This window comes from Myxocyprinus asiaticus, chromosome 31 (genome assembly GCF_019703515.2).
Source record: "Myxocyprinus asiaticus isolate MX2 ecotype Aquarium Trade chromosome 31, UBuf_Myxa_2, whole genome shotgun sequence".
NCBI lineage: Eukaryota > Metazoa > Chordata > Actinopteri > Cypriniformes > Catostomidae > Myxocyprinus > Myxocyprinus asiaticus.
The window spans coordinates 11,953,711-12,025,799 of NC_059374.1; the positions used below are offsets into that span (position 1 = coordinate 11,953,711).

Below are 72,089 nucleotides of genomic sequence, written 5' to 3' on the forward strand. Positions count from 1 at the left end.
CTGTGATAGGTGGCTCCCGACTGATGACCCCATAACTAGATGACTGAAGGCATTGCTTAAACCTTGAATGAGTTCTGTAATGGAGTTCAAGGATGGATGAAAGGAGGAAACGGGAAAACGTGGGCTTCAACTCAAAAGGTAGGGTTTTAATAACAAATAACTCAAACAGTTTCTCTGCTTCCACACATAAACACATTGACTGGCTGTTGAAGCGCGACTATCTCTCAGTCTCTGGTGTGGTTCCTCCTTATATCACTCTCCCCATTGCTAACTGCAATCAGAAACAAATGTTAGACATATAGCGCTCAGGTGTGTGCACCCTTACCGCTTTCTCTCTCTCCATACAAATACTCCACCATGCCCCCTCCTCCACAAGTACTCAATATTCTGCAATTACCTGCACATTGATTCTATGGAATTATTTCCAATTTGTATAGTCTCCTTCATTGAATGAAGAAATTTAAATAGGAATGTGCGTTCCATTAATGCATCTGATGACATTTAGAAACCCTGAAATTAAAATTGAGATGATTATATATTTATTATTAAAGTTAAAATTGTGTGTGTGTGTGTATATATATATATATATATATATAATTAATTAATTTATTTATTTATTTTTACTGTATATGTAGTGATATATGCAAATGAAAAGGTCATCATTGTAATGATGTTGGCTGCTGACAATGATGGCAAAGACGATGACGATGGAGTGAAGAACCCAAGTGCAGTTTATTTACAGAAGTGAATGCCCTAACTATACACGTGAACTAAACATAAACATGAACTTGACATAAACCTGACTTGATATAAACGTGGCCTGACATAAACATCTATATTCACATCCAATACTTGACCCCCACACAATGGAAAACATGAGGCTTAAATACATGGACATGGGGGAACATAAACCAATGAACAAACAGAACTCATAACAAACTAATTAAACAATAACCCAATGAAAACATGACACATGAACATGGAGGGAAAACAGAAATCTCATGACAAGGAAACAGGAACACATGACATGAAACAGGAACTAGAATTTCAAAATAAAAGACATGAATCAACACAATACACATGACAATCATATAATATAGAATGGATGAACCCGTAACTCTGTGGAATTCCTCTTTAATGAGTCTTACAGGTTTATGGCCAGGGACCTGCACGAAAGTTATTAAGAACCGTTTAAGTCTAAGGCATACTGTATGAACGGCCCTACACACAAGCCTAGTTTCCATCCACTTTTCATGCTATTTTGTTATCGACAGCGTGAAAATGCATAAAAAATGCATAAAAAATTTGCCGTCTTCTGCCTGTTTCCAATTAAATGAAATGTATCGATAAAAATGGTGTGCATGATGACGTCATGCCTAAAAAAACACTTTGTTACATAAGTTTTGGGTTATTGCAAAATAAATTTTTCCATACAGAAATGTGTGTATATCGCTAATTGTGTTCCTTTCGCCTCCCAGATGTCCCGAATTTTTTTTTTTTTCCGAAGTTTTGGTAAAATGGGGAGAGTATTGAGACAATTCATTGAAATGAGCCAGCTTACTGTCATTTTAATATCACAAATAAATGCAATCAGAAGAGGAGGAATTGCAATAAAAAGGGAACAGTTGCCCTTCTGATAGGACTGTAATATTGGTCCTGATGTTGCGCTTATCACAGGTTGCCTGCACTGAGTAGTGGGGGAAACTTTCAGTCTTAGTGTAAGGACCATCCATGTGTATGTATGCTGGGTGAACAGCTATTAAAGAAAAACTGATGCGGTGTAATATCAGGGTTTACATATGATACATTCCTGATATTCAATAGGCTATTTTGAAGAATCATCTAATCTAAAGCATCGCCATCACAACTGCATTATGTCCCGCATATTTGTCCAGCAACTTTTAATGACCAACTGAACTTGATTGTCATCTAAAATTAATTTTAGCATCATAATGCAATTTACATTTTCTGAAGAAGCTCAGCAAATGCGATCTGAGGTAAAGAGGGTTAAATTTAAAATATTTAAAAGTTTTAAAATGTTCAAGCTCATTTTCTGAAAGTGAACAGCATTAGAGAAATAGTTCTGATAGTTTATAGTCTTGAAAAAAGTGCAGAACATTATGAGAATGTCATTCAGCCTACTTTTTTCATCTACAGAACAGGGTAAGGCTAATTTAAGTTTGTGAAAAAAAAGGCATATATAGGTCTAAAAATATTATAAATATATAAAAATATATTTTATTTAATGCTTTATTCATTATTATTATTATTATTATTTTATTTATTTTTATTTTTTGTGATTAACATTTTTTATTGATTCATACAGTAAATAAAGAATACCAAAAAATATATACATAGAATCAACATTTAACCCCCACTATTACCCCTCCCCTTCCCAATCCCCAACCCCACCCTGACCCTCAACAAACATTCTTGTGGTCACACATGAGTATATACACACACACACAAAATAAGAACTATACATATAATAATCACACACATTTATACCTATACCTCTCTCTCCACTGCCCCTCCCCAAGATCCCTCCAAAAACTCCAAATAGTTGCCCCATTTCCCAACAAACAAATCCAAGTTACCCAGTCTTCTGGATGACACTTCCTCAAAAGCCACCACCCTCCCCATCTCCGTACACCACTCCTGAAATGGGGGCGCTTCAGCTGACCTCCATCCCCTTTAAGCAATTTGTCTGGCGATCATTACACTGGTCAGGACCCAATTTTTTATGTGTTTATTCCCCACATCGATGACCGCCCCATCACCCAAAACACAGTCTGGGGCAAAACGAAATCCGAGTGCCCAATACGTCACACATAAAACTCTGAACCTCCAACCAAAATTCTTGGATCTTAACACACCACCAAAAAAATTGGTTGTGTCTCCATCTTCTGATTGGCATCGCCAGCAGGTGGGTGTGTCTTTAACCCTCTGGGGTCGACGGACACGGCGGTGCGTCCTGCTGGAATTTTTTCACATAACAGGAAACAACTTAAAATACTCCGTCATTTTTGGGCATACAGATAAGAGTAAGACATCATTAGAAACTATAAAGGGTCTACTTTTATTTTGTGTAACTCACAATAACAACAAAACCTTGTGCTTTTGTAAAATAAAGAAAATAAACAGGGTGCACTTTCAGCCGTCTCGGTCTCCACGAGCATCTTTCTGAAACACGTCACAAAAAATGAAGTGAAACTCCGCGAATACTTATCACACAAACATGAAACATATGTCTAAAGAAAGCTTAAAATGTCTACTTTTAAATAAAACAATTCATATTTAAAACAAATAGTCTCCTGCAATGTAATCTGTATGAAACAAAGCGATGTACAGTTTCTCCTGGCTCAGCTCATTATCCCTAATGAGATCACACCCACCAGCAGAGCGCAATATTCATACAGTAATGTGCTGAGGCGATCAATGCAAATGGTAAACGCCCCCAACAATGCCTCAAAAAACATCAAGTTCATCATCAGATTCATTCACTTTCCTGTGCGTTTGGAAGATGGCACGCTACACAGGTGAGGAAGCTCCTGGATAGTGAGGAAGAGTTCACATTTTCCTCAGAAGAAGAGCGGGACTCTGACAATGAATGTTTACATTTTGAAGAGCGATTTGATCCAGCTGAGGATACACTTCCGGATGAGTAAGTCATTTAGTTTTACTTACATTAGTTGACATGCTATTTTATATAAACATGTACATATTTTACTAGCTGGACTATTTCAAGACTTGTCAGCCAGGATTCAGAGTGTTGACATTTGAAATATGTCCTACTAGGCAAGTTTTAGTTACATTTAAATGTTGTTTCGGCTAAAGCAGGTATTTAAATTGTATGCTGTATGATATACATATGATATGTAATATGATATAAAAATAATATGAATGTTTAGATTATATTTTAACTAGTGTTTATGCTGCCTCATTATTATCAATGAAGCTTGTGTTTGCAAATATCTGTTTGGTGTAAATGTGTAAAATGTGCTGTAAATATGCTCATATTAGAACATCAGCATATTAGAATGATTTCTGAAGGATCATGTGACACTGAAGACTGCAGTAATGATTCTGAAAATTCAGCTTTGATCTCAGGAATAAATTGCATTTGACTATATATTAAAATAGAAAACAGTTATTTTAAATTGTAAAAATTTTGAGATTTCACGTCATTCACTCTGTGGGCTCTCTCGTTCAAGTGCAGTGGTGGTGCAGTAATCTTAGGAGCCTTTAGCATTTCCCGTTAGCCTTCACATTGGCATTTAATTTGCTCACGGTTAAAATGAGCCCAACACATAATAAATAGAGCCTGATATAACCTCCAAAATAACCTTGTGTTTTCTTTACAGGTGAGTGTAAATGTAATAAAGCCACGTGTGCCTCACTTGATTCTGCCAGAGCAGTGCCCCACTTGGTACCACCACAGTAGTGCCCCATTTGGTACTGTGCCGCAGTGCCCGACCACGCTTGATACTGCCGCAGCAGCTCCTGCCTATGCTCAATACCGCCACAGCAGTACTCCTTTCGCTTTTGATACTGCCGCAGTAGTGCCCCGACATGACAAATGTAATAGTTATGTTTATTAATATAAAAAGTTAAAAGTTAAAAATAATAGTTAAAAGTTATGTTTTCCTATCTAACATTTGCTTCCTTTACAGGTATGTACACAGAGTTATTTCTATTCTCTCCACAGACACTTTCAAAGTCTAAGTTCCATACTTTTATAGCAGTGCATCTACAGCAATGGAATCACATCAGCGCTCCCACAGGAGCTCCTTCACTATGCCCCCAGACACTCAATTTACTGCCGCAGCAGTAGTTTAAACTCCGCTCCCGCAGGAGCTTCCCCCCCCCTTTATTTTTTTACTATTCCATCTCCTCTACTCCACTGCCACAGCACTGCCTTAACTCTGCTCCTGCAGGAGGCTCACTTTACTCTACTGCCGCAGCAGTGTTTTATCATGCTTCCACTAAAGCCCTTTGTCTTTGCTTCACATTACGAGCATTACAGCAGTGGTCACTATCTCCTCCAGTTCATTTCAAGCACCATATTTCCCTGTCTCTGGGTAGACCATCGAATGAGGCTACTGCCGCGAGTCGATCTGACAGTATACCTATGGTACAACTCCCTATTGTCATACACATGTCCTTTAATCTAAACCTTCCACACAGATCGGGCCCTTACGTGAGGCTGCCTCCATAAGTTGGCTGATTAGATGCAATATATCAACGGTATAGCCCCTATAGCTGCATAAATGTCCTTCGTCTAAACCTTCCACCCAGAGCAGGCCCTTCCGTGAGGCTGCCTCCGCAAGCCAGCTGCTTCATTGCAGTTTACCAAAATCTAGCTCCTGTAGACCACCCTCTTAGACAAATCCACACCCTATCTATGGGTTCAATACTAAAAGCTATCTCTCCCAGAACACTCCAAACTTACTGGACAGCTTGGTGTTCCTTCAAAAAACTTCCACAGAGCATACAACTTAGTTTTTCCAGATTTTACCCTCCTCTCCATATCCTCTGTCATATCCCACCTCCATAATACCAAACCAATTCAGCCAAGAACAATCAAAGTCTACCTCAGCGGCATACATTTCTTCTTTAAACTCATCCAAGGCCAACAATGCCCTTCCATTACAAAAACCCCATATAGCTCTTCTTATCAAGGATTTACACAAAATGAATCCCACCCATCCGGACTCTAGACAACCACTAACCATTAACATCCTATCAAAATACCTTGTTACTCTTTGCTCCAGTCTATTTTCCCCCAACAAAACAAGAACCCTAGATGCCATGTTCAATTTGGCTTTCTTCGGCTTCCTCAGAGTCTCAGAACTCACCATCAACTCCACCTTCAACCCAGCCATCCACCCCACCTTCTCCGACCTTCAATTCTTAAACCATGACATAATCCATTTCAACATCAAATAGAGTAAAACCAATCAATTGAAATGTGGACATTCAGTTTTCATTTTCAGTCTGCCAACCCCCATTCAGCCATACCAGTCCCTGGCCTTTTTTCTATTCCAGAGAAACTCTCAAATCACCTCTCTACTCGACCCTCTATTTGTTGATGAAAAAACCTCCCCGCGTCAAGACATTAGTTTCAAAAGAATCTAAAATTTATCCTCAACAGATCCGGCATTCCTACAAAAGATTTCTCTTCCCATTCCTTCCACATAGGGGCCGCTAATTCAGCTGCCCAGAAAGGTCTATCTGAACACCAAATTAAAATTCTCAGTCGGAGGTCATCCTACACCTAAGAAACATACATTCGAACCAAGCTCCATCACATCAGTCAAGCACACCAAACACTCACATCTTTTTAGGCTCGGACCATACCTCCCTACAATTATGCACCTCGCTGCTAACCCAGCCCCGCTGGGCTCATATCCATCTGGACGCAGCGTGGGCCCTCCTGTTCAAGTGTGTGTGAGCTACCATGCCTGGCATGGACTCTCCCATTCGAATCGCCGTGTGGGCTCTCCCGTTCGAACTGCAGTGTGGGCTCCCCCCATTCGATCACAAAGTGAGCTTTCCCGTTTATATATCAGGGGCTCTCCCTTTTGAAGCACAGTGGGATCTCTCCTGTTTGAATCGCAGTGTGAGCCCTTCGTTCAGGCACCGTAGGGCTCTCCCCTTCCGAATCGCAGAGTGATCCTTCATGTTCTCAACCATGGGGGATCTCCCATTTGGATCGCAGTGTGGGACCTCCTATCTGAACAGCGGGCTGGAGGTATCAGGATTTGTTTGTCCCCAAAGCGCAGCAGGCCTCCGTTCTCCTTATGTGATCCAGGCCCTTGCATCAGAAGGATTGTAGCTCTGCGTCTTATCTATATATCATAGGCTTCCTCCTTCTGATACTGGGAGGTTTTGCTTCAGATATCATTCGGCCCGCTCCACTGGGGATGAGGACCTCCTTCCCCGTCTGTGACATTTGAGAGCCCATGCACTTTTGACTCATGGGCTCCATATCATGGATGCTGCGGCAGGGTTCATTCTCCAGCTACTTTAAACCCTCCAGTCCAAACACTGCTCCTGCAGGAGCATTTTCAGAGCGTCACTGCCGCAGCAGTGCTTGCTCACGACTCTTGGTCGATAAACACAGCAGCGAGATGCGTCCCAGCGCTAAGCTTACGAAATCCTAATGCAGCCCCTTGAGCTTCCTGCCTTTCACAGCTTTTGCTGCAAATGCATCGCTGGGACATGCTTTCCAAATGTAGCTTCCGCCGGAGCCCCTTTCAAAATTATACTGCCGCATCATTACCCAACTCATAGCTCCACATGGTGGACATAGTAGGGAGAGGTCCAGCCTAAGCAGCAGCAATGCCTGCTCACAACTCCAGGTCAATAAACACAGCGGCGAGATGCGTTAGCCTTTCAAACTGATGCATCTCCAGTTGACACTGCCACTGCAGTACTCCCTCCTGTAAACAAATAGAAATAAATGCAGCAGCGCAATGCATCCCAGTATTAAAAAAACTCCATACAGCTGCCCCGCAAATGGAAACTCCCGCAATACCTACCGCCAATGCGCAACAGTTGCCCCACTCACAGCTCCCACAGAAACTAGGCAATCACCATCCATCATCATATATCTTCATTCCTTTCAATTCACTTTTTTTGGGGGGGGTTCTTCCGTATTACCATTCCTAATGATCATCTACATCAATTCAACCTCTAAGCATTCAACTTGCTATCCTAAACTCCTCCTGCATCTTTTTGAGGGGATACTTCAGAGCTCGAGTTGAAGCTGCTTCATCAAGCCCCTCCTCTGTGGACAGCAAGCCAATAGGTTTGACCTTAATAGCTTAAAGATTATATGGGCAAACAAACTCATGAAATTAAGTTCCTAAACGTAAATTCGGGAGGAGCGAGTCCATCTAATCTTTCAATTAACAGCCAGAGTATATAAGCAGCTGTTTACCTCTCTTCGGTCTCAGCTGTTTCCAGCATCCCTCCACCTCCCCAACTCCACCTTTACCCTAGGCATTTTGCCCCACTTAATCATCTCCTATTAATAGTCCCGAGGGGGATACTTCATAGCTCAAGTTGAAGCAGCTTCATTGAGCCCCTCCTCCGTGGACAGCAAGCCAAATAAGTTTAACCTTAATAGCTTAAAGATTATATGGGCAAATTAACTCGTGAAATGTCCATTTGATGGTGTGTGAACAGCACATGTGATACCTTTACCAGTAAAGGCAACCCAATGATTTTCCTGCAATTTACCTGGTTGTATGTGTGAAAGGGTCTAATGTCTTGGCATCTTTGTATGTGCTGCATCCTATGTTCCAATCCTGTTTGTACAGCCAGGGATTTCTTTCCTTCCAGCCACACCATTGCTTTCTAGACCAGCACTCAGAACATCTGAGTCATATGATGTTTTAAGTGGACCTTCACCAGCCTTTAAAAAGATGTTGATATACATATAGCTCAAGACACACATGACAAAAAGAAAGCTCTTTCTTATCAATGTACGCCCATTTCTTGCTCCCCTACAAATGAACTGTCCTGTCTGATGTTCTGGACTGTGCCGTGTCTCCCTTTTTGTCCCCTAAATACACCAGTGCAAAAAAATACAGCATTACTGTTACATTACGTCTGACCGAAGCATACTTTGTGCTTAACCCAGAATAAAACATGCGTGTAACACAATTTGTTATGGCGATAAACACAGGTAAAAACTTACCCACCTTTTTGAGACCGAAAAGCCAGAGTTTTCTCAAACTAAACTCAAACTTACCTTGGTAGCCACTGAAACCAACTTCATGAGACCTTACAAACTTGTTTAAGTTTTTTCTTGATTTTACCCTCTCTGCAGCATGCCCTCTACGATCATATAATCTAAGATCTTATTCCCCACATTACTCATATTCACGTGTCCCAATAATTAATAATGAAGCATTCAACCCTATATGACCCAACTAGTTAACCTGGTTGGGAGTGTAATAGATTCTAAATTGACATGCTGATTTCGAGACATATATTGCCATTGTCCCAAAATAGCATTTCTTATTGTGGATTACAATTCACCCTCAATGAAATACAAATATCTAGCACTCTTCTTAAAGCATTATATTGCTATTTCATTAATAATTTCAACCTGATCCAACACTTTTAGCTTCCCTACCAACACCAGCACAGCTGCTCACAAGTAATTAGGTGTTCTCAATGGTGTTGTGGCAGTCGGAATCCGGTAGCCTTTTGTTTATTTCGTTACGCTGTTGACCAATTAGAAGAGACAGATAATTTGTGATGAACTATTTAAGGAGGGATGTTGTCACAATGAGAAGGACGGAAGTGAACTGGTGATGTGAGAGAAGTCATTGCTACTGAGATGTGTGCTGTCTGTTAGAGGAAGGTGGGAGAAGTTGCGTGCTACGGTGCGAAAAATGAGTCTGCTTGGAAGAGGAGAGTGAAGTGAAGGAAGCGAGCAGTGACCAGATTGTGTGGTTTATGCTTTCCTGGGTTTGGATGCCATGTCGGTGTGATCAAGAGTGCAGCTGTGAAGCGAAGACGCAAACTCTCTATTTCGGCTGCCGGCAGAGGTTCGTGCCTTGGATTATGCCTCATTGACTGTTCCCCTGATCCGTGCTGTGAACGAAGCTCCTGTTACTTACCTGAGACTCCAACTGAAGACCAGCGGCACTGGGTACAAGCTCGACGCACCCACATTACATGCACATGCCATGCATGTCATTCAAACAGACATGCCACCCATACATATACACACAATCTTAATCTTGTTTTGCTTTAGCATGTAAAAATATATGAAAGTGAAAATGAGTTGTAAATTCCATAAATTGATGGGTTTGCTCTGACCAAGTTATTCTCTTTTCTCTTTTTTTTTTTTTTTTTTTGGGGTGTTTGTGATCAATTGGGACTGAGACCAAGTATAAGAATGTAAGCGAAATTGCCAGTGAGGAAAATCTTTCGTTGTGTATTTGTGTTTTTTTTTTTCTTTGTCTTGTTCCCATGGAGGTGTGTTTAAGTGAAATGTAAGACTGTCTTGACCCGTGATGATTGAAGCCGAGTGTTATGTTTTGCTGTGTTGGTTAGGTGATTTTGATGACTTTCTAAAATAAATTTGCAATTGAATTGGAGTTTTCCTACAAATTGAATTTGATTCTCCCTCCCTTCAAGTCCTTCACATGTAACTGGTGGTGCTGTTGTAACAGAAATGCCGTTACAGAAATGGCACCCGAACAGGGACAGAAATGTTTAGACATGGTGGCCTGAAAATTAACTGAACAAACAGATTTTTTTTTTTTTTTAATAACACATTTTTATTGATTCATGCAGCAAATCACACAGACATAATAGAAAATACAACCTCAAACCACATGCAATCAACATTTTTTTTTTTTTCCTCCCTGAGCAATAATCCCTCCACCTGACACAAACAAGCACTCTAGTGATCGGAAGTCAACTGACAAGGACACACAAATAGGCAATAAAACAGGAAATATTTAGACATAAAAAACTCTAATCCCTCTTCACTTCCCCTCCCCGAGAACCCTCCAAAAACGCCAGATAACCGCCCCACTTCCTAATGAAAATATCCATGTTATCCAGCCTTCAGTACACCATCTCCTCAAATGCCGTCACCCTACCCAGCTCAACGCACCACTCACGAAACGAGGGCGCATCAGACGACTTCCATCCCTTGAGAATTAAATGCCTGCCAATCATCATGCCTGTCAGGACTCAACACTCCATGTATTTATCACCCACATGCAGGACCGCTTCATCCCCAAAACTCACAGTCTGGGGCAAAACGAAAACCGTGTGTTGACCACTTCACATACGAACCTCTATACATTCAACCAAAACTCTTCTATCCTAACACATCCCCAAAAAACATGGGATGTGTCCCCGTCTTCCGATTGGCATCTCAAGCAGGTGGGTGTGTCTTTAAGACCAAGCCTATACATTCTAGAGGGGGTCCAATAAAATTGATGCAAAATCTTAAAATTGCATAAGGTGCACCCTTGCATCTCTAGATGCAGACTTGATGTTTTTTTAAATCCCAGCCCACACCCCATCCTCCAACACCAAATTAAAATCTTTCTCCCATAATCTCTTAATAGAAGTTAAAGCTCCATCCCCCAAACTCTGAATTAGCAATGTGTAATACACTGATTCCTCATGTCCTTTACCAAAAGCAGCAAGCACGTCTCCCAAAGTATCTGCCGCTCTAGGAGGGTGTACGCTACTCCCAAAAATAGTACAGATCAGGTGGCGCAACTGTAAATACCTAAGAAAAATGAGATCTGGGAATCCCAATGTGTTGAGTCAAATTATCAAAGGATCTCAACACTCCGTTCTCATATAGATCACTGAGTGCAGCAACCCCTCTGACAATCCACTCTGACCAGCAGAAGGGGGACTTATCAATACATAATTTTGGGTTCAACCATATGCTCGAAGCAGCATTCAAATAAATGTCTGAATTAAACACTCTGGACACTTTTGTGCATACCGAGTTCAAATGCGAGATGACTGGGTGTAACTTAATTTCACCGGTTAATTTGATAGACAGGCCCTGCAATGGCGAAATAGGGGCAAGAACTTCTTGTTCAATACAAAACCAAGGAGGAGCCCTTTCAGGTGGAAGCAACCAATGAGCCAAATGTCTGAGACCGAAAGCATAATAAAACAGAATCTTGGGTAGGCCTATTCCACCTTTGTCAATCGGCCTATGTAATTTGTTGAAGTGCAATCTGGGACCCTTACCATTCCAAATGAAGGACTTCGCTATACTTTCAAATTGCTTAAAATAAGAGAGGGGGACATCTATAGGGAGAGACTGTAGCAGGTAGTTGAATTTTGGAATACAATTCATTTTAATTATATTGACCTTCCAATTCATTGATAAATGTAGTGAAGCCCACCTGTCCACATCGCTCGAAAATCTTTTTATTAGAGGGTCAAAAATTAACTCTAAGTCAGACAAATTTGGTGCAAAATAAAATACCTAAATATTTAATGCCCTGTTTGGGCCACTGTAAAGCGCCTGGCTGGAAAGCCACTACTGGACAGTATGCTGTCAGAGCCAAAGCTTCGGATTTGGACAAATTGATTTTGTATCCTGAGAACTTAGAAAAGTAATTAATAATTCTGTGGAGGCAAGGCATAGATCTAGAAGGGTCGGAGACAAATAATAAAATATCATCTGCTTAAAGCAAAAGCTTATGCACCACACCTCCCGCAATCAACCCTGGAAAATCATCCCCTTTTCTTATTGCGGCTGCTAATGGTTCCAGGGCAAGTCAGAACAATAATGGGGAAAGTGGGCAACCCTGCTGGGTGCCCCTATTCAGAGTAAAATAATCTGAAATTAATCTGTTTGTTTGTACTGCTGCTACAGGGTGTCTATAAAGTAACTTAATCCAACCAATAAATGTACTCTCGAACCCGTACATTTCCAAAATCTTAAAAAAGATAATCCCATTCAACCATATGAAATGCTTTTTCAGCGTTGAGTGAGATGACAGCGACCGGAGTCTGATCATTCACCACTGACCACATGATATTGATGAAATGCCTAATATTATCAGAAGAGCTACGGCCCCGAATAAACCCCACCTGATCTATATGTATAAGAGATGTCATAACTTTACTTAATCGGTTAGCCAGAATGTTTGACAAATTTTTTACATCTAACTGGATCAGGGAAATTGTGCAGTAACTTTTACACTCGCTTGGATCTTTGTCCTATTTAAGAATCAGACTGATCCGGGCTTGTGTCATGGTTGGAGGAAGTTTTCCATTCTTTAATGCTTCTGTATAAACTTCTAGCAAAAGTGGAGCTTGTTCTGTTGCACAAGATCTAAAAAATTCAGCGGCAAATCCATCTGGCCCCAGAGCTTTGCCTGTAGGCAGGGACTTAATTACCTCATCAAGTTCCTCCAAGGTTATCTCAGAATCAAGAGAGTTTTTTTGCTCAGTCATCAGTTTAGGGAGTTCTAATGGATCCACACATTTTCCGATATCTTCATCAGTAGATTAAGACGTGGAACTACAGAGATCAAAATAGAACTCCCTAAAAGCATTATTAATATCACTGGTCGAGGTAAATATTTCACTGGCAGAAGATTTTATTGAGGGAATGGTAGAAAAAGACTCTCTCTGTTTTATATATCTAGCTAAAAGCTTCCCTGTTTTGTCCCCCGACTCAAAGTATGACTGTCTTGCCCTGAATAACCAAACTCCACTTTCCGCAACAAAATAGCTTTATATCTATATTTCAATCGGGTCAAATCTCTGATGCCATCAGACAACATACTAAACAAACAGATTTAAATTTAATTGTAAAATTAAAAGGGGTCGTTCAAGAAGTGACTATTGGTCAAATTTGAACTTGAAGGGTATGAATCGAATTGAGCTATGTAACCTGAACTTGAACTTTGGAAAACTGAGTCTCTTCTTTTGCCCTGTGATTTTGAATGCAAAGCCCTGATTTTCAAAACAAATTAAGTTGTGAATGTGCAGGAAACTTGAAATACTGAAAAACTGTCATCTTAAACTTTGCAGCTAAAATTTCTCATCTCTGAAAAAATTTTGCAGTAGGGATTTAATGTGTATATATTGTTGGAATTGTAAACTGAACTGTTAAATTTGAGGGTAATTTACCTCTTGCTTATTTGATCTGGGTTTATTGTCAGTTAAAATTGTTTGGTTTATAATTGAATATTGTAAGTTTGTTATTTTGCCCTGAATCAAATAACATTGTACCTTATTATTTTGCCCAAGTTTGTTATTTTTGCCCTGTTTGTTATTTTGATTCCAAACAAAAGACACAAAGATAATTTACCATTTACTGATTTTTATTTTATATTTCACATACATCATACTGACATGACCACTAGCACACCCTCCACATCAACTTGTATTGAGATGGAAGTACCTGAAGTGGAAACCCCCAACTGGCAGCCAATAATCCCTATAACCTCATGTCCATATACTTCCAATCTCACTCAAATTGATCAGCTTGGAACACAAGTGCAGTTTGTATCTTCCACCCTGACTTGCAGCACTCCAGTGCAAAACCTCACATGGGATTCAAATTTAGATCACATGCAGATTTTCACAACCCCTTCATCATCTGTGGGACAGCAGGAGTTACCATGTGAACTTCAAACACCAGGCAGAGGAATTCAACAACTTACTAAACAAGTACAAGGAGACTTGGATATTTTAAAGAGATTCATTCAGCGACAGGAGAATGCAGTTTCAGAACTTACCCAAGAGGTAAAAGTCAAGTTTTCTCAACAATCAACTCATATTTCAACTACGGTCGCCAAGATGGAGGACAACCAGCAACAATTACTAAAGTGCATCACTGATAATAAACAAAAGGTGGAAATTGAGTTGGATCAATGGTCTAAAGCTACAAAGCATATGATCACAGAAGAAGTAAACAAAGTGGAGACTACTGTTGTGTCTGAAGTGCATTTCTTGTTTCAACAGCTTCAAGCAGAAGTTCAGCAGGACCTCAGAGCCACTTTTCAGAGTCTGAAAAACAGTCAAGAGCAGTTCAACAAAGAATTTCATCAATACAAAAAACAAATGGACGGATTCTGCATTAACACACAAAAATTTCAGTCAGATCTATCTGACCAACTTAAAACACAGATTAAAGAGATTAAAGAGATGACTGCTCACCAACAGAAAGTATCTTCATCAGTACCTTCAACCAATATTCATTCATCACCAAGCTCAGCACCACTTACTACCACCTTTTCACCTGTTCCTATAGCTAAAGGTGATCATCTATGACTTACCTTTCCCACCTTCGGAAAGCCAACTGATGATCCAGATTGTTTGAACTACTTAATTCGATGTCAAGATTTTCTGGCATTGCATCCTTTGCCAGATGTGGATCTATTAGCCGCATTCCATACAGTCCTGTATGGAACTGCCCATGACTGGTGGGAAGTGGCACGTACCTCTGTATTCACCTGGACTGACTTTGAGGCAGCTTTCCTCTCTGCATTTCTTTCTGAAGACTGTGAGGATGAGTTAGCAGAAAGAGTCAGAACAAGAACTCAAGGAAAGACAGAACCCATCAGAGATTTTGCTTTTTCATACAGAGCATTATGCAAGAGATGGAAGACAATGTTAACAGAGAGTGAAATTGTAAAACTGATTTTGAAAAATATGAAACCACACCTTGCCAGCCAGCTCTGCAGTTGAGTATCTACAGTGGAGGAGTTGGTGAAGCTAGGTCATCAACTAGAGAAGGACTATGAGCAGCAACTTCAATATGAGAGCAGCTTACACCATAAACAACAGTCTATGACACCCCGAGCACCTGTAATTCGACAGATGGACAAGACTCAAGTTCAGTGCTGGCGGTGTAAAGGTCACCATTCTCCAGGAAATTGTCCTTGTTACTCTTCATCCACTTCAAATCAATCATTTCATCAGTAACAGCCATCTCAAAGCAAGAGACTACACCAAAGTCCAAAACAAGGTGGTCCACCCTCCAACAATGCCGTTTCAGCCACAATGATAGTACCTAATTCAAAAACGTATCCTGTTTCTGACAACCCACAATGTGCAGTACCACAACAACTAGTTGTTCCTATTAATATTGGGGCCTGGAAAGGTAAAGCCATTCTAGACACTGGAGCCAGCTATACCCTCATACATGAGAGTTTGTGGAAGGAACTTACACCCCAAGAGAGTCTTTATCAATGGACCTCAGGACCTCTCTATCTAGCGAATGGCGAGGCCGAAGTTCCGCTTGGATGGATCAATGTACTGATTACACTTCATAATCAGAGTTTTTCTTTGTGGGCTGTAGTCCTTACCACAATATCTTTGACATATGTAGCAGTTTTAAAGCTGGACATCATCTTCCTAAGTGGTCTTCAACTCAATGTTGCCGAAGGGAAATATTTTTTTAAGTGTGCACCTGAAGTAGAATACTTTTTTCAACCAGGACAAGCCAGCATACCTACAAGGAGAGTTTCATGTCCACAGAAAACCAAGCAGTTTGGAAGTTCTCAACAAAATCTTTCTCTACTAAGCGCTATTCCACCACCTCAACACTTATTGGCATCACGAGAGACTGATTCTACACTTATAGAGGATCAAGTCTTAATTGACAAAGCAATCAAGGAAGCAACCTTGTCTCACAATGAAGAAGTTCACTTACGGCAGATCTTGGAATCACATCCAACAGTGTGTACACGTCGGCCAGGACGAACGAATGTTCTTCAACACTGCCTATACATCCATCAACAGGTACCCATCAAACAATGACCGTATCGGCTCACACCTGTAAAGCAAGTCATGGTTAAAGAGCAGATCCAAGACATGTTGAGTTCTGGCATCATATAACCCTCTCATTCCGCATGGGCTTCACCAGTTGTCTTAGTTCCTAAAAATGGTGGGAGTCTCAGATTCTGTGTGGATTATAGAACGGTCAATGCCCTCACCGAGAGTGATGCTTATCCACTGCCTAACATCACAGAGATTTTAGAGTCACTCTCTGGTGCATCCATTTTCTCAAACTTGGACCTTAACAGTGGTTAATGGCAAGTTCCCATGGAACCAGAGAGTAAGCTGAAGACCGCTTTTGTTACTTCTGGTGGGCTATATCATTTTAATGTTATGCCTTTTGGCTTGAAAAACACACCGGCAACGTTCCAACGACTCATGGAGATAGTCCTGAGAAGGTTGCTCGGAATCATGTGCTTTGGCTGTATTGACAATATCATTGTTTACTCACCATCTATGGATCAACATTTCTCTGATATCCAGATCATCTTGCAGAAGCTGAAAACCGCTGGATTAACACAGAACCTGAAAAAAATGCAAGTTCTGTCTCTGTGAGATCACCTTCCTTGGTCATATAGTTAACAGTCAAGGTATCACTGCCAATCCAAGTAAGGTGGAAGCCATCCATACTTAGCCAGTTCCTTGCAATCTTAAGGAAGTCCAGCGTTTCTTAGGATTAACTGGATGGTATCATCGATTTGTACCAAACTTCTCAAGGATCACTGAACCTCTCAACACCTTGAAAAAGAAAGGTCAATCATTTCAATGGACATCACAATGTCAACAAGCCTTTGATTATTTGAAAGCTTGTCTTACATCACCACTCATTTTGGGACATCCTAAGCTTCAACTACCTTTTACATTGTACACTGATGCAAGCGACACTGGCCTAGGCGCTGTGTTGACCCAGCGGAAGGAGCAAGGCAGTGAGGAAGTGATCGCTTACGCCAGTCGAACCCTAAATAAAGCAGAGGTTAACTACTCCACCACAGAGAAAGAGTGCCTAGCAGTGGTGTGGGCACTTGACAAATGGCAACATTACCTGGAACATCGAATGTTCACAGTGGTTATGGATCATTCTTCCTTGCAGTGGGTAATGAATTCCACTAAGACAACCAGTCGACTCATTCGATGGGCACTTCGACTACAAATATTTGATTTTGTGTTGAACATAGGAAAGGAAAGTTGAATGTAGCTCCTGATGCTCTTTCACGGATGCACCACTTACCTGAGTGTAATGTGCACACAAGTAAGAAGGAAGATCCAGAATTTCCAATCACAAGTAACCATGACGTTCCCTATCTGTCACTCACTCGACATTGTGTCAATGTAGTGACACTAGGGGTCCCTATAAAAAACAAAGCAACTGGCTGAACTGTGTTACATGAACTGGCGGTGTGTGATGGGCAGACCACTGTGTGCCTCCCCCAACATAGTTATGGTGTCGAATGGCCCTTTGGGGACAAGTCGACTACCCAAAAGATAGAGACAGGCTAGCCTAGTCGTGGCCTCTTTTCCCCGTCTTTTTTTCCACTCCCTAAAAAAAGGGGGAATATCTGACTGGGCTGACCAGGTCTAGTTGGGGGGTGTCCCTCCCAAGGGGAGGACGCCATGGAGACCACTCCTCGCCCAGAGAGAAGGGGGATATTTAAGTGGAAAATACGTCACATGGTCTTGCCGAACTATGTCGGAAGTATGTCATGTGGAGAAGTCTCAGGGTAGGTCCTACCCAATGGGGTAGGAGTTACTACAAACATGGAGACTGTGGCAGAGGGTCCTCTGCCCAAGGAAGACACAGTTTGCCAGCAGGGAAACAAATTAGCGGAAGATATACATCGCATAGGTTGCCTACAGGGAACCGCCGCATGCGGAGCACCTACCCCAGAACAGGGCTTTTAGTTAGCACGTGTACTGGGCTGGCAGCGAGTCTCTCCGAAAACTCAACTGCCACAGGGCTCGGAGGAAGTCAACCAGGGAACATAGTTTGTGAACACTACTAGGAGTTAATGGCACACATCTTCAGCTCAGAGGAGGTGAAAGGCACTATATGCAAGCGATACACCCGGCAATCCCGGGCTTATCCGCTTGTATTACGTGCCACTACCCAGGATGAACCTCGCAAGTTGTTGGGTGTTGCCCAGCCTGCTGCTCTGCAAATATCTGTTAGAGAGGCACCCCTGGCCAGGGCCCAGGTGGCCGCTACACCTCTTGTAGAATGGGCTCGTAGCCCTACTGGGGGGGGCACGTCCTGGGTGTGATATGCCATAGCTAAGGCGTCAATGAGCCAGTGGCCGATCCTCTGCTTGGAGACAGCGCTTCCTTTCCGCTGTGCACCAAAGCAGACAAAGAGCTGCTCAGAGATCATAAAGCTTTGCGTGCGATCCAAATAGATGTGTAAAGCACGCACCGGACACCGCAACGACAGGGCTGGGTCTGCCTCCTCCTGGGACAGCACTTGCAGGTTCACCACCTGGTCCCTAAAAGGGGTTGTGGGAACCTTGGGCACATAGCCCGGTCGTGGTCTCAAGATCACGTGAGAGTAGCCTGGACCGAACTCCAGGCACGTTTCACTGACAGAGAACGCTTGCAGGTCTCCTACCCTCTTGATGGAGGTGAGCGCAGTCAGGAGGGCAGTCTTCAAGGAGAGTGCCTTAAGTTCAGCTGACTGCAAAGGCTCAAAAGGGACTCTCTGTAGACCCTGAAGAACTATAGAGAGGTCCCATGAGGGAACAAGGCACGGTCTGGAGGGGTTCAGCCTCCTGGCGCCTCTCAGGAACCTGATGATCAGATTGTGCTTCCCTAAGGACTTACCATCCACTGTGTCGTGGTGTGCTGCTATAGCAGCAACGTACACCTTCAAGGTGGAAGGGGACAGCCGCCCTTCCAACCTCCCTTGCAGGAAGGAAAGCACCGATCCGACTGCGCATCTCTGGGGGTCTTCTTGTCGGGAAGAACACCACTTAGCGAATAGATGCCACTTAAAGGCATACAGGCACCTCGTAGAAGGGGCCCTTGCCTGAGTGATTGTGTCTACCTCCACTGGTTGTAGACCGCTTAGGTCTTCCGTGTCCCGTCCAGGGGCCAGACATGGAGAATCCAGAGGTCTGGTCACGGGTGCCAGATGGTGCCCCGTCCCTGAGAAAGAAGGTCCTTCCTCAGGGAATTCGCCAGGGGGGCTGTCGTGAGTAGCGTGAGGTCCAAGAACCATGTCTGGGTGGGCCAGTAGGGTGCTACCAGGATGACCTGCTCCTCGTCCTCCCTGACCTCGCACAGAGTCTGTGCAAGTAGGCTCACTGGGGGAAATGCACATTTGCGCAGGCCAGGTGGCCAGCTGTGTGCCAGCGCATCTATGCCGAGAGGTACCTCGGTCAGGGCGTACCAGAGCGGGCAGTGGTAGGATTCTTGGGAGGCGAACAGGTCTACCTGTGCCAGTCCGAATCGACTCCAGATCAGCTGGACCACCTGAGGGTGGAGTCTCCACTCTCCCCTGAGGGTAACCTGCCGTGACAGCACGTCCACTGCAGTGTTGAGGTCGCCCGGGATGTGAGTGGCTCACAGTGACTTGAGGTGCTGCTGACTCCAGAGGAGGAGACGGCGGGCGAGTTGTGACATACAACGAGAGCGCAGACTGCCTTGGCGGTTGACATATGCTACCGTTGCCATGTTGTCTGTCCGAACTAACACGTGCTTGCCCTGGATCAACGGCCGGAACCTCCACAGGGAGAGCAGAATTGCCAGCAACTCGAGGCAGTTGATGTGCCAATGCAGCTGCGGGCCCATCCATAAACTGGCGGCTGCGTGCCCTTTGCAAACAGCGCCCCAGCCCATTTTGGAGGCATCTGTCGTGACCACGACATGCCTGGAGACCTGCTCTTGGGGAACGCCTGCCCATAGAAACGTGAGGTCAGTCCAAGGGCTGAAGAGGCGGTGACAGACCGTCATGATGACCATGCGATGTGTCCCGCGGCGCTATGCCCATCTCGGGACTCAAGTCTGAAGCCAGTGCTGAAGCGGTCTCATATGCATCGACCCGAGCGGGGTGGCCACCGCTGAGGATGCCATATGTCCCAGGAGCCTCTGAAAGAGTTTCAGTGGAACTGCTGTTTTCTGTTTGAACGCCTTCAAACAGGCCAGCACCAACTGTGCACGCTCGTTTGTGAGGCACTTTGTCAATGAGACTGAATCCAACTCCAAACCGAGAACATAGATGCTCTGAACCGGGAGGAGCTTGCTCTTTTCCCAGTTGACCCAAAGCCCTAATCGACTGAGGTGTGAGAGCACCAAGTCCCTGTGTGCACACAACTTGTCCCGAGAGTGAGCTAGGGTTAGCCAATCATCGAGATAGTTGAGAATGCGAATGCCCACCTCCATTAATGGGGCAAGAGCTGCCTCTGTGACCTTCGTGAAGATGTGAGGGGACAAGGACAGACCGAAAGGGAGGACCTTGTACTGATACGCCCGACCCTCGAATGTAAACTGCAGGAAGAGTCTGTGTCGAGGTCGAATTAAGACGTGAAAGTACGCGTCCTTCGGGTCTACCGCCGTGAACCAATCTTGATGCTGGACGCTCGCCAGAATGCGTTTTTGCGTCAGCATCTTGAATGGGAGTCTGTGTAAAGCCCAGTTCAGTACTCGCAGGTCCAAGATTGGCCGCAACCCACTGCCTTTTTTCGGTACGATGAAGCAGGGGCTGTAAAACCCCTTCTTCATCTCGGCCAGAGGGACAGGTTCTATCACACCCTTCCGTAGGAGGGTGGCGATCTCCACGCGCAAAGTAGCAGCATTTTCATCCTTCACCAAGGTGTAGTGGATACCGCTGAACCTGGGTGGATGCCTGGCGAACTGAATCGTGTAGCCGAGTCGGACGGTCCGGATCAGCCATCGTGATTGATTGGAAAGCACAAGCCACGCATCCAAGCTCCGCATGAGGGGGACCAAAGGGACAACCTCGTCGGACGTACCGGCAGGTGGGGCCTCGCAGCGGGGCAGAGCTCGAGGTGCCACATGTCATGACCGTGCTGAGTCTAGGGACATCGAAGCACTTACCTGGCTCCTTGTGACCACCCCTGGAACAGCCTGAGATGGGGGAGGAAGAGCCCTGTCCTTGCAACCCATGGAGACTGTCACATTGGGGGCGGATCTGTGCCACAGCTGAGCGTGCAGGTGCAGGGAGACCACCGCTGGAGCGCCAATCCTGCAAGGGTAAAAAGGTGGACAGTGGTCGTGATGACGGCCGTGAACACCGGGAATGTGACCCAGGGAATGAGGAAACCGCTCTTTTGCTGAACTGTTGGGTACTGCAGCCACTTGGGAATGCGGCTAAATCAAATGAAAAGGCAACAAAAGATTCTCCACCCGCCCTCCACCGGGGGATGGAGTGGTCTTCCTACCAGCTCCAAAGCAGTGGGTTTCATCAACCCTGGGTCACCCGTCTCAGGGGCGCTTTGAAACCTTTCGTGGGTTCTTGGTGGCCGGCTGTGAGACAGGTGGCATCTTCTTCCTGCGGTGGGCTCCACTCCGGGGCTGGGCTGAAGGTGCGGGCTGCGGCGGTGCCGGTGCAGTCACCGCAGGGGGAAGCCCCTGGTGATGAGCAGGCAGGGTGTGGGATCTTGAGCCGCGCCGGGGCAGGATATGCTGGATAGCCTCCGTCTGCTGCTTCACCGTCGAGAACTGTTGGGCAAAGTCCTTGATGGTGTCACCAAATAGGCCAGCCTGGGAGATAGGGACAGCAAGGAACCATGTCCACTAATGTGGACATCGCCCACCCGAGAGACCGCGCCGTGACCTTCATCGCCCAGAGACCGAGGTCGGTCGCCGAGCACAGTTCCTGCATCAGATCTGGGACGGAACTACCCTCGTGCAGTTCTTTTAGCATCTTGGCTTCGTGGACCTGCAGGAGAGCCATGGCGTGCAGGGCAGAGGCGGCTTGTCCAGCAGCACTGTAGGCTTTGGCCGTCAGGGACAACGTGAACCTACAGGGCTTGGACAGGAGCTTTGGGCATCCGCGCCAGGTGGCGGCACTCTGCAGGCATAGATGCACCGTGAGCGCCTTATCCACCGGGGGAATCAGCGTATAGCCCCTGGCCGCCCCGCCATCGAGGGTAGTGAGTGCAGGGGAACTGAGAAATCGGGACTGGGCAGTAAAAGGTGCCTCCCATGATTTTGTCAGCTCCTCATGCACTTCCGGGAAGAAAGGCACTGGGGCGGGGCGTGGCTGCTTTGAGCAGCGCCGCGAGCCCAGGAACCAATCATCGAGCTGCGAGGGTTCAGTGGAGAGCAGAGGGTTCCGCTCTAGCCTGACGCTCGCGGCAGTCCAGGAAAGCATGTCCGTCATTTCCACATCAGCCTGTGACTGGGCAATCATTCCCGTAGGGGGGAGCCCAGCTGAGGCTTCTGCATCTGACTGGACAAGCCCGCTCTCCGATGCTGCACTCGAGCAAGAGGTCGAACTCACCGTGAGACGAGCCGGCGGACTCATCCGGAAACCCTCCTAATGGGAGGTCCCCGGGGGGATACCCAGCAGAGGCGGTCCCACTGGGGTCTCCAAATCGCAATGCTTTCTTACGAAAGCAAGCCACGACCACAACATTGCCATGGTCATGTTCTCGTAGTGAGTACATAAACCATCCACGAATGCTGTCTCCACATGGGTCGCACCCAGACACGAAAGACAGCAATCGTGACCGTCTGAAGTTGAGAGATAACGACCACAACCAGGAATAACACACAAACGGAAAGGCATCTTTAAAAAGATGCGTCTTTAAAAAGACGTTTCGTGTGTGCCGCTCTTTTAGAGAAATATACTCTTTTAGGAAAATATACTCTCTTTTTTCTGCTGAAGCACCCAGGGGCGTTCTCTGCAGTGCACCAGTGCAGAGGAGGGAGAAGCCGCTGAAATGCGCCGTCAGATCCAGCAGAGGTGAATGAACAGTCAGCTCAGTAAACATCGACCGTTTGGCTCCGAAGAGAAAATCTGAATGAGTGGTTGCACACCAGCTTGCTTTTATACCCGTATGTCCGGGGGAGTGGCATGCAAATACCACTTGCCAATTATCATTGGCCTTTTATCAAAGACCAGAGGTGTCTCGGGCTCCCAAGAGTGACCCCTAGTGTCACTACATCGACACAACGTCGAGTGTGTGACAGATAGGGAACCTGAAGTGTTTTGAGTGTGGGGATGTTGGACACAAGAGGCTAGTATACCCACATAAGGCTGGGGCAAGTGGGGAGGACACCAGGCCGATTATTGCAGCCATGGTTGTGAATGAGTCAGAGGAAGTGATCCCTCCGTATATGGAGGAGTGTGACGCTCAAAGTATTGAACAGGCTGACAACGTTAGTGATAGTAATGATCGAAATGAGAAAACTGTTGTTGAATTAGAATCAAATGAAAATTGTTTAATAAATGATGATGTGAGTGACCAGGCTTATGGTGAAGCAGCAAGTACTAATGCTGACACATCAAAGGCTGAAGTAAAAGGCGATACAGAGATGAGAGATGATGATACGCTTTCTGAAATCTCAGATATGGGGTCACAGGCAGTGGAAGTGGTGTACACCTTACAAAAGATAAATTATTTCTTAGACATAACTTTTGGTAAAACGTTTGATGTGAGAGACTTTTTTCCAGACGCAGAGAAATTTATAATGTCAGTTTTGTTGCTGCAAAGAACAGTCAGCTTTGAGGCTTTAGATAAGAAGAAGAGATTTCGTCTGAAAAAGATGATTACAAAACTACAAAAGGATAAACTTGTTCCACAAAAAGATCAAAATGACTACATTTCACATGGTGTCTTTCACACTTTGCTGTTTTTTTCTGTCTCTGTCCACTCTATACTTCTATTTTCTCATGGATGTTTAAGGGTGGGTTCTCTAAATATTAATGGGGAAAGGGACAGAGGTAAATTAGTAGTGGTATCAGAATCTCTTAGAATTATTATTATTTTTATTTTTTTTTACAAGAAACACATACTAATAAGGATAATGAAATCGAATGGGGTATGTGATGGGAAGTACTGGAATTGTACAACGGATTTTATAGTTGACAGGAATGGGGAAGAGATTTATACTCAGTCAGGTATCACGTTATTAAAAATTCTGCATGAATTTCAACTAGCAGATGTATGGAGAACAAGAAATATAGGAGTGAAACGGTTTACATTGTTGAAAATGTCTGACAGTAGAGTTTGCGGTGCAAGGCTGGATAGATTTTACATGAAAAAGACATGGAACAATAAAGTAATTGATGCTTGCATTTCTTCTAATGGGTTTTCAGAACACCATATGGTTACTTTGGATTTAAATATAAAGAAGACTTCAAAATCTAATTATTTCTGGCATCTGAATGTTAAATTATTACCAGATCCTTTTTTCTGTGAAAAATTTAAAATGTTTTGGAATATTTGGAAGCTGAAGAAGTCCTCATTTGAGAGTCTTTGTCAATGGTGGGATGTGGGCAAGGTGAATATAAGATTATTTTGTAAAAAATACACTTTTCATACATCAACAATGGTAAAAACAACAGTAGAAACTTTACAAAAGGAAATTGAGAAAACTTGTAAATAATAATGAAGGTGTACACTGTAATGTTTTAAATAAGAAAAAACAAGAACTAAATTTTATTTTACAAAAGCAAGCGATAAGGGCAAGGTTTTGCTCTATCAAGAACATGGATGCTCCCAGTACATTCTTTTTAACCTTGAAAGAAAAAGTGATCATCAAAAGCAAATGTGTCATCTTCGCTGTCAGGATGGATCTGTAACATCAAATCTGGTTGAAATGAGAAAGCTGACAAGAAACTTTTATAAACAATTATACAGCGCTAAGAGCTGTGATACTGGAAGTGCTGATGATTTGCTTAAGGAATTACCTCAGCTTGGGATGAGCAGAAAAAGGCACTGGACAATTTAATTACATTTAAAGAACTCACAGAAGCAATGCGTCAGTTATCCATTGGCCGTCCCCCTGGAATTGATGGATTACCTGTAGATTTTTATCAACAATTCTGGGATATAATAGTACAAGACTTTTATGAAGTTCTATTAGACTGCATCAAAGGCAAATCTCTTCCCATAAGTTGTCATTGAGCAGTCTTGTCTTTGCTTCTGAAGAAAGGGGACTTGAGACCAACATCTTTGTTATGTTCTGATTATAAAATATTTTCCAAAATGTTTGGCAAACAGACTCAAACACTGTTTAGACCTATTGATTCAAAATTATCAAACATATTGTATACCTGAAAGATCTATAATGGACAATATTTTTTATTATGGGATGTAATTGACCTTAATCAGTTTAATAATGTTAATTTTGGAGTGTTGTCACTCTGTCAAGAAAAAGCATTTGATCGAGTTGTTCATGAATATCTTTTTAATGTGTTAAAGTGTTTTGGGTTTGGTGACAACTTTATATCTCATATTAGTTTGCTACACTCTAATGTTTCGGTTATGGTCAACGCAGGTGGTGGATTAGGTGCACCAATACCTGTGTCGAGAGGTATTAGGCAAGGTTGTCTGCTTTCTGGATTTTTCACTTGATTATTGAACATTTGTTGTGTAGGTTAAGGAAGAACCCCAAAGGAAGTATAATTCCTAATTCAAATGACAATTTTAAATTGTTTTTGTCAGCCTATGCAGATGATATTACTGTCTTTATTACAAGTCAAGAGGATATTACAGCCTTAATTCAAACTATTAAAATATATGAAAAAGCCTCTTCTGCTAGAGTTATTTGGGCAAAGAGTGAAGGTTTTATCATTGGCAAGTGGGAAGGTTTTGGGTTTCCGCAACTTCCGGGTGGATTGCAGTGGTGACAGGATGGATTGAAAACTTTATTTTTTTATAGAATAATCAGTTTCAAAAGAAAAATTGGGAGGGTCTGCTGGAAAAGGTGTCTGCCAGATTGTTGAAATGGAAATGGCTATTGCCACAGTTGTCATATAGAGGAAGAGGTCTAGTTGTGAATAATCTGGCTGCATCAATGTTGTGGCATAGGACTACTGTTATGGAACCACCTGTGGAACTTATCTTTAATATACAAAGGCCACTTGTCAATTTCTTCTGGAGCGGACAGCACTGGATTCGTGTGGCTGCACTAAATTTACCAGTCCATGAGGGTGGTCAAGGCTTGGTGGATGTGAGGAGTCATATTCAGGCTTTTAAGAGACAAGCTGTACAGAAACTTCTTTACAATGAAGATGTGGCATGGGCTAAGACTGCAAGTTGAAGCGGATAAGTGGATTTGGACTGGATAGACACTTATTTTTAATGAAATTAGGAGAGATGAGCTTATCATAGCTTACACCTTTTTATGAGAATATGTTATGAACATGGAGAACTGTTTTTAAAGTAGAACGAGATGTGGATGTCCCAGGAAATTGAATTCCAGAAGAACTGCTGTTTTTCAAACCAATGATCCAGACTAGATTATTGTCCTCTGTAAATGTGTGGAGATGCTTATTGAGGAATGGCATTCAAAAACTGGGACATCTTCTGGATGAGAAGGGTTGGAAACCCACTGAGGCATTTCAAGAGATGTCTGGAAATCTTTACCCCTTATATTAAAATTAAAGGAAGACATATGCAATGCTTTACCAAGTGCTTACAGGATTTATATAGGGCAGAGATATACACAGGATATAAGATATTTTCAAGATTTTCCAGAAATAAAGATTTTACCTGTCATAAATGAGGAAAATGAAAGTGATGCTGTGGATTCAATTGTATTTTTCAAGAACCCTCAATTGGATTATTTTAAACACGCATCAAAGAAAGCACTATATTGCACTTTAGTAAAAGTCATACATCAAGATATGTTGAAGAGACAAAAAGCTTCTAGATGGCCAGAATGTTTAAGTCCAGACTTCCTTGTGAGGGACAGATGGCGGACCCTGTTTAAACCCTCTGTGGAGAAGCGTACTGCTGATTTACAGTGGAGGATTATTCACGGGGCCATAGCTACAGATGGACATGTGGCACATCTGAATCCAGCAGTTGGAGGGAAATGTGGATTTTGTGGGAAACAGGATGATCTGGAACATTTGTTTTGAAAGTGTAGTAGATTAAAATATCTTTTTAAATTGCTTAAAACCTGGTTTAGAAGATTTGATGATGAATTTTCTGATAAAGTATTTATTGGGGGAATCAAATATAATTTTTCAATGAGGAGGATAAAGTGTTTACTAAATTATTTGATTGGGACAGCGAAATTGGCAGTATGGATAACCAGGAAGAATAAAGGTTTACAACTTGCAACAGTAGATCCTGAAATAATGTTTAAACATTTGGTAGAAGCAAGACTAAAAATCTAATTTGCTTATTATAAGCTTGCAAATAACATGTTTTGTTTTTGTGATGTATGGTGTGTTAATGGGGTTTTGTGTTTATGATGTTAGGTTTTTTTCTGAATTTTTAAAAGTTATTTATTATGTTTAATTTTTATTCATTTTTTTTAAGAAACATTAATACATTTGCCAGTAATGTAAAGTGATGTAAGTACAACAAAAAATAAAGTATGTGTTAAACCTCTCTCTCTCTCTCTCTCTCTCTGTCTGTCTGAGCGCATGTGCGGAGTGACTGGGAGGAGCGTGTGAGTGTTTGAGCGTGTGGCAGCTTTTCTGAGTGAGTTTTTCCTTTTTCCTATTTCTGTAATAATTTAGTTTAGTTTAGTTTGTAGTTAATTCTAATTAGCTGTTAGGGGTTGTGAAAATGTCGGCAGACTCTGACGGGTTTGCTACTTTAACTGCCCGGAACGGCTGTAAATGTATACCAGATGAATCTATCACTGTTGAAGATTGTTTGACTGCTATTAGCAGTGAAATAGGTGCTCGGAACATAATGTCAGCATCTAGAATGAATAAAGCTGTTGTTGTGTTTTTGAAAGAAGAGTCTATGGTTCATCATTTAGTAGAAGTTGGCTTATCTGTTGGTGATGCTTTTCTGCCTGTTTTACCGCTGTCGAGCCCATCTAAAAAGGTAACTCTTTCCAATGTGCCTCCGTTTATCTCTAATGACTCACTTGAGCGATTACTTGGCCGCTATGGTAAAATAGTGATGCCGATTAAAATGATTCCCCTCGGTGTAAAAAATCCTGACTTGAAACATGTTATGTCCTTCAGGCGTCAAACCTTCATGATTTTGAATGTTGAATTTCAAAACTTGGATGTTTCTGTGAAATTGACTTTGGCAGGTAAAGATTATACAAGTTTTATCAGCACGGACTCAATGAAATGTTTTTCTTGTGGGATTTTTGGTCACACAAAACAAAAATGTCCATCTAATAAGGTGGCTAAACAAAATGAGACTGAACCTAATATATTTCCGGAGCAAGTGGCTTCTGCTTCGGAGGATGTCAGTCAGGATATAGGTGATAAAACTGATCAGCGGGCTGTATCCGATTCTTTGTCTAAAGACGAAGAATATCCGAATGAACACGCAGCAAACAGTCATGCTGAGGGTGCAGAAATGTGTTCAGTGAACACAAGTGAATGTGATAATGTCAGCAGTGGGGCTTGCGGTGGAACAGAGACCGCCGCTGAGGGAACCAGTGACCCAGAGCACCCGGGGGAGCCAGGTGAGCTTGCGGGAGCCGGAGAGTCGTGGGACTCGCAAGCATCTGTTGGCCTGTCACAGAGTGATGTGGACCAGCTCACCGAGAGAGGTGAGACTTAGTCTATAGATGTTGATTCTGATAGTGAGGGATCTGATATTGTAGATTATCTCACTGATGTCAGTTCACAAGGAAGTTCTGCAGAAAAAAAATGCAGCCTTCAAATGAAGCCACCTTATTATACTGTACAGCAAATTAATGATTTTCTTGACAGCACTTTCCATCAGCGAAGACCAAAATTAGAGAAGTATTTCTCTGATATGCAGCTTTTTGTTGACTCTTGTGTTATGGCTATGAGAAAGGCTTCATTGGAGGAGCTCGACCAGCCTAAACGATACAGACTCAAGAAACATGTGAGCGCTGTTAAAAAAAGATTAAAAACTTGTCAAAAGAAATATTAATAGGGCCATGTTCATTAATAGAGTGATTTTTGGAGCTGTTGTTTGCTTTTTCTACTCTTCCCTTATGGCAACCTTAAACATTGGAACATTTAATATGAATGGTTGTCGGGGTATAGAAAAGAGAGCTGCTTTATTTGATTTTTTGCGTTTAAAGAAAGCAGATGTGATTTTATTACAGGAAACACATACAGATCAGCAGAATCAGTCACAGTGGACTGGTGACTGGAAAGGCAATGTTTTGTTAAGTCATGGAACAAACCTCAGTGCAGGTGTTGCCATCCTTTGTTCCCCATGTGTCAGTAGTCAACCAGATATGGTTGAGGTTATGCCTGGTCGAATTCTGAGAGCTGATATTGTCTTAGGTGATACACATTTTTTCTTTTTTTAATGTGTATGCTCCAAATGTTGGTCAAGAACGTATTATGTTTTTCAAAATACTTTCTAATGCTTTATCACAGTGTCCTCAGGGAAATATTATTGTGCTTGGTGGTGATTTCAATTGTACTGTTAATCCAGATCTGGATAGGAATCATGATGAACCTCATCCACCTTCTGCTGAGAGTTTAAAGAAAGTAATAAATGATCATAATTTAGTTGATTTGTGGAGGGAGTCCTTTCCTGGGGTTAGACAGTACACATGGTTAAAAGCTAATTCTAATAATATGTCAGGGGCTAGGCTTGATCATTTCTATGTTGAGAAAGGCAATAGGAGTAGGTTTTTTAATAGCTCGATTTCGCCATCTTTTCTGTCAGATCATCATTATTTATCTATTGTAGTTTCTGTCTCATTACCTAGACTTTTAAAATCTCATTGGCACTTCAGTAACAGATTATTGCAGGACTGCACCTTTATTCACTCTTTTAATCTTTTCTGGAAAACTTGGAGAGAGGAGAGATTTAAATTTCAGTCTTTGAGTCAATGGTGGGACATCGGTAAAGCGCAAATTAAGACTTTTTGCCAACAGTACACTGCACATAGTACTAGAGTCCTCAAAGAAAAAATTAAGGCTCTTGAACAAGACATCCTTGGTCAAAGCAGTGACAGTATCCACAATAATTCAACTTTTATTGACTCTGTTGCAAGAGATAAGCTCCTTTTAAAGAATTTATTGGAGGAACGAGGAAAAATAGCCCTTCTAAGGACCAGGTTTGCCCAGCTGAATGACATGGATGCTCCTACAGTTTTCTTTTTTGGACTTGAAAAAAGGTCAAGGGAACAGAAGATTTTTCATCAATTGAAGATTCCATGTGGTGGAGTTACAACTGACCAACGGGAAATTCAACGTTATGCTCTTTCCTTTTATGAGGATTTATACTGTTCTGAGATATGCGATGGAGCAGCTGCTGACGAATTTTTATGTGACCTATCTAAGCTATCTGAAGAGGAACGTGATGACTTAGACAGTCCTTTATCATTTGGAGAACTTTCACAAGCTGTTCAGGAGATGTGTTCTGGGAAATCACCTGGGCTGGATGGTCTTTCAGCAGAATTTTACAAGTCTTTCTGGAATTTAATTGGACAAGACCTATATGATGTTTTTCTTGAATGCATTGATCAAAGAACTCTTCCTTTGAGTTGTCGAAGGGCAATTCTAACACTTATTCCAAAAAAGGGTGATCTTGGGTGTCTAAAGAACTGGCGTCCGGTATCATTGATTTGTGCTGATTTTAAGATTTTATCAAAAGCATTGACTAATAGACTTAAAAAACATATGGCATCAGTCATTCATAAAGATCAAACATTTTGTGTCCCCAAAAGGTAAATTTTTGATAATCTCTTTTTGTTGAGAGATATTATTACAGTTGCAAAAATGTACAATTTGGACATTGGTTTTCTTTCACTGGATCAAGAAAAGGCATTTGACAGGGTGGATCATCGGTATTTATTTATGACCCTGGAAGCTTTTGGTTTTGGTCCTTATTTTGTTTCTCTCATTAAATTGTTATATAATGAAATTTACAGCATGTTAAGTCTTAATGGTTCCTTAACTAGGCCTTTCTCTGTAACCAGGGGAATAAGGCAAGGGTGCCCTCTTTCAGGTCTTTTGTATGCAATTTCTATTGAGCCTCCCCTGGTTTCACTTAGGAGGCAGTTACGTGGTTTTAATGTTCCCAGTTTCCCCAGTGCCGATCCAGTTAAACTTACAGCTTATGCAGATGATATAACGGTTGTTATAAAAGACTCTGTAGATGTTACAAGATTGATCTTTACCTTAGATCGATTTCGACAAGCTTCATCTGCATGTATTAACTGGGGGAAATGTGCATCCTTGCTGTTGGGAGACTGGCAGGGCGCAGGACCTCCCCAGCTACCACAGCAATGTAGATGGGCCCGAGATGGCTTTAGAGTTCTTGGTCTTTATTTTGGGACTAATAGTTACACAGAAAAGAACTGGGAAGGACTATTTGATCGGGTGATTTGCAGAATTCAGAAGTGGCGATGGATTCTTCCACAACTCTCTTATAGAGGGAGATGTTTGGTTATTAACAACTTGGCAGCTTCAATGCTATGGCATAAATGTACTGTGTTAGATCCTCCTAAAGAATTACTTGTTGGTGTTCAAAAAGCATTTGTCAATTTTTTTTTTGGGATGGTTGCCATTGGCTTCCTCCAGGTGTCCTATATCTTCCTGTGGCAGAGGGAGGGCAGGGGTTAATACATTTAGAATCTAAAATTTTGGCAATGAGGTTGCATACACTGCAAAAACTCCTGTATTGTTCAGATCAAGTGCCTTGGGTTGTTTTTGGTCTGTATATACTCAAGAATTTTGGAGGAATTGGTCTTGACAAGCAGTTGTTCCTAATGCAGAAATCCTTTGTGGAGAAGACACATTGTTTGCCTTTCAGTTTCTATGTATCAGTAATCAAATCTTGGGATTGTTTTAAACTGCTAAGACAAGAGGATGAGCATTATGGTATTGCAGAACCACTTTTTTAATCCCCTTTTTGAAATATCATTTAATGAATCACCATCTTTAATTACCAAATTTTTGAATGCTGGCATTACCAAAGTCATGGACTTGATTGATTTAACGAAAGGCCAGTGGAGAACTGTACAAGAACTTGCTGACCAAGTTGGGCTAACTTCGGTTAGAATTATGGAGGGATTAATTAGGAATCTTAAGGCCTCTTTCCCTCCTATGCTGACTTCTTTTATTAATAATGTTCTTCTGAATGGTTTTATTCCTCAGACATTTCCTGAGTTTAAGGTGGTTCTTAAAGATTGGGAATTTGTCGATGATACAAGTCAGACAAACTTGCTGAAAGGTTACAGGGATTTGGTATTTTATTGTATTGAGAAAAAAAATGTTATATCATATTTGTATCAAATCTGTACATCTGGGGCAATTGAAGCAAAGACCAGATACTAAACGGAGGTCTTGGCTATCTATTTCTGATGAGGTATATCCATCCTGGAGATTACTGTACAAACCTCCTATCTCTAAGAGATGTGGGGACCTTCAGTGGAGGTTACTGCATTGCATTGTTGCCTCAAACTCTTTTATTTCAAAGCTTAATGAGACTGTTCTACCAATATGTCCCTTTTGTAATGCACTTGACACTGTTTTTCATATGTTTTGTGAGTGTTTTCGACTCTGCTCATTGTTTGAATTGTTGGGGAAAATTATTGTAAAACTGGGTATTTCGTATACCAATAGTCTATTTATATTGGGTTGCCGATATAAGAGGTCTTGGCAGCAACAGTGTACACTTGCCAATTTTTTAATAGGGCAAGCTAAACTTGCAATTTTTAAGACACATCAGTGTAAAAATGCTGGCGAGGATGTAAATATGGTGACACTATTTAAGTCTTTGGTGAAATAAAGAGTGATCATTGAATATGCTTACTATCGGCATACTAATAATGTTCCTTATTTTGAATGGAGATGGGGTGTTGGAGGGGCATTGGTAATTATAAGTGAATCAGGGAACCTGGTATTTAATTGGTAATAGTATGTAATATTATTATAATTGTTTTTTTCTTTTCTTTTTTTTTCTTTTGATTTCTTAATGTTTGTAAATTAAAGTGTTTTTAAAAGTCAAAAGTCTCTCTCTCTCTCTCTCTCTCTCTCTCTCTCTCTCTCTCTCTCTCTCTCTCTCTCTCTCTCTAACTATCCCCGTTTCTGTCATGATGGGAGAAACAAAGCTTTTTGAAACCCTACATTCGGAATGCCGTATAGTTTAAAAACGCTCGAAACACTGCACGCTGACGACATCTGCTGGTCAAATGCGTATAAATGCAATAGAAAAAAAAAGACTCAAGTCAAAAGCAGACTCGACAACATAACACTTTGGAAATGACTGCCATTTAGTTTCATTTAAAAAAAATAAATAAATAAAAAAAAATTCTACAATGTCCTAAAATAAAACGATCTAAACATTTGCTGAATATGTAGACCTTCTTATGGGAATTTTGTGACAAAAATCAAAATCTAAAATAAATCAAAACTGTGTTATATTTTAGCATCTTCAAAGTAGTCACCCTTTGCCTAGAATTTGCAGACATGTACTCTTGACATTTTCGCAACCAACTTCTTGAGGTATTACCCTGGGATGCTTTTTAAACAATATTGAAGGAGTTCCCATCAATGTCTGGCACTTATTCGCTGCTTTTCTTTATTTTTTGGTCCAAGTCCTCAATTTCAAAAACGTTTTTTTTTTTTTTTATTAATTTTGAGTTTTATAATGAAATAAATTAATATGTTGGCACAATTATATTTTTGCCTACAAAACTAATGTCAAACTTTTAAGCATACGCCTTCAGATCAAAAGATTTTTAAGATCATGAGAAACATTTCAGTCAAGTGTTTCAAAACTTTTGACCAGTAGTGTATGTGTGTGTGTGTATATATATATATATATATATATATATATATATATATATATATATATATATATGTGTGTGTATATGTATGTATATATATATATGTATGTGTGTATGTACGTATATATATATATATATATATATATATATATATATATATATATATATATATATATATATATATATATATAGTCTATTGTATATTCTATATATATACTTTTTTCTTTTCAATATTTATCTATTTGTTATTCAATTTTAATTATTTTATAAAAGTCTTGTTGCTGTTTTTGTATTGTTGTGTACTGGAAGCTCCTGTCACCAAAACAAATTCCTTGTATGTGTAAGCATACTTGGCAATAAAGCTCATTCTGATTCTGATTCTGATTCATGTGTCCTTCTAGTAAGAGATATTTTATGATTGTATTATGGTGTTTTACTTTAATTTATTAAAGTTTGTCTTCTTATCGACAAAATTTGTCGTCTTTGTATACTTATATAAAAAGTTTGTTTATGCATCAATATTTAATATTGTTTATTTAATAATCATAAACATTCGTGAAGGAAACATTGGTAACAATTTACAGTATAGGCTGGCATATACATTTGACACTGGCTGACAGATTCACTTTCAACCCCACAAACCCCCAACCCCAATCCTCCAAAATATAAGTTTTGAAATGTTTTCAAAACAAAAATTATCTCTACATTTTTTACAATCTTTGCAAAGTGTAATTTTAAGCCTGCTCATCACTACCAGCATTTATTTGTATCTAAACCGGGGGTGTCAAACATACGGCCCACCGGTTCCGGACCGCCATGGAGTCATCTCTGACCCGCGGGATGATTTGTGGGAAAAAATAAATAAGTAATGTTTGAAAATATTCACGTTGATTTAGCCTGTAACTTTGGTATTAAGATGTATTCATACAATTATTTTATTAGCAACAGCATTATTAAATTAGTGTAGTTGCAAGTAGCTATGTTATAGTTCGCATGATCAGTGGAATTTATTTTAATTATGCGGGACATTCAGCGCTCGCGACGCGTATCAGCGAACGCCACACATGTCTGAGGGTGACACAAGTTCCAGGGCCACACATTCCCACAGTAAAGTTTCACTCACAGAAATAATGACAACATGGCCAGGTCCAACTTTTGCAATGTTTCCGTCCCATTGAACTATTATTCATTGTAAGCAGGTTTCAGTTTCTTAGCGTTTATGTTCGGTTTTAGATGGTTTATTTAGGCTAAAGCTCCTTAGGCTAGTTTTCCCTTTTATTCAGAGTTTAAAATCAGCACCCACCAACCCGCCAAATGTGGATATTGTATGCACAGCGGTGAGTTATTTCTGTGGCGGACAACTTATAAAAAGTCTTGGAGTGACGTGACAAGAAATGCTGTGAGACACGAAGACGTGCGTTTGAAGAAACACACTTGATTATATTTTGAAGAACAGACGAAAGAAAAGCCATTGATGCATTTGTCTGATTCGCCGTGTATTCTGCTGCCCATAAGCGCATCCCTTCTCATAAAACACGAGCATGCAGAGTGCTCACTGTTTCTGCTTTTTCAGTCATCTGAAAATACATTAGTTTGCAACTGCAAGAACAGTGTCGTCCATGACAACGCTGCAGATGATCTCAGACCATCTCAGGAGGTGCTCTAAGTTTAGTTCGTGTTTACACGCATTGTGAATGCAATATTGCTTAATTCCAAACATTTGTGGCTGAATACATAACCATTCGCCTTTCTATTGTGTTCGCTGGATTTACTCAACAACAAATATCGTGACAGGTTTAGTCAGATTCATGATTAAATGACTCTTATGAGCCGGTACTTTTAAAACAGTTATTCACCAGCTCACGAGTTCTTGTTTTTAATCATTTTGTCGAATCCTTCAGTTGCCATTGCACACTTTTTACGACTAAAAAATACTACGGCACACCACTATCCCACATTGGCTAACCATCGTCAATATTTTTCCTTTTCAAGAACTTGTCCATGTTTTTTGTCTGGCTTAGTAGCGTGTTTACTTGTAATGTTTGAAATTCGGATATGCAAAAAAAAAAAAAAAAAAAAAAAAAAAAAAATCACATAGGTAGGCAATGCTGTGTGTGGTCACAGGTGGCAAGAGCGCTAAATCGGTAATGAAAAAACAACAAATTTGCTTCTTTTCTAATTTGTAGATTTGTTCATGCAATTCCACAACAAATTACAGGGATGCAAACTCATGAGGGGCAAAAAAGGTAAGATAATCACTGGTCCACGAAAAAAAATTCTGGGGATATTTTTTTTTTTAAAGAATAAGTTAAAAGCACCAATTCCAGCTATTTTAGTGATTCAAGTTTATTCAAGTTTACAGTTGTGCAGAATTAGCTGCAAAATAAAGAGTATTTTGGTGGGGCTTGCTTCTGTTTCACAAACAAGTTCAGTGACCCCTTCTGGAAATGTCACTAGGTGGCGACAAATGAGCGTCTTATGTGCTATGAGTGAGTCCGTGAATCATTTTGAGTCATTCATGACCGAAATCTACCAAGAGACTTTATAAAGTTTAAGCATTAAAAGAACAAAGCAGATCTATAGTCTTCCTTCAGTCTGAGCATTATTTTACATCCAAAAAGACAACAATAATAGTCTAATAATAGTGAGTTTCAATAACGTCCTTACCTTCTCCTTTATTAAAACCTGCATGGCTACAAATCTACTGACTTCAGTATAAGAATTATAAACACAAAGCAGATCTACAGTATCATTTTCCTACAGTAGCCTATTTAAACTGCTGAGCATGGCTTTTATCAGAAAAGACCACAATAATAGACAAATAATAATAATTTTGAGTTTCAATAATGTTCTATCGTCATTGTAAAGTGCATTTCACATGAGTTGAGTCGAGGCGTCAACGCTCTGTTCAGCGCCAGCGTCAAGTGCCGCATTGCCCTCCACATGACAAGAGTTGCAGAAAGAGTTTGCCACGTAAAAAAGCGCGAGGTGTGCACAATAAACATTGAAAACATGTATTTGGAAGACAGAAAAAAGCTTGCAGTTGCTTTGATAGCAGAAAGTAATAAAATGACTCGTTTGTGTTTAGGTCTAATTGTTTTCTTGGTGAATTTAAATGAGTTCAATAACTGGGGTCTCTGATATTCGTAAACGATAAGGTAATATTTAATTAAAAGAAATTATGAGACATTCAATGTCTCTTCACAAATTTGGACAGTTTTGAAATATTTCTTGTTGTTTAGTACTCTCAAAGACATTATTGGTGAAGCAAAAACTTGTGTGTGAAAAACACTTTGGTGTAAAGTGGCATCACTTCATAGACTTCAATGTATTCTGCAGCACTGATGCGAGTCATGTGAAAGACCCTTAATGCGTATAAATATCAGTCACTTTTGCACATTAATCATTGCTCTTCACAATCACAAAAGTGACCGATTATGGTTTCAAAACGGCGAATTTCTCGAAAGGTGAGGAGTTTGGATCCCTGAAATTATTATTATTATTATTATTATTATTATTATTATTATTATTATTATTATTATTATTATTATTATCATGCATTTATTTATTTTGTGGAATTTGATAATTTTCCACGGCACACCTGACAATCTTTCCGTGGCACAGTGGTTGGGAAACACTGCCCTAATGACCCCGTAACTGTTAATCAGTTCATTCAATAATAATAATAATAATAATAATAATAATAATAATAATAATAATAATAAAAGAGGTTAGAACAGAATTAAAGTTGCAGAAAATATGATTTGTGTTAATATAATTACAGGAGGCAACTGATGAGTGCACGCACATCTAATAAATAAACATAATTATGAACTTGAAGTAAAACACTTATATTCCTCATTTCTCACTTTGTGTAAATACAATACATCTGCCTTGACAGGTTATGAGGATGAGCAAGACCTCTGTGGGAGTAACACAAACTCTCATGGGAACACAGTATAGTGTATTTAGAGAGCATGATATGTGTCAAGCTTTCATTTCACTCTGAGATGAAAGACAAAGCATTATAACAAAACAAAAAAAAAAACAAAAAAAAAATATATATATATATATATATATATAATTAATGATAGGAGAAAGATTTTATGACATTATCGTTACAGACATTGTAATCATTTTGCAATTAGCAGTGACTATGCAGCTTGGTGTTTTTTGCAGAAAAACTTGATCAACTATAATTTATTTTCACAGTTTCATCAACTTTAATTGTTTGAACTGAACGGTGTGTGTAAAAGTGTTGATCGACATGAAGAATCTTACGGCACAAAATTTTTCATTCACAGACTTCCAACTGAATGGATTCTACAGTCTAGAAGAATGGAGGCCTTTTTTATTTATCCCTTTCCTTCTGATGTTTTTATTGTCTATCACAGCTAATTCTATTATCATATATTTAATCATATCTCATAAGTCTCTGCACTCTCCTATGTATGTATTAATAGGTTTTATGGCTGTTGTAGACTTGATCTTGCCTATATTCTTTGTACCTAACATGCTCTTTAGCCTTTTATTTAATTGGAGTAGCATATCTCTAACTGGTTGCTTGATACAAATGTTTTGTATTCATTTTGTTGGAGCATTTCAATCCACTTTGCTTCTGTGGATGGCACTGGACCGTTACTTTGCAATATGCAAGCCTCTTTATTATCATAAATACATGGAAATCCCTAGCTTTCTAAAGTTTGTTGTTGTGCCAGTAATCAGAAATGGAATCCTTATCATCATCATAGTCTCTTTTGCAAGCAAACTGTCATTTTGTGCAACACATGTTATTGATCACTGTTTTTGTGAGCACATGGCATTGGTTCAGTTAGCATGTGGCGATATATCCATTAATAACTTGGTAGGACTTTTGACTACTTTCCTTATACCAACTTCAGATTTTATTCTGATTACTGTTTCCTATGTTGTGATTTTTGCCTCTGTGTTCAAATCTGGCAAAGCTCACTTGAAGGCCATTAACACATGTATTACTCATTTCATTGTTATGTCAGTTAGTTTGACTTTTGCCTTGATTGCATTTATGTCATACAGAATAAGAAATAATTTTTCTCCTAGCAGTCGTGTATTTGTGAGCACAATGTACATACTTTTTCCAAGTTGTTTTAACCCAATTATTTATGGAGTAAGAACAAAAGAAATTAGAGAAAAGTTTCTGCAGTTGATAAATGATGTAAAGGTCCTACCCCTGAAATAAATCCAATACAAATGTATGTTAATTTTTTTTTTCTTTTGATTTCTTAATGTTTGTAAATTAAAGTGTTTTTAAAAGTCAAAAGTATCTCTCTCTCTCTCTCTCTCTCTCTCTCTCTAACTATCCCCGTTTCTGTCATGATGGGAGAAACAAAGCTTTTTGAAACCCTACATTCGGAATGCCGTATAGTTTAAAAACGCTCGAAACACTGCACGCTGACGACATCTGCTGGTCAAACGCGTATAAATGCAATAGAAAAAAAAAGACTCAAGTCAAAAGCAGACTCGACAACTTTAGTTTCATTTAAAAAAAAAAAAATAAAAAAAATAAATAAATAAATTCTACAATGTCCTAAAATAAAATGATCTAAACATTTGCTGAATATGTAGACCTTCTTATGGGAATTTTGTGACAAAAATCAAAATCTAAAATAAATCAAAACTGTGTTATATTTTAGCATCTTCAAAGTAGTCACCCTTTGCCTAGAATTTGCAGACATGTACTCTTGACATTTTCGCAACCAACTTCTTGAGGTATCACCCTGGGATGCTTTTTAAACAATATTGAAGGAGTTCCCATCTATGTCTGGCACTTATTGGCTGCTTTTCTTTATTTTTTGGTCCAAGTCATCAATTTCAAAAACGTTTTTTATAATGAAATAAATTAATATGTTGGCACAATTATATTTTTGCCTACAAAACTAATTTCAAACTTTTAAGCATACGCCTTCAGATCAAAAGATTTTTAAGATCATGAGAAACATTTCAGGCAAGTGTTTCAAAACTTTTGACCAGTAGTGTATAAAGAGGTTAGAACAGAATTAAAATTGCAGAAAATATGATTTGTGTTAATATAATTACAGGAGGCAACTGATGAGTGCACGCACATCTAATAAATAAACATAATTATGAACTTGAAGTAAAACACTTATATTCCTCATTTCTCACTTTGTGTAAATACAATACATCTGCCTTGACAGGTTATGAGGATGAGCAAGACCTCTGTGGGAGTAACACAAACTCTCATGGGAACACAGTATAGTGTATTTAGAGAGCATGATATGTGTCAAGCTTTCATTTCACTCTGAGATGAAAGACAAAGCATTATAACAAAACAAAAAAACAAAAACAAAAAAAAAAAATATATATATATATATATAATTAATGATAGGAGAAAGATTTTATGACATTATCGTTACAGACATTGTAATCATTTTGCAATTAGCAGTGACTATGCAGCTTGGTGTTTTTTGCAGAAAAACTTGATCAACTATAATTTATTTTCACAGTTTCATCAACTTTAATTGTTTGAACTGAACGGTGTGTGTAAAAGTGTTGATCGACATGAAGAATCTTACGGCACAAAATTTTTCATTCACAGACTTCCAACTGAATGGATTCTACAGTCTAGAAGAATGGAGGCCTTTTTTATTTATCCCTTTCCTTCTGATGTTTTTATTGTCTATCACAGCTAATTCTATTATCATATATTTAATCATATCTCATAAGTCTCTGCACTCTCCTATGTATGTATTAATAGGTTTTATGGCTGTTGTAGACTTGATCTTGCCTATATTCTTTGTACCTAACATGCTCTTTAGCCTTTTATTTAATTGGAGTAGCATATCTCTAACTGGTTGCTTGATACAAATGTTTTGTATTCATTTTGTTGGAACATTTCAATCCACTTTGCTTCTGTGGATGGCACTGGACCGTTACTTTGCAATATGCAAGCCTCTTTATTATCATAAATACATGGAAATCCCTAGCTTTCTAAAGTTTGTTGTTGTGCCAGTAATCAGAAATGGAATCCTTATCATCATCATAGTCTCTTTTGCAAGCAAACTGTCATTTTGTGCAACACATGTTATTGATCACTGTTTTTGTGAGCACATGGCATTGGTTCAGTTAGCATGTGGAGATATATCCATTAATAACTTGGTAGGACTTTTGACTACTTTCCTTATACCAACTTCAGATTTTATTCTGATTACTGTTTCCTATGTTGTGATTTTTGCCTCTGTGTTCAAATCTGGCAAAGCTCACTTGAAGGCCATTAACACATGTATTACTCATTTCATTGTTATGTCAGTTAGTTTGACTTTTGCCTTGATTGCATTTATGTCATACAGAATAAGAAATAATTTTTCTCCTAGCAGTCGTGTATTTGTGAGCACAATGTACTTACTTTTTCCAAGTTGTTTTAACCCAATTATTTATGGAGTAAGAACAAAAGAAATTAGAGAAAAGTTTCTGCAGTTGATAAATGATGTAAAGGTCCTACCCCTGAAATAAATCCAATACAAATGTATGTTAATCTCAATATGATACACTGAAAGGGTCACTTTAATACAAGGAGATATTGTTTTGATCATAATATTGAATTTAAATGATCACATGCTAGAAAGGTTATATAGCCAAGAATGGTACAGGCTATATATGTGTGCAAAAGCGAAGGAATTAACAAAAAGCTCACTAATTATGAACAAATTTGTATTTTCTTGCTATACTATAACAACTTTGAACTTGAATGCATTTCTGTGTGAATTTCTTTGATAATTTAAAATATTTCTTATTTGAAAAGTTGAAGACATGTTTTCTATTGATAGAAAATATTTGTAAATAAAAACAAACAAAAATAAACAGCCTCAAGCACTGATAAACGGAGTCCAAGCACAACAAAGGCATTTAATAAAGATTTATAAATATATATATATATTTTTTTCATATTTATACATACTATGATATACATTTAATTTAAAAAAAAAATGTTTTTAATAAGTACATAACTGTTCTTCATTTACCTGTACTGCATGTGTTAATACATATCACACAGAAAAACACATTACATTTTAGCACATTTACTACATTTCCATTGATGTATTCATTGTTGGAATCCCAGGGCATTTCAAGTTAAAAAAAACTTTTTCTTATCCCAAGTTAATGTGCAGAGACAACTATAAGTTAGCCACTCTCAATTTGACTTTTAAGTGTAACTCTGTGGAACATTCATAACAGTGCTTTGTTTGAATGGTGAGACATGTCAACTTCTGGCTCAACCTGAAGGAACATGAATGTAATGTTTTCTTCTTCCCCCCCATATAGCACAAAAATAGACAAGTCATATGTTGCCAGGCGCCTATCACCCTGAAGCTCTAAACCAGTTACCCAGTGAAACTAAGCAGGGTTGAGCCTGGTCAGTACCTAGATGGAAGAATTCCTGGGGAAAACTAAGTCTGCTGCTGGAAGAGGTGTTAGTGAAGACAGCAGAGGGTGCTCATCCTGCAGTCTGTGTGGGTCCTTATACCCGATTATAGTGATGGGGACACTACGCTGTAAAAAAAAAAAAAAAGCACTGTCCTTCGGATGAGATGTTAAACCGAGGTCCTGACTCTGTGGTCATTAAAAATCCTAAGGCATTTTATGTAAAGTGTAGGGGTGTAACTCTGTTGTCCAGGCCAAATTCCCCCATTGGCTCTTTTCAGTTATGGTCTCCTAATAATTCCCATCCATATATTGGCTCTATTACTTTATTCTTTGCTTTCCAGTAATAGCTGGCGTGTGATGAGCGTACATCTTTCATTCATATTAAATTAAGTTCCCTATCTGTCAATCACTCGACGTTGTGTCGATGTAGTGACACTAGGGGCCACTCTTGGGATCCCGAGACACCTCTGGTCTTTGATAAAAGGCCAATGAAAATTGGCGAGTGGTATTTGCATGCCACTCCCCCGGACATACGGGTATAAAAGGAGCTGGTATGCAACCACTCATTCAGATTTTCTCTTCGGAGCCGAACGGTCATGCTCACTGAGCTGAACTACTACTGTTCATTCACCTCTGCTGGATCTGACGGCGCATTTCAGCGGCTTCTCCCTCCTCTGCACTGGTGCACCGCAGAGAACGTCCCTGGGCGCTTCGGCAGAAAAAAGAGAGTATATTTTCTGAAAGAGATTACTTCTCTAAAACAGTATATTTCTCTAAAAAGACACATCTTTAAAAAGACGTTCCGTGTGTGCCGCTCTTTTAAAGACATGTCGTTTTAAAGATGCCTTTCCGATTGTGTGTTATTCCTGGTTGCGGTCGTTATCTCTCAACTTCGGATGGTCATGATCGCTGTCTTTCGTGTCTGAGCGTGACCCACACGGAGGCAGCATTCGTGGATGGTTCATGTTCTCACTGCGAGAACATGGCCATGGCAACGTTGCAGTCGTGGCTTGCTTTCATAAGAAGGCTCCCTGCCTCAGTCCTTCTACCTACGGGTATGAGGCCAGCACGGTTAGCACGGGGGGTGATTTGGGGACCCCAGTGGGATCGCCTCCGCCGGGTATCCCCCGCGGACCTCCCATTCCCCAGCGCACTCGTCTGCCCCAGTCGGCTTTCTGGATGAGTGCACCGGCTCGTCTCACGGCGAGTCTGGCCTCTTGTTCAGAGCCCGCGAAGATGATGAGCTCTCGAGTGCAGCATCGGAGAGCGGGCTTGTCCAGTCGGATGCAGAAGCCTCAGCTGGGCTCCCCCCCTTGGGGACGATCGACCAGTCACAGGCTGATGCAGAAATGACAGACATGCTTTCCCGGGCGACCACAAGCGTCGGGTTAGAGTGGAACCCTCCTCTCTCCCCTGAACCCTCGCAGCTCGATGATTGGTTCCTGGGCTCATGGCGCCGCTCAAAGCAGCCACGCCCCGCTCCAGTGCCTTTCTTCCCGGAAGTGCATGAGGAGCTGACGAAATCATGGGAGGCACCTTTTACTGCCCGGCCCCGATTCCGCAGTTCCCCCGCCCTCGATGGCGGGGCGGCCAGGGGCTATACGGCGATTCCCCCGGTGGATAAGGCGCTCGCAGTGCACCTATGCCCGCAGAGCGCCGCCACCTGGCGCGGACGCCCTAAGCTCCCGTCCAAGCCCTGTAGGCTCACGTCGTCCCTGATGGCTAAAGCCTACAGCACTGCTGGACAAGCCACCTCTGCCCTGCACGCCATGGCTCTCCTGCAGGTCCACCAAGCCAAGGCGTTGAAAGAACTGTACGAGGGTAGTTCTGCCCCAGATTTGATTCAGGAACTGCGCTCAGCGAACGACCTCACTCTCCGAGTGATGAAGGTCACGGTGCGGTCTCCCGGGCGGACGATAGCCACATTAGTAGTCCAGGAGCACCACCTTTGGCTCAACCTGGTCGAGATGGGTGAAGCAGACAAGACATGGTTCCTTGCTGCCCCCATTTCCCAGGCGGGCCTATTCGGCGACACCGTCGAGGACTTTGCCCAGCAGTTCCAGCGATCCAGGGACGAAGAAACCCACTCACCTGGAGCTGGTAAGAAGACCACTTCATCCCCCGGTGGAGGGCCGGGTGGAGAATCTTTTGTTGCCTTTTTGTTTGAATTCGCCGCATGCCCAAGTGGCTGCGGTACCCAACAGTTCAGCAAAAGAGTGGTTTCCTTCTTCCCTGGGTCACATACCCGGTGTGCATGGTCGTCATCACGACTACCGTCCACGGGTTTTTCCTTGCAGGATTGGCGCTCCAGCAGTGGACTTCCCACCCCCGATGTGGCAGTCTCCACGGTTTACGAGGACAGGCCTCTTCCTCCCCCATCCCAGGCTGTTCCGGGGGTGGTCACAAGGAGCCATGTAAGTGCTTCAATGTCCCTAGACTCAGCACGGCCACGACGTGGTGTGGCACCTCAAGCTCCACCCCGCCGCGAGGCCCCACCTGCTGGTATGTCCGATGACATTGTCCCCTTGGTCCCCCTTGCGCGGAACTTGGATGTGTGGCTTGCGCTTTCCAATTCGTCGCGATGGCTGACCCAGACCGTCCGACTTGGCTACGCGATTCAGTTCACCAGGCGCCCGCCCAGGTTCAGCAGTATCCACTTCACCTTGGTCAAGGACCAAAACGCTGCAACCTTGCGCATGGAGATCACTACCCTCCTACAGAAGGGCGCGATAGAACCTGTCCCTCTGGCCGAGATGAAGAAGGGGTTTTACAGCCCCTACTTCATCGTACCGAAAAAAGGCAGTGGGTTGCGGCCAATCTTGGACCTGCAAGTACTGAACCGGGCCTTACACAGACTCCCGTTCAAGATGCTGACGCAAAAACACATTCTGGCGAGTGTCCGGCATAGCAGCACACCACGATGCAGAAGGGAAGCATGACCTGATCATCAGGTTCCTGAGAGGCACCAGGAGGCTGAATCCCTCCAGACCGCGCCTCGTTCCCTCATGGGACCTCTCTGTAGTTCTTCAGGGTCTACAGAGAGCCCCCTTTGAGCCTTTGCAGTCAGCTGAGCTTAAGGCACTCTCCTTGAAGACTGCCCTCCTGACTGTGCTCACTTCCATCAAGAGGGTAGGAGACCTGCAAGCGTTCTCTGTCAGCGAAACGTGCCTGGAGTTCGGTCCAGGCTACTCTCACGTGATCCTGAGACCCCGACCGGGTTATGTGCCCAAGGTTCCTACGACCCCTTTTAGGGACCAGGTGGTGAACCTGCAAGTGCTGCCCCAGGAGGAGGCAGACCCAGCCCTGTCATTGCTGTGTCTGGTGCGTGCTTTACGCATCTATTTGGATCGCACGCAGAGCTTTAGGATCTCTGAGCAGCTCTTTGTCTTCTTTGGTGCACAGCGGAAAGGAAGCGCTGTCTCCAAGCAGAGGATTGCCCACTGGCTCATTGATGCCATAACTATGGCATATCACGTCCAGGACGTGCCGCCCCCGGTAGGGCTATGAGCCCATTCTACCAGGGGTGTATTGGCCTCCTGGGCCTTGGCCAGGGGTGCCTCTCTAACAGACATTTGCAGAGCAGCAGGCTGGGCAACACCCAACACCTTTGCAAGGTTCTACAACCTCCGGGTGGAACCGTTTTCGTCCCAGGTAGTGGCATGCAATACAAGCGGATAAGCCTGGGATAGCCGGCCGGATGTATCGCTTGCACACAGTGCCTTCCACCTCTTTTGAGCTGAAGTGTGCACCATTAATTCCCAGTAGTGTTCACAAACTATGTTCCCTGGTTGACTTCCTCCGAGCCCTGTGGCAGTCGAGTTTTCGGAGAGACTCACTGCTGGCCCAGTACACGTGCTAACTAAGAGTCCTGTTCTGGGGTAGGTGCTCCGCATGTGGCAGTTCCTTGTAAGGCAAACCCCATGCGATGTATATCTTCCGCTAATTCATTTCCCTGTTGGCAAACTGCATCTTCCTTGGGCAGAGCCCCTCTGCCCCAGTCTCCATGTTTGTAGTAACTCTTCCCCTGTTGGGTAGGATCTACCTTGAAGACTCTCCACATGGTCGGAAAGACCATGTGACGTATTTTTCCACTTAAATATCCCCCCCTCTCTTTGGACGAGGTGTGGTCTCCGCGGTGTCCCCCCCTTGGGAGGGACACCCCCCGACTAGACCTGGCGGACCAGTTGGATAATCCCCCTTTTTTTTTAGGGAGTGGAAAAAAAGAAGGGGAAAAGAGGCCACGACTGGGTTAGCCTGTGTCTTTCTTTTGGGTAGTCGACTTGTCCCCAAAGGGCCATTCAACACTCATAACTATGTTGGGGGAGGTTACGTGTCGACCTGGTGTGCTGGCTACGAGGCACACAGTGGTCTGCCCGTCACACACCGCCAGTTTACATAACACAGTTCAGCCAGTTGTGGCGTTTTGTATAGGGACCCCTAGTGTCACTACATTGACACAACATTGAGTGTGTGACAGATAGGGAACGTCCTGGTTACTTGCGTAACCTCAGTTCCCTGATGGAGGGAACAAGACGTTGTGTCCCTCCTGCCACAACGCTGAACTACCCGCTGGAATGGCCGGACCTTGTCTCGGCTCCTCAGCATAAAACCTGAATGAGTGGTTGCATACCAGCACCTTTTATACCTGTATGTCCGGTGGAGTGGCATGCAAATACCACTCGCCAATTTTCATTGGCCTTTTATCAAAGACCAGAGGTGTCTCGGGCTCCCAAGAGTGACCCCTAGTGTCACTACATCGACACAACGTCTCGTTCACTCCATCAGGGAACGGAGTTTCGGAAGTAACCAGGACGTTTTTTCTCAGGAATGGGACTACGATGTTTATTTTTTGCAATAACACCAGAAAAACAAAAACAAATGTCTTGTGTCTGCTGTGATCACTGATTCTGTAGGCCACTGCTTCTGTGTTTTTGGACATAAATTCATTTAATATTTGGCTTAGACATTATAAACATTATAAACAGTGTTTAAGTAATAAAAACTGCACTTTATACTCTGTGAGACTTAAGTTAAAAAGAAAGTCACTGCTAAAATTATATCCTTGTCCACTGTGAATTTTCAGTGTAGCTGTGTACAAAGCACCAGCCATTCACGATCGTGCGGATTCCCATTGAGATGATTGTATTTCACACCTGGAATTTTGCCGTGCAAAGGTATGTGTGACCATGCCTCGCATGGCAAAATTCCACGAGCATGCTCCATTTTGGGTCTTTAAAACCATAGAACTAACTGAGATGCTATAGTTAGGAATCAGGACAAGAGATAAGACAATATGCTTATTTACGTGCATTTACATTTATTAAATACATTACTATCCAGGTTTAAAATGTGCTACCTTTTCACTTCATTAACTATAAAATGCATGACCCTTACTTTTAAAAAGTAGTTGAATATTATTTAAATGACAAGAGAGACTGCATCACTACCCCTAGTATATTTGTGAGTCCTCTATGGCTCATATGTGTTTACTATGGTATTAAATGCATTAAACATTTATATATTACACTTGTTATACATTTATTATTTTTTTCAATCTGTTATGTAATTAAATATATGTGAATTACCATGTTTATGTTCATATTTTTAATATGCGAGTAAATCAAGTTTTCATTCTGCACTTGTTTTTATCCAAAGTGCATGACATTACAGTCCCCATTAAGCAACCTAAGATTAGATGCCTAGGTGAATGCAAGGACACAATGAAATTAGCTCCCAGATTAGTATTTAGTATTTATTTATTTTATTTAGTATTATTTTTTATTTTTTAAGTACCACTCACCTTTGAACAACAAATATAGCTACATAGAATAATATAGCAACATAGAGTGCATAAGAGTGTCATTTTACAAGTTTATAAACAAACCATCAAACAAACATTTGATCCCAGTACATTGTACTTATATTGATGAGTTTGAGTTGGTGGGGTTGTTGAAACATTTCATATGTCACACCAAACATGGAAATTGCCCATATTACTGTTAAGCAGCCTTTAATATATTGTCACCCAAAAGTCCGCCATCAGTTTCAATGTCTGTGAAACTCTTCAGGAATAAATATGATACAGTTGTGCTCAAAAGTTTGCATACCCTTGGAGAATAGGTAATATATGTACCATTTTTAAAGAAAACATGAGTGAGCAGGAAAAACACATTTCTTTTATTTCTTATGGGATTCATATTCAACTGTAGGTTATAACAGAATGGCACAATCATAAAACAAAACATGGCAACAAAGAAAAAAATGAAATGACCCCTGTTCAAAAGTCTGCATACCCTTAGTTCTTTATACTGTGTATTGCACCCTTTAGCATCAATGACAGTGTGCAGTCTTTTGTAATAGTTGTCTATGAGGCCCCAAATTCTTGCAAGTTGTATAGCTGCCCATTCGTCTTGGCAAAATGCCTCCAGGTCATGCAAAGTCTTTGGTCGTCTTGCATGAACCGCATGTTTGAGATCACCCCAGAGTGGCTAGATGATATTAAGGTCAGAAGACTGTGATGGCAACTCCAGAACCTTCACCTTTTTCTGCTGTAACCACTGGAGGGTCAACTTGGCCTTGTGCTTAGGGTCATTGTCATGCTGGAATGTCCAAGAACGTCCCATGCGCAGCTTTCGTGCAGAAGAATGCAAATTGTCCGCCAGTATTTTCTGATAACATGCTGCATTCATCTTGCCATCAATTTTCACAAGATTCCACATGCCTTTAGAGCTCACACACCCCCAAAACATCAGTGAGCCACCACCATGCTTCACAGTGGGGATGGTATTCTTTTCGCTATAGGCCTTGTTGACCCCTCTCCAAACATAGCGCTTATGGTTGTGAACATAAAGCTCTATTTTGGTCTCATCACTCCAAATTACAGTGTGCCAGAAGCTGTGAGGAGTGTCAAGGTGTTGTCGGCATATTGTAACCAGGCTTTTTTGTGGCACTGGCACAGTGAAGGCTTCTTTCTGGCAACTCGACCATGCAGCTCATTTTTGTTCAAGTATCGTCATATTGTGCTCCTTGAAACAACCACACCGTCTTTTTCCAGAGCAGCCTGTGTTTTTCCTGAAGTTACCTGTGGGTTTTCCTTTGTATCCTGAACAATTCTTCTGGCAGTTGTGGCTGAAATCTTTCTTGGTCTACCTGACCTTGGCTTGGTATCAAGAGATCCACGATTTTTCCACTTCTTAATAAGTGATTGAACAGTACTGACTGGCATTTTCAAGGCTTTGGATATCTTTTTATATCCTTTTCCATCTTTTTAAAGTTCCATTACCTTGTTACGCAGGTCTTTTAACAGTTCTTTTCTGCTCCCCATGGCTCAGTATCTAGCCTGCTCAGTGCATCCACATGAGAGCTAACAAACTCATTGACTATTTATACACAGACACAAATTGCAATTTAAAAAGCCACAGATGTGGGAAATTAACCTTTAATTGCCATTTAAACCTGCGTGTGTCGCCTTGTGTGTCTGTAACAAGGCCAAACATTCAAGGGTATGTAAACTTTTGATCAGGGCCATTTGGGTGATTTCTGTTATCATTATGATTTAAAAAGGAGCCAAACAACTATGTGATAATAAATGGCTTCATATGATCACTATCCTTAAATAAAAGACTAAAATTTCACAATTTCTGCCAGGGTATGCAAACTTTTGAGCACAAATATATGTCAACCATTTAAAATGTAAATTATTAATACAACAATCATTACAGTTAATTTTTCTTGAAAAAAATAAGTATTTGAATGAAAAAAATGACAACTAAAAGTCTTAGACACACAGTATGCATTTTATGTGGTTAAGTTTGCATAATATGCATTCTAGTGTTAAAGGACAAATTATTTAATGTGAATAATGGTTGGATGTATCCACCTGTATTTAATTTTCATTGTTAGTTGTTCTACATATTCATTGTTTCATGTATATTATCTGTCATGGCTTTTTTTCAACCAAATTTCCTAAATTCCTAAATTCAATCATTTATCAGTGAAGAAATTCCCCAGCATCTTTATTTGCTTCCCCAGCTAAGGCATCTTCCCCCAGATCCTCCAGCTCTCTGATCCAGTTTTCTTTACCAGCCTCCTTCATTCTGGGAATGAGAAAGTCAAGATAATGAAGAGTGAAAGCAGAGTCTGGTTTCAGTGCAATCTTAGACAAATGCTTGATGGCCATGAAGGCATCGCGCAGCAGATTCACATTTTGTTCCTCGATCTCTTTCAGATCTTTGTCAAGACTTTCCATTATAAACAAATACATATTTGACTGATTTTGTGCTTTTTCATACTGTATTTTAATATCTTCATATTCCATTGTGATCACATATTTCATGTTTTCTTTGACATGTTTGCTGTGGTGGCACTTCCTTGTGCACACAGTGTAGAAACCGTTTTTCATGACTTCACAGTTACTTGGATTAGAAACCCACCAGCAGTCATATTCATGGCAGTTTTCTTCACAGACGGTACGTGGTCACCTTCCTGTTCTTCCAAGATGCACTCTTATTGGGAACCTTTTCCTTACAAATTTGGATTTTTATAGAAAATTTTTGCACTTGTCAATATTTTCCTTGTTTTGTTTGATTGCATCCTGGAACTTAATTATTTCCACCTTTTTTTGCTCCTTCTCTTAAAATTGCATCTGCAAGTTGGGGATGGAGGATTCAAGTTCAATGCGCTCTCTTAGAAAATCTGAAGTCATCTCTAAACTTTTCCTATTCTTTACTTAGAGTTTCCTCATGTTTTCCATGCTGCTGTCCCATGCATCTCTTTGAGCATTAAGGTAGCGTGTCTCAGTTTGATGGCCTTCAGCTTTACAGTTGTTGAATAAGAAATAAACAGGTTGGCCACTGCTGTCTCTTTTGCAAGGGATTTTAATTTTATTGATCCCACTGAGGACATTTTGAGCAGGCAAACCACCAGAGTGTGTGATTAAAAAGACAATGTTGTTCACTATGTCTTTTCCAAACAGAGACAGAACTGAACTGAATACATAGTGCTGTCTGTCTGAGAGGTGGTTATCTGAGGCTTTAATTACAAAACAGACAGCATCAATCTCATTCACTCCATCTTTGCTCTGAAAAAGACTTTATAAATTTTCAGCAACTTCTATACCTTTATCCAATCCTCTGGTGTCTCCACATCCTGGAGTATCGATAATGGTGAGGGATTCTGGACTCTTTATTGAAAAGAACTCATACATGGTGATTTCAGAAGTTTGAGATTCTGATTGATCTTTGGCCTCTTCTTCTGTGATTTCATACCAAATGTTGTTGTCAAATTTGATTTCCAGTAAGTAGTTAAGCATGGTGTTTATGAGAGTGGTCTTGCCTGTGCCGTTGTCTCCCACCAGCAGAGCAATTTTGATTTGTTTACTGGTGTCTCTTATGCCATATGTCTATTTTCTGATTTTGCCATTATCATCAAGATCTTTTTCTCGCTTTGGAGGTCCCTTGTGAATAAGAATGCGATTGGTTAGTGATGTTTTGGGATTTCTGTAAAAAGTGGATTGAAGCAAATATGTCTTAGAATAGATCTAAAAAGTATTGCTACAAATAACAATAGCAAGTAATAACTGTTGAAGAGTTTATTTTCAACTGCATAATAGTGAATGTAATTAGATAGAATAAGTGATTCAGTAGGTGTTATAGAAGGTGACAAAAATACCTTTGTACTTCATAGGTACAAAAAACAACAGTTTTGTATGTATTGAGAATGTTTTAGGCCAAATTCTACTGCGCTTTTTATTGAGAAAGCTCAAGTAGTCTCAGGTTGCGGTATGCCAACAGTTCATTTACTGACCACCTGATATACAGTATATTTAATATAAAAATGTGGAAGAGCTGGCTGAATTCAGCAGGTCTAGTCTGATTGACTGGCTGCATCGGGTATTTTCATAGCAAATACATTGTAGTGTCCAAAAACAGAACTTTATAATCTTCTTTGTTCTCTATGTATTCTAATATGTATTACGTTTTGACCAACAGAAATTCTAATTACTAAGGAAACACACATTTTCCACTAATTTTTCTAACTTTTAGTTTTCTCTACAGCTGTTTGTGGAGACTAGGGCTACATTATTTGAGTTTCCATGCCCGTCGTTTTTTAGAAAAACAGATTTCAGATTTACCTGCCACTAAATGGCACATGAAAACAAAACAAAATGTGTTTGTTTTACATGTCGGTGTCATCCTGTCTAAAATGCTGGTTCTTGGTCAGAATAATCTGCAAAGTGGAAACAGTGCCTTCATTCTGGGCAATTTGCAATTTTATCCACTAGATGGGGTCATAAAGCAAGAAGGAGCACCCTCAGACAATGGCAGTGGAGAGGTGCTCTTAGTAAAATGGATGTGTATGTTTACTGACACTTAGAGGGGCATACATGAACATCACGCAAAAAAAACAACAACAACAAAAAAAAAAAAAAACACACACACACAACAGTTCATTATATATATATTTTTTGCTAACTGCTAAACTTTTTAACAGAAATAAAAATGATGTACACTCATATGAGACCAAGACTCATATTATACAAGTCTTATAAGTCAGAAGTCATACTGTATGTTGTTGGGCGGACATTCATTAGTGCCGCCATGTTGAGATCATGTGACCAACCGAATATTCACTTCACCTTAATTATCCTTTGCAGTTTGACACTTTCACTCATGAAATAAATAATCGTGGCTGACTGTGAATACAATAACAGGCGCCGATCTCGTGGGTACTTGGGCGCTCGAGCACCCACGGATATTCCCCAATAATTTTCTTCATAGGCATTTAAAAAATATATTTAATAAATCTTTCTCAGCCTTGACCCAAACCAGAAAGCTCTATTATTAATTAACGACATTATAAAAAAGCGATTGGTAACTGGGAACTTCTCTGGACCTCACTTAGGGATGGCGGTTCCAGCGGGAGATCTGGACCCGGAGGGATTTTAGGAGACACAACTGCAGACTGAACTCTTTATTAATGAATTCATCAAGTGCACCACCACACAGAGAAAAAAAACTTTGTAATTAAGCAGGCTGAGCATGCACAATCTTATATTCCTTCTTATTACTTATGATAAAAAATGTTTTATAGTTAATGGCCATTTGTTGTGTGCATAGAAGAACATTTGCACCTACCTCAATTAGACTTTTAAATAAGACTACTTGAGACTTGTATTCATGGTTTTATTGCTTTTATTTAGTAATGTTGCTGTACTATGATATTGTTGCTATTTAATAATTGTGTGTATGCTAAAGTTTTGTGTGTTTTCTGGCTGTGGTGTATGTAGTCCAAAAAAAAAAAACCCTTAGGGCACAATAAAGTATCCTCATACTCATAATTCCAGGATTTAGTCTGATAAGATTTCCATTTGTTTGCTTTTTATTTTATATGTAATTAATTGAAATGCAAATGTGTTTAATATAATTTATAAATTTGCTTCTATATGCAATTGATGCTCAATTAACCACTGACTTTCTGAGTTGAATTGCAATTAAAAAAGAGAAAATAATTTGACCCGCTTTAGAAAGAGGTAACATAAATGTAAAACTCACCTGGGATCCATAACGACTTCTGCATGAATCTGTGAACTGCACAGAAGACCTTCACAATGTCTGTAATCTGCTTACAACACAATAATACATACTCTTTTATTTTTTTAAACATATGTACACAAAATACATTAAAACAACAACATGTTGAGAGAACATTGGTAAATAGTAAATATTCTTACCAGTATGTCTGTTCTCCTTGAGTAAGAGTGAGTTACAATCAGCCATATATATATACATACACCAACAGCCAGGCATATTAGTCCCCTCCCGACCACATGTGTGTTATCTAAAATCTGAACAGGCAATAATCTTAAAAAAATTTTTTTTAAAAACACAGGAGACAACACAATTGTATATGTGCATGTTTTCAGTAATGTGCAGTTGAACTGAAAAAAGTCTGACAGTCTGGTTAAACATAAAGCCAAGTGGAATAATTAATTTCCAATGGATTATTAAAAAACATATCAGTCAAAAAATATAGGTCTCAATAAATAGAAAGGGTGAATACATAGTTCCTGATGGCTTCCCAAAACTTAGCAAAAGGAAGATATGACCACCACTCTTTTCAAGAAGTGCCCTGGAACTTCCATTGACCATATGAGTCACAACCATGAGTCATTTTCACAAATACAGCCTTTTCCTTTTGATGTAAGACAGAGATAATTCAGTTACTCGGCAGTCCAAAAATGTCTTAAAATTGGACAGATAGTGAAATTATTCTATTTAGTCAGAGGATAAAAAGAATATTTGATATTTTAATGCAGACTTTAGAGGAAATCTTGTAGTGCAGGTTTTCTCAACCACTGGGTCGTGACCCAAAAGTGGGTTGCCAATCTTTGTCTGCTGGGTTGCGAGCTCTCTTCTGTCATGATTACCAGTTAGAAGGATAGAACTGTACATTTGCCATGTTTGGGGCAACAGTGACATCTATTGTCGAATCGTGTTAATATCTCCAGGTTTATGTAAACGACTGTTAGTAAGAGGCTGCATTTATCTGATGTTAATTATTAGCTGTCCAATCACAATAATCCATCAATACTATGAATCATTCTTTTTCAACAAGATCTCTTTATGTTGCGTTAGCTCCATGCATTACCGTGCTTAGTCTGAATGCAATCCAATCTCTGAACATCATAATTTCAGAACGGCAGACTCAAATAGGGTTGCCACACGTCCTGTAAAATACGGAATCATCCCGTATTTAAAGATGAAATGATGTGTCACCATGAAATCGTTCAAGATAATTAATTTAACATTGAAATTCGTTGGAAATTGTGCCTATGGTGGGTAAGTGACTGTCTGAAAAGTCCTCACATTGTGCTAAAACGTGGTGGGTGAGACTCAGAACAGTGAAGCAACAACATCAACAACAGCGCTCCCGCACATCCGTGTTTGTTTACAAGGGGTGCGTTTCCACTTGTGTTTGTGATCGGATCGAGTTGACAGCTGGAGTGATCCTCAGTCATTTCGTTTTTTAGGCCTTTAAGACCTTTTCCAGCAGCAACCTTACTTTTTCCCCCGGAGGCTGTGGTGGAATCTTGCCTTAAGCTGGCGTCTCACTTGTTTTGGCCGAGGGTGTCACACGTGCAGACTGTTTTGCTGAGATCTTGATCTCTTCAGTCGGAGGTGTGACACTTGCCGATACAAAATGGTGGAGGAGTGACAAACATACTGACTCATTGCAACTCTCTCTCTGATTCACTGTCATGTGGAGTTTGTCGAAATAAAAACAGGAGTACCGTGTGAGCATAAACAATTGTAAAAGAGTGATTTTGGAAGAGATTCATGTAGAAGCCTTACCTTGTGAAAGTGTCTGATGGTGCATTTATAACCTCGATGGTTCCGTTGAAAGTGTATGTCCATAAGCAGCTTTTAGGGAGTAAATAAATTACATTAGATAAAAACAGACTGTTGTGCATCAGCTTTCTGATTTCATTAGTCATTTTTATAGGGACCAATGCAGGAAAAAAAAACTCTTATTGACAGAATCCATATGGATTGCAACAAGTGTTTGTGATGATATGCAGCTGAGTGTGATTGCAAATTAAAAGTTCATTTCAGATTGACGTTATGTCAGTTCTTCAGTAAAAGAAGAAGCTCATTGATCACTTGATGAGAACACAAGGTCTGCCTCAGAGCTATTTGTTTCTGTCATGTTGGATCCTTTCTTCCATTGCTGGAACCATTAACTCAGCAGGGAGTCCCGACAGTCAAGTAATTAACCACTTCAGTGTGGCTTAAACTATTTCAACTGATTTTACAGATACACGCTGATGATTGACTCTCAGGTGAAATTGACAGCCTACATTCGTGATTGACATACAGTTTCTATGAATGCGCATGCAGACATACTGCCGCTCTCGTGAAACCTCAGATATTCTTTGTTTTTATTTCATTCATTACATCCTTTTGCAGTTAATTTCCCTCTCTAACTGTGCTGTGCTTCAGCAATACAGAGAGCTATCGTAAATACACTGTAAAGTGGACACCTCACAATTCATGCACATGTGATAGGCTATTGATAAATATATACTTTTGATGATGAAATCATAATGCGGGCCACAAGAGATGGCTAGAGGGCCGCATGTGTCCCGCATCCTGTGTGTTGAGTAGTGCTGGTATATTGTGTGTTATTTGGGACAAAGCTTCAGCCTTGCCAGAAAATGGTGAGACAGTGGTTGCTTACTTCACATTTGTACCGTAATTTACAAGCTAGTGTACCAGTGAGAATGATATGCAGTGTTGTTTATATTGCTGTAGAGCTGAGGAGGGTGGAGCCGGGCTGGAATGAGACACACCCGGTCCCCAATATAACAAAAAATAAATAAAAATACAAATCTGAGCCGCGCACAATAAACAGAGACTGCCACACTGCCATCTGATTTAAACTTGAGATCACACTGTGCACATTTTCATATTCATAAATTCATAAAGTTTACAATTTAATCATATTGGCTTAGACTCACCAGGCGTTGTCATTTTATAAATGTTTATTTAAAATATTGCCCTATCCAAATATTTCCTCTATTAATCATTTTGAAGTCATTATTCGTGCCTTTCCGAATAAGGAATTTGGCTTTGGGCACATCCCTAAATGAAGTGACATCTGGGTGTTCTGGGTGTATTTCAAGTCTACCGAAGCCATACAATTGCTTTGTGTGAAGTACAGACCCAAATTTATGTCTCTTATTCAGTGATCACAGTCCTCAGGCATAAAGTGTAACATTACATATTGCTGTTAAACACACAGCAGTAGTTATAACCTATAATATGTGTCAAAATGTCAAATTGATTGATTTATGACATGTGATTTATGACCACCTGTCACCCATGATTGACAGGTAGAAGATAGTCTGGACATGTTAAAGAACATGTTTGGACATGTTCTTCCTGGGATGTATTGGCCAGTCATTGGATGTCAATGATTGTTTATGGTGTGTTTATGTTAATGATGTCTTACCTCTCACCATTGTTCCTTCCTGGTATGCTTTTCACACCTACATCACTACCTACATCCTGAATTTGTTGTTTAAATAATGGTTTAAGATGCCATAGTTAAAACACAGAAGACACTCTGCAACTTTCTGCAACAATGGCTGCTCCGAGAACTCCTAAAACCCCTAGAAGAGTGATGTGTATTTCACCAACAAGAGGGCCTGTTGAAATGAGAGAGGAACTGACTTTTGTGGCAAGGAAAAATGTTGAGTGTTAACAAAATGTTAGCTTGACAAAGTTTCTTCATTAAGATGTCGATTTTGTGAAACGTGATTCCTATCTGTCACTCACATGACGTTGGGTCGATGTAGTGACACTAGGGGTCACTCTTGGGAGCTCCAAACACCTCTGATCTTTGAGAGAAGGCCAGTGAGTATTGGCGAGTGGAATTTGCATGCCACTCACATACGGATATAAAAGGAGCTGGCTGGCAACCACTCATTCAGATTTTTTCTTCGGAGCCGAGAGGTTGATTCACATGCAGCTGAACTTCACTGCTGGTCCATTCACCTCTTTAGAAGTGTATGCTGTTGGATATTCGGCGCATTTCAGCGTCTTTCTCTCCCTCTGCGCAATCAGTGCAGAGTATGCCCCTGGGCGCTTCGACAGCCTCTAAAAGCGTATATATATTCTGAGAAATAAGAGTATATTTTCCTCTAAAAGAGCATGCAATGACAGACAGCGTCTTTTTAAAGATGCCTTTCCATCTTTGTGTAATTCCTGGGTGCGGTTGATATCTCTCCACCTTCGACAGCCACGGTCGCTGCCTCACATGTTGGGCTGGAGTGGAACCCTCCACCTGTCCCTGAGCCCTCGCGGCTTGACGATTGGTTCCTGGGTTCGGGGTGCCGCTCACGGCCACCCCCCCCCCCCCTCCCGGTCCCTTTCTTCCTGGAGGTGCATGACAAACTGACGAGGTCATGGGGGGCACCTTTTTCTGTCCGAACCCGACTTCCCAGTTCGTCAGATTTCACTACCCTCGATGGCGGGGCGGATATACAGAGATTCCTTGGACAGACCTTGCATTTCTGTGGGCAGGGGTTCCCCTACAGCAAGTGTCCAGGCTTGTCGTGGTCACGAAAGATGCCTCCAAGCTAGGCTGGGGTGCCGTGTGCAACGGGCATGCAGCCACCGGTTCCTGGACAGGACCGCGACTGTGTTGGCATATCAACTGCCTCGAGTTGCTGGCAGTACTGCTCACCCTGCAGAGGCTTTTGCCATTGATCCAGGGCAAGCACATATTAGTCCGGATGGACAACACAGCGACGGTAGCGTATATAAACCGCCTAGGGGGCTTACGCTCAAGTCACATTTCGCAACTCGCCCGCCATCTCCTCCTCAGGAGTCAGCAATGACTGAGGTCACTGCAGGCCACTCACATCCCGGGCAGCCTCAACGCCACAGCGGACGCACTGTTGCAATAGGCGACGCTCAGCCGAGAGTGGAGACTCCACCCCCAGGTGGTCCAGCTGATTTGGAGTCGATTCGGCAAAGCACAGGTGGACCTGTTTGCTTCCCGGGAATCCTCCCATTGTGCAAGGTCAAAGAGGGCAAGGAACAAGTCACCCTTGTGCCACCATACTGGCCCACCCAGACTTGGTTCTCAGACCTCACGCTCCTCGTGACAGCACCTCCCTGGCAAATTCACCTGAGGGAGGACCTAAGTGGCCTGCCACCGGCAGTGGTAGACATGATCACTCAGGCCAGGGATTGCTCTATGAGGCAGCGTTATGCCCTGAAGTGGTGTTTGTTTGTGAGTTGGTGTTCTTCCCAAGGTGAAGACCCCCAGAGATGTGCAGTCGGGTCAGTGCTTTCCTTCCTGCAGGAGAGGCTGGAGGGGCGGCTGTCCCCCTCCACCTTGAAGGTGTATGTGGCCACCATAGTGGCACACCACAACGCAGTGGAGGGTAAGTTCCTAGGGAAACACGACCTGATCATCAGGTTCCTCAGAGGCACCCAGAGGCTGAATCCTCCTAGGCCACGCCTCTTCCCCTCATGGGATCTCTCCATGGTCCTCCTGGGCCTTCGGAGAGCCCTGTTTGAGCCTCTAGAGTCAGTCGAGCTGAAAGCCCTCTCCTTGAAGGCGGTCCTCCTGACTGCGCTCACCTCCATCAAGAGGGTTGGGGACCTGCAGGCGTTCTCTGTCAGTGATACTTGCCTGGAGTTTGGTCTCGTAGACTCCCTGACCGGGCTATGTGCCCAAGGTTCCCACGACCCCCTACAGGGATCAGGTGGTGAGCCTGCAAGCCCTGCCCCGGGAGGAGGCAGATCCAGCCCTGTCGTTGCTGTGTCCGGTGCGTGCTTTGTGCATCTACTTGGATCACACACAGAGCTTTAGACGCTCTGAGAAGCTCTTTGTCTGCTTCGGCAGACAGCGGAAAGGGAAGGCTGTCTCTAAATAGAGGTTTGCCCACTTGATTGAGGATGCCATCACTCTGGCATACCAGGTCCAGGCCGTGCCCACCCCTTTGGGTATACGAGCATACTCTACAAGGAGTGTGGCATCCTTATGGGCACTGGCCAATAGCACCTCTCTAGCAGACATCTACAGAGCAGCAGGCTGGGCAACACCCAATACCTTTGCGAGATTTTACTATCTCCGAGTTGAACCGGTTTCGTCTCGTGTTTGGTCAGGTATGAACAGGTAAGTTTGGGAATACTGAACAGCTGGCCGGGTGTATCGCTTGCGTATAGCGCCTTTCCCCTCCATGAGGCGAAGACGTGCGGTCTTCTCCCATGTGAGTTCACGAACCTGTGAACCCTGGATGTCCTTCCTCCCTAGCCCTGTGGCTCGCGAATTCAGCAGAGGAATTCGCAGCGGGACCCAGTACGTTTGCTAATATGCCCTGTACTGGGATAGGTGCTCCACATGTGCCGGTTACTCCGGAAACCCCCTGTGATGTATTTTCCGCGGTACGGTTTCCCTGTCGGCAGACCCGCATCTCCCTTGGGCAGAGCTCTCTCTGCCCCTGGTCGCTGTGTTTGTAGAGCTCCTCCCCTTCGAGGCAGGACCTACCATCGCACCTCTTCCATGTGCGGCTGGTGAGCCCACGTGATGTATTGCCACATGTTACCTCCTCGTTGGGCAAGATGTGGTCTCCGCGGGGTCTTTTCCCCCTGAAAGAATACAAGTTGACTGCCCAAAAAATGGGGACCGGCTGCCCCAGTCTTCTCTTTCTTCTCCCCAAAAGGAAAAATCATTCAGCTGGGGGCCATATAGCATCCGGGGGGGTGTCACTCCCAAGGGGAAGACACTGTGGAGACCACACCCTGCTCGAGGGGGAGGAAATTGTGTGGAAATATGTCACATGGTCTTCGTCACATGCCAGATGGTGCCCCGTCCCTGAGAAAGAAGGTCCTTCCTTAGGGGAATTCGCCGGGGGGGCTGTCGTGAGGAGCGTGAGGTCCGAGAACCAAGTCTGGGTGGGCCAGTAAGGTGCTACTAGGATGATCTGCTCCTCGTCCTCCCTGACCTTGCACAGCGTCTGTGCAAGTAGGCTCACTGGGGGGAACGCATACTTGTGTAGCCCCCGGGGCCAGCTGTGTGCCAGCGCATCTGTGCCGAGGGGAGCCTCAGTCAGGGCATACCAGAGCAGGCAGTGGGAGGATTCCCGGGAAGCGAACAGGTCTAGCTGTGCTTGACCGAATCGACTCCAAATCAGCTAGACCACCTGGGGGTCCACTCTCCCCTGAGTATGATCTGCCGTGACAGTGTGTCCGTCGCCCGGGATGTGAGTAGCTCGCAACGACTTGAGTTGTTGCTGACTCCAGAGGAGGAGACGGCAGGCGAGTTGCAACATGCGACAAGAGTGCACGCCGCCTTGGCGGTTGATGTACGCTACCATTGCCATGTTGTCCATCCAGACCAACACGTGCTTGTCCTGGATCAATGGCCGAAGCCTCCGCAGGGTAAGCAATACTGCCAGCAACTCGAGGTGACTGCGCGCCCATTGCACACGGCACCCCAGCCATGCTTGGAGGCATCTGTCGTAACCACGATGCAAGGGAACCCCTGCCCGCAGAAATGCAAGGTCTGTCCAAGGGCTGAACAGGCGGCGGCAGTTCGGTGTGATGGCCACGCGATGTGCCCCACGGCACGATGCCCATCTCGAGACTCGAGTCTGAAGCCAGCGTTGAAGCGGTCTCATATGTATCAACCCTAGCGGTGTGACTGCCGCCGAGGATGCCATATGACCCAGGAGCCTCTGAAATTGTTTCAGTGGGACCGCCGTTCTCCGCCTGAACGCCTTCAGACAGTTCAGCACCGACTGCACGCACTCACTCGTGAGGCGCACCATCATAGAGACTAACTCCATGCCGAGAAAAGAGATGCTCTGTACCAGGGACAGCTTGCTCTTTTCCCAGTTGACCTGAAGCCAAAGGTAATGCTCCTGGACAACCAGGGTGGACATCGCCTGCCCGAGAGACCGCGCCATGACCTTTTGTCATCCGGAGGGTGAGATCGGTTGCCGAGCGCAGCTCCTGCATCAATCCCGGGTCAGAACTACCCTCGTGCAGTTCTCTCAGCGCATTGGCTTGGTGCACTTGCAGGAGAGCCATGGCATGCAGGGCGGAGGCGGCCTGTCCAGCAGCACCATAGGCCTTAGTCGCCAGTGATGATGTAAGCCTACAGGCCCTGGACGGGAGTCTCGGACAGTTCCGCCAAGTGGATAACGCAGTTGCGATGCACTTGTGCCCGAGAAACTGTCCGAGTACCCTCAGGCAGCCCCACTGTCGAGGGTACTGAGAGTGGAAGAGCCCACAAATCGGGTCCGGGCAGTGAAAGGTGCCTGCCACGAACTCGTGAGCTCATCATGCACCTCCCGGAAGAAAGGAACCATGGCAGGGCGCGGCCATGAGCGGCGCTCTGAGCCCAGGAACCAATTGTCGAGCCGCAAGTGTTCGGGGGAGTGGAGGGTTCCACTCCAACCCGACGCACACAGCCGCCCGGGCAAGCATGGCCGCCAGTTCTGTGTCAGCCTGCGACTGGGCGACCGCACCCGAGGGTGGGAGCCCAGTCGAGTCCTCAGCGTCAGACTGGACGAGCCTGCTCTATGATGCTGCGATCGAGAGCTCATCCACTTCGCGAGTGCCGAATGAGATCGCAAACTCACTGTGAGGCGAGCCGGCAGTCTCATCCCAGAACTCAACTGGGGCAAACGAGCATGCTTTGGAATGGGAGGTCCGTGGGGGGTTTCCCGGTGGAGAAGCTCCCATTGCTGTCCCCAAATCACCCCCAGTGCTAACCGACATGACCTCAAACCCGTAGGTAGTAGGACTACGGCGGGGAGCCGCCGGGGTGGCTTTCCCGCTGAGGAAGGAAAGCCGCGACCGCAACGTTGCCATGGTCATGTTCTCGCAGTGAGGACATGACCCCTCCATGAACGCCGTCTCCGCGTGAGCAGCGCCCAAGCACGTGAGACAGTGATCATGGCTGTCGGAAGCGGAGAGATATGACCGCAACCAGGAATTAAACACAAATGGAAAGGCATCTTTAAAAAGACTCTCTCCATGAGTGCCACTCTTTAGAAGGGAAATATACTCTTTTAGAGGAAGAATATACTCTTTTAGGCTGCTGAAGCACCAAGGGGCGTTCTCTGCACTCCACCAGTGCAAGAGGGGGAAAGCCGCAGTAATGCGCCGTAAATCCAACAGCTTTTCGAGGTGAATGGATCGGCAGAGTAATTCAGCTCGCTGAACACAACCGTTCGGCTCCGAAGAGAAAATCTGAATGAGTGGTAGCAAGCTGGCTCCTTTTATACCCTTATGTCCGGGGGAGTGGCATGTAAATTCCACTTGCCAATTCCCATTGGCCTTTTCTCAAAGATCACAGGTGTTTGGGGCTGCCAAGGGCGACCCCTAGTGTCACTACATTGACACCACGTTGAGTGAGTGACAGATAGGGAACTCTCCGTTTTTACAAACTATACGTGAAAACACTTTCTACTTTAGAGACCTATTTTAGTCTATTTATTTATTGAACTTCTCTTGCTGATGTAAATTTGACACACCAGCTTATTAAAGACATGCATGTATCCATGATTAGTAATAAAATACATGTTAACAGAAACATATACCAGAGAAAACCAATGAACAATGTTTTAAAACAGTTTAATAACATTTTGCTTTGAAGAAAAAAAGAGGGGAAAAAAGACAATAAAACTTTTCTAAAAACCTTTCTCTTCCTTTTTTCACACATTTGGTTGTCACAGTGTTTTTTCAGTGAAAGGAAATCATAAAAGCACCATCTTGTTTTCCTGAACAGGATCACACAAGACCTCGTCTGGTCTGATCAAGGTGTGAACAGGGGGTATGTGCCTAACTTGAAACCCCTCCCACCCCAGGCCTCTGAGTGCCCGTAAGAACTCATTATCGCTTGGAAGCTCTTGTGAAAGGACTTTGATCAGAAAAATGTAAGATTCTTGGTGCTAAAGATACATTTTAAATTTAATGCATGATATTTTATTTAAAATAGTGTTTGTTGAAATAAAAATGTTAAACATATTTTGTTAAACCTTTTTGTTTATTATTTTTAAAGTGTCTATGTTAGTGATGTGCTTGACAACTTAATACATTTTGTTAAAAATGTCTCCTCTGTTAAAAGTAAAAATACAAGATAATTTGTGTTAAAGCTACATTTAAAAAGAAACAAGATGCTTTATTGTGTTTAAGTGCCATAACGTAACACAAAACTTTTATTTGTTCATATTTAAAGCAGATGTGAGTTTTGCTGCATAACAGTAATCTTTGTTTTAGAACCACATTTTATCTCACTGTTAAAGTAAAAAAAAAGCTTTTGTATTAAAGATACAGCTAGAAATATATGAAAATGGAATATTGTGTTGCAGTAACACAAACCAGTTTGGTAAAACACTGGAATGCTAAACCTTTTATTTTTTAAACCTTTTGTTCATCATCTTTAAAGTGACAACATTAGAGATGTGCTTCACAATCTATTACCTGTTGTTTAAAAATCTAATTTTTTTCTCTATTGTTAAAAATAAAAATCTAAGACTATTTGTGTTAAAGCTACATCTACAATTAAATGAAATGCATTACTGTGTTATAGTAACATAACGCTGTTTGGTTACATAACGTTATGTTAGACTTTATTTTTGTTAAACCATTTGTTCGTTATCTTTAAAGTAACTGAGTTTGCTGCACAACGTTCACCTTTTTTGTTTCGGAAACACATTTTATCCTCTTTGTTAAAAGTAAAAATGAACAAACTTAAAAGATTTGTTAAAGATACAGCTAGAATTATACAAAATCGTTGTTGACGTAACACAAACCTGTTTACTAAAATACTGTAATGCTTAGTGAATATGTGGATTAGTTTGCAACACATCCTTTACTTATCGTTTTAGAAAGATACTTTCTAATCTTTGATAAATGTAAAAATGTAAAAACTTTTGTGTTAAAGACAAGACTAAAATTAAACGAAAGACATTATTGTGTTTTAGTAACATAACCCTGCTTGTTAAACTAATGATAAACTTTATCTAGGTTAAACCATTCATTCACTATCTTTAAAAGTGAAAATCTGAATGAGTTTGCTTCACAGCCAATATCCATTGTTTTAGAAACACGTATTCTCCTCTTTGTTAAAAGAAAAAATGTAAGACATTTTTTGTTAGAGCTATAGCTAAAATTAAATTAAATACATTATTGTGTTTTAGTAAAATAAACCTGTTTCTTAAACTAATGCCAAACATTAGCTTTGTTAAACCATTTATTCATCATTTTAAAGTGAATATCTAAGCAGATTTGTGGCACATCTTGTATGTATTGTTTTAGAAAGACACTTTCTTATCTTTGTTAAAAGTAAAACGTGTAAGGCACTTTTCTGTTAAAGCTACAGCTAAAATTAAATGAAACGCAATGTTGCGTTTTAGTAACAACCCTGTTTGTTAAGCTAATGTTAAACTTTGTCTTTCTTAACCCATTTGTTCATCTTCTGTTTAGTGACTATGAAAGTACATTTTGTTGCACATCATCACATTTTGTTACACTGTATGCTCGAGAGAGCGACAGCAAATAATGTATGCCTACCTTGCAGAACACCTCTGTTGACAGCGCTGCTCTGATCCATAGGTCTATTATTATTAATTAACAGACCAGACACTACAATTAATATAAAATAGTCACATAACATCTACACACTTCAAATAACAAATATATAAATACAAGAAAATTATATTTATGTAAACTTACACAGTTGATCAATGCAGTCCAAGTTTTCGCGGTCATCGACATGTCCTGAATTGCATACACACAAGATTTTTCAAAAGCCTGTTAAACATCAAGTTACAAACTGTAAGTTTTTCTTGTAAATTTCAAATATTTTATAAATAAATCAATTGTACAAACAACACATACTTTTGAAAATAAATGCCATTTTAAAAGAGTAATGTTATGCTTTAAACAACCCAAGTAGTGGTCTTGCTCATAAACCTCAATGCGAACGCCGCTACAGTGATCATAGGAAACAAAATACAAACCACGATCTATTTAAAATGGGTGGAGTTGTGGTGGGGAGGTGTACCCAAATTATCTGCATGAAAAACACATTTACACACCAAATGGTAATTAGTTTTTTACTATGGCCTAAAATAAACTCTTTTTAGATTGACTACCAATTAATACACATGTATAAACATCGTAAAAATGTTTTAGTATAGGAAATAGCTATTACCTAATACCAAATAAACAATTTAACTACTTACAGATGTTGGGCCTCATGTATTCAGATAGAAGACAAAGGCAGGCCTAACACAGTTGTAAAAACCTAACTCAAGCCCCCACATTCCAAGTCGTAAATTATACTGATAAAAATCGCGCCAAAATCAAACAAAGGGAGTCCAAAACAGACTACAAATCCCATGAAGCCTTGCTCACTAAAGGATCGAACTCTCAACTCCTATTGGATGAGGCACACAACAGAATGCACCTCAAACCATGACATCATAAGGAGATGAAATACCTCTGAAATGCTTTCGGGATGTGCTTCCAGCAACTTTGCTTGCAGTGTGTGGACACAGTTCATCACTGCTCTCATGTGCAACCTCGTGGCACAAGGAAGTAACGTCCGACTTGAAACTGTAGCCATATAATCTCCATCTTGCTGGACGAGTTGAGATTACTCTGTGTTCAACCGAACACTCTAACGGATCCGAAGGAGACCGCTGAGCAATTCGCATCTTCATCTGTTTGCCTACAGAAGTGAAGAGATTAAAGATTTCTCTTCCATCTTCAATCAAGTCGACATTTCTGAGTTCTCCGCCAGCCCGCCGACAATCAACAGCCGTACCGCCCGCCGACAGAGCGAGGAAACGGCCTCCCGTCATCACCCGAGCCTCAAGGAACTGGGTCAGAGTTAAAGGATGGAGTAAAACACATTCTACCTGTGTCCTCATGTGATTCAAGTAAGAGGTTTACGTCTGGGCAGAGATAGAATATTATAGTGTGTTATTCTTGTGTTTCAAGGTTTTTGCTTGTACAGTTTACGGACTGCCATGTCCGCTCATTATTAATACTCAGGGTATTAATTATCACGATTTTGTTTTGCTGTATTTTGGTCCAACCAAATTGGACTGTTGTGCAATTTCGCCATCGCGGGTGAGACAGGCAAACTGAGTTCATCCATCAAATAGTCAAAGTACACGGGACTGTTTACGAGCCGTCCACCGCATCTCTGAGCGATGAACTAACAGCTGCTTTCCCTACCACTATCGCGAAATCAGCTTTAGGGCTGTCACTTCTCTCTCTCTCTCGTACTAACCACACACACACACGCACGCACGCGACCCCTCACAAACATTCTGGCACACATTTTGGCTCGTAGATAGCTTAAATGCTAAAGCCCAGCTTTGTCCCTAAGCTATCGTACAAGTGGATACACGCGGTAACTGGTAGACTCCATTGACTGGTTTCTCCCCGCCCCCATTCGCGGTCATATTCCCTGGCCGGAAGTCTTGCGTGACATACTCTCCACGAGAGTCACGTCCGCCATTTTGTGCGCGTCCCTCCTTACACACACACACACTGTCACACACACACCTTATGTGTTATAGGATTATTTTTATTTCCATATCTAATCATATCACTGTTTAGTTTGTAGTTGTAAGTCGGAAGTTTATTGACTGCATTGTATTAATTATTAATTGATATTACTGCATAAATAAACTTTGTTTATATTACAAAGAGAAGTGTTTTGATTTGGTCTGCATACGCCTGTGTCATGCTGACAGGATGTCAGTGCTCGGATTCAAACCTTCATTCATTGTTTTTTTTCCCGAAAAATCGATATTCTTCAGATGTCGATTTTCCTAAGAAAACAATCTAATATTGAGACTGTTTTACTGTTTGGTTATTAGTCCCTGATTTCAGGGTGGTGCCCCGTCAGTGTTAATCCTTATTAATATTCTATTGATTTTTAATAATTGATAATTATCTTTGATGATTGTTGAATTTGAATGATCAATAAGTTAGTGTTAATTTTAATTAATATTTCATCGATGTTAACAATTAACGATTATCTTTGATAATTGTTGATTTAAAGGATTAAAAAAAAGCTAACATTGATTCTAATCAATGTTCTATTGATTTTAATAATTAATAACTATCTTTGATAATTATTAATTATTGCTAATAACCAAACTTGCTCCTAAACGTAGCACACTACATTTACTGGAGCCCCATATGAGGTTTTAATGAGTTAGATTCAATTGATTAATTTAAATATTAATTAATAACTACAGAAATAATTACCAATTATTTCTGATAGTAACACTGATCTAAACAACCAGTAAAGCCCTACACAGAAGTAAAGAACATATGTATGGTGAGAAGTGAAAAACATTATCAGTTCAGCTTGCTTTTTACAACGAAAAGAAGAAGAAATATTTACATCATTGTAGCTGTTTTTTAATTAGACTATTATTGATTGTTTTAGTTTATTTTTAGTAGGCGATTGTGTGTGAAGAAACACAGACATGAAATTTAAAATATTAACCCCGATATACAGTACAAACGATTCAGAGTAAACTAATTCTTGGATGTATATTTTGTTAAAAACATTTTAGAACTGAAAACAATCTTGGTAGATTTGATAGTATAACCTATATTTGAATAATTTAAAAGGACTGTCAACCATACCATGCCGTTTGTTTTTTGTTGTTCAAGTATCCAGGATGTCACTTCAGAGAGGATCAGACCAAAGATTTTAAAACACAAAATTCCTAAGCACAGCAAAGCATTTGGCCAAAACAATTTCCCAAGGGAATGCAGACACGCCACTTTGTACAAATGATTACCAGACAATGAGAAATCACGTTTCACAAAATCCATATCTTCATGAAGAAACTTTGTCAAGCTAACATTTAGCATTAGTGTTTTTACTATGGCATCTTAAACCATTATTTAAACAACAAATTCAGGATGTAGGTAGTGATGTAGGTGTGAAAAGCATACCAGGAAGGAACAATGGTGAGAGGTAAGACATCATTAACATAAACACACCATAAACAATCACTGACATCCAACGACTGGCCAATACATTCCAGGAAGAACATGTCCAAACATGTTCTTTAACATGTCCGGACTATCTTCTACCTGTCAATCACGGGTGACAGGGGGGTCATAAATCATGTCACACATACCTGTCAATCAGGGGTGACAGGGAGGTCATAAATCACATGTCATAAATCAATCAATTTGACATTTTGACACATAGTATAGGTTATAACTACTCACACTGTTACAGACTGCAGTATCTGTGGTGTGGAGGGGGTTAATTTTCTTCATATTCAGGATCAGACTCTGGCTCAAACATGTATGAATGAATTCATCCGGTTGTCATTTTTTTATCCATCCAAAGTTTTCAAAACAACCCCACACACGTTTAATGGTGGGGGCGTTTACACTTATCCACATGCAAAAATGTTACCCAATCGCAGCAGTGGGCATTTACACTGAAGTCTTCAAGAATACACCCCCCCAAAAAATGGAGCATTTGAATCAGAGGCACAAAAACTGGATAGAAAATGACAGATTATTCCTAAATTATGACTACTTTTAATGAAAAAATCACACTAACATTATAAATGGACCTCAAGGAACATTATCAAATAAAATAAAAATCCAATTCATGACACCTTTAAAATACACTTACATGCTCAAGCAGCTTGAGTCAAGCTGATACCTCAGACAGGCCTGCAGATCAGGGACTCGGTTTGGAAGGTGCGGCGGGAGAAATCCAGCGTCAACTGGCGAGCATGTTGGTGATGCTGACGAAGGTTTTTACTGACTTGGAGGATCTTGCTGTAATACATCGATCGATTATGCCGATGGAAACGAAATTCTCTGAGTTGGTTACAAGATTGTCGGACGTCGAGAAACGGATCGATTATCTGGAGTCATCGGAGAGGCAATTATCTGCTAATCCGCAAGCAACCAAGATAGATTTGGAACTAGTTTTGGAAAAATTGGAAGATTAGGAGAACCGCAGTAGGCGAAATAACGTCCGAATTGTTGGGATTCCTGAGCATGAAGAAGGCTGAGATATGGTGAAATTCCTAGACGAGCTCTTCCCGAGTCGGCTCAACATAACAGGCCACAAGCTGGAAATCAAGCAAGCTCACAGAGTCCCGGCTCAGAGATCTGCTGAGGGAGACAGGCCCCAATCAATTCTGGCCAAATTCCTGAGATCATCCGATAAAGATCTTTTGTTGCATGAGGCGAGGATCAAAGGAAAGCTTTCTTTGAAGAAATGTAGCATTTTCTTGTTCCCAGACTTTGCGAATTCGACAAGAGAGAAACGTGATCGATTCAAGGAATGCAAGAAACTCTTACATCAACGGAAGATCGCTTTTGCACTTATGTTTCTGGCCAAACTGAGAATAGATACTAAGGATGGCCGCAAAGTATTTACATGCCCGCATCAAGCACTGTCTTTCATAGAATCAATGGGGTGAGTTAGCCATTGGTGTTTCTCATGTGGCCTCAGAGTGGATTGACCCGAACGTCTGAGGAAGCTGGGTGCCATTTTGTTTATTTTTGTGTTGGCTCCATCTAGCGGCTGGAGTATGTTTTGTGTAGTAACACTCCTTTAAGAAACTCTTGCATTGATGGAGGATCACTTCTCAGGGTTTTTCCTGGCTCAAAATGAGGCAGAGATGGTACCATCCTGATCATGTGCACACATACACTTGTACCATGCCTTCCACTGGCTGAAGCAAACACTTACAAGCAACATATTTTAGGTGTTATAATAATTAGATGATTAAAGAAAATGACAATTATCAACTTATAGCATATTTAATTAAAAAAAGCTAACCTGTTCAACATTAAATTAATTAAATACAACATACAGTAACAGCTAATGTGTTCATTTATAGTTAACAAACAGCAAACTTGATTAACCTCTTAAATCGATAATAAGATCATCTCTGATCTCAGGTATGTGGGTGGGTATGGTGGGAAGGAATGATGTGTAAAGATCAATCGGCCACTGTTTTACAGCTTGGATTGGACTGATTGCTTAGATTGACAGGTCTTGACTTACCATGCACACAACTGAAACAGTGCTGGATCTTATTACTTTTTACTTACTATGTAATTATGTTTCTGGTTTATTGTGGCATTTACAAACGTAAGTAGTTCTTAGGTTCAGTAAAACCCTCAGATCACTTGTTCGGAGAGTTTTTTTTTTTTTTTTTTTTGGACTTTTGATAAAAAGGCTACCTTGGTTCCAAATGCCATAACTTGCTTTGAGATAACAATACAAAATGTTGCCCATATACAGTTGACATGATTGTAGTCATCATGTCAAGCATGAATAATTAACAGAATGAATAAATAAACTGCATCACTCTGTCAGCAGTGTTGTAACATAAGAGCCTCCTAACATGAGATGTACTTGTTTGCATTTTTGAGAAAATCAAGATTATGCATGGTTAGTAATTTTTAAGTCACTGAAATAAGGCCATGAAACATAATGGATTTTGTAGACTCCAGTTTTCACTCACAAAATTAACTTTTTTGGGACACTTTTTGTGTTAGAAAGGACGTATGGGATCACGCTCTTCTTCTGAGGTAAATTCACAGCATGTCTTCTACCAAAAAACGATAATGAGCTCATACGGGAAAGACTGTACCTCTCGTTGGTTTCATACGGATTACACAATCAGAGAATATTTGTTTTCCATTTAAATTGGTTCATTTAAAAGTAGGCCTGCCCCCTGATAGTCGACCAAAGGTTAGTCCATGAGAAGAGTCTTGCCTTCGTAGGACGAACGGAAACGGAACGTATCATGGTTGCTATGACAGCACGCCTCTCTTTAACAAGCGCGAGTCCCTTTAGAAGGGAATGTATGAGGTACATTTTAGGAGAGTTATAATGATGTAAAGAGAAAAGAAAATAGATTTTACAGGTGTACTTTTAGTCTAATACTTTATTTAAATTGTATATTAATATAATTA

At 41.4% G+C, this 72,089-nt stretch overlaps 2 protein-coding genes and 1 pseudogene across 2 annotated transcripts; 2 read left to right on the top strand and 1 right to left on the bottom strand.

The window, feature by feature from the left end:
- The first annotated feature begins 38,407 nt into the window (after positions 1-38,407).
- Positions 38,408-39,358, top strand: LOC127422107 (olfactory receptor 52K2-like). The gene has a single exon (XM_051665470.1). The coding sequence runs from the start codon at positions 38,408-38,410 to the stop codon at positions 39,356-39,358; it is 951 nt and encodes a 316-aa protein (XP_051521430.1).
- A 1,340-nt stretch (positions 39,359-40,698) lies between these two features.
- On the top strand, positions 40,699-41,649 carry LOC127422108 (olfactory receptor 52K2-like). Its single transcript, XM_051665471.1, has one exon. It carries the CDS (start codon positions 40,699-40,701, stop codon positions 41,647-41,649), a length of 951 nt encoding a protein of 316 aa, XP_051521431.1.
- Positions 41,650-50,551: 8,902 nt separating this feature from the next.
- On the bottom strand, positions 50,552-54,124 carry LOC127422109 (uncharacterized; annotated as a pseudogene).
- Positions 54,125-72,089: the final 17,965 nt, after the last annotated feature.

Coding starts and splice junctions, on each gene's coding strand:
- LOC127422107 (XM_051665470.1), top strand. CDS start 38,408: ATGAAGAATCTTACGGCACAAAATTTTTCATTCACAGACTTCCAACTG.
- LOC127422108 (XM_051665471.1), top strand. CDS start 40,699: ATGAAGAATCTTACGGCACAAAATTTTTCATTCACAGACTTCCAACTG.